The following is a 72,089-nucleotide window of genomic DNA, read 5'->3' on the forward strand; positions in this document are numbered from 1 at the left end:
TTGCCTCATCCTTAAATAAATCATGATATATTATATAATTATAATATCCAATTTCATAAAAAATAATAGTATCCAATATTGATGTAAAATTAATAATCTTTTTTTTTAATGTTGTGTTATAATTTTATTCTCCAGTTTGTCTTTTCACTTTAAAATAAAGAAATTTAAGTGTTTAATTAGACACCTCGTGTTTGGTTTTCATAGCTGAAAAGTAGTTTTTTACAAAAGCAGATAATCGCAACTTTTTGGAAAAACAGTTTTTTTATTTATTAAAGATTGGTTAGCGAGGAAGGGTAAGCGGCGGACATCCCAGCTATACTGGCACCCCCCACCACAGACCCAAAAAAAAAAGCCCCGAACTAAATTTATTAAAAGAGTAAATAAATATCATAATATAAAAAGAATAAAGAATAAAGAATAATTTCATATTCAATACCAAATTTTGATTTTCCGATTACCTTATTTTTTTTTACTGCATATTATTCAGTTTGCCATTATGAATCTTACACACTGCTATATTGCTAATAGTACAACGAATACATTATTGTTAAAAGTACAAAATAGTTCCGGAAAATGAAAATAAATGAATAATAAGAACATTATCGCAATCAGTTCCTTAATTACATCGGAATTGAACTATGATTAAAAATTCTCTAATACGAATAATTATTGATACGTACATGTGATACAACCTACTGAGTAATAAATTAATTGGCAATAGTAAAGTATCACTATGAATTAGGATTCAAAATTATTATTTTAATAAAAAAAATTGTTCAGTAACAGACTTTAATACCTAAACCCATTTAAAATATTTTCAAAGAAAAAAAAGATCCATTCAAAATCGAATATATATTCACGGGTAACAAACTGATATAAACATTTCACCCACTTCTTAATTATTAGTTTTTCTTTTTCTAAGAGATTCTTAATTATGGGATAAGTCCCATTCATCTCTCTAGTTCTAGTTCTAGGGAAAAAAAACCTAGCTCATCCTCATCTTCACCCTCCTCTCACGGTATGGTTCCGGACCCGTTTGTTTTACCTGCTATTTGTTGTTAAAGTTTATCGTTTGTTGTTATTCCCTACATTTATAAAAAACTACTTTCACTACTTATACGATATCGTTTGATTGTGACATAAGTCAAAAGGCTTTGGTCTCATTCCGAAGTAAGTATTTGGGCCTAGCCCAATTAAGGTCCAGAAGCGAATCTAGCTTCGGTCAAAACACTGACCTTCGGTTAATTGATTTCTCTTTCGGAGCTGCCTAAAGGAGACACGTGGACCAATAAGAATGCTGGACTCCAAAGATACGTTCCCCAAGTTCACCTATATTTTGGAACAGAATAATAGGGTCTGAAGCCAATAAGGAGCCGACACGTGTATGTTGGGGGGGGGGGGGGGGGGGGAGGGGGAGGGGGGAGGGTTAGTGTCCTATAGACAATTGTTGCAGGATATAAACCAGTTGTAAATGAAGTTCATTATCGTTTGTTTATAAGATATAATATGTTTAACTATATAAAGTCATTTATCTTTTATCAAAACTAATTAAATTAAATAAAAGAAATCTCATGCTTATTTAAGTGATCATAAAGTGTTCATACAAGCATGAAGTAAGACTAAACTTTATAATAAACCAATAAACTTAAAATAAATCCCAAGTCAAGTAATATGTTTATGAGATTAACATAGTGCTGTTGAGACTTGCACGTAATAGTGTATTCTGTTGGTGAACAAGGAGCTAATCTTACAAGTTTTAGATATTTGGATATCTACACAGTTACATGGATCCGGTGAAAGAGTTCATTAGGATTGGGGACCCAACTTGAGATAACAGGATGGATGGATTTATCTAATGTCACTTGTTTCATCTCAAATGGTATTAGTAGGTATAAGTAATCATCAGGTTCAAATAAACATTAATTAGAGATTATGGATTCTGGAGTGTGGTGCTTTGACTCTGTCCGAACACGATCCACTACAGAGGGGACTCTAGGGTGTGTGAGGGCAGGCGTTGGTTAACACACAAAGTAATTACAGGATGGTTAATGTTAGATTGAGCATTCATCACTCTTGATAGATAGACGATATATCCATGGCCTTTTGTGGAAGAGTTAACTGAAACCCTTGCAAGGTGATATGGTTAAGAGAAAAAATATAGATTTCACTTAACCTATCTAATCAAAGTTAATTCTATTTGGACAAGTAAAATAGACGCCTCATTATATGTAACTTAACATATTTAATAGTTACAGATTCGTCTAAGGGTATAGCTGATGAATGATCGAATTATACTGGACATAATATAGAAAGATAAACGTCAGAATCAACCTGACTTCTTATCACTTTAGGGGAATGTGACAATTCTGTCAATAAAAGTCTACGCACTCATTTAGTTATAGGTTTAGTTTAAATTGATTTGGTTAAATTAATTTAAATAAATATATACGACTAGTTGCAGTAAGAACCTAACGGGTCACACATAGAATTAAGACCAAAGGACGAAATGACAGTTCAAGAGGGAGGACATGTATGGGCCGAAATTTATAGGAGGAATATTAACTTGGATTAATTGATTTATTTAGATAATTATAGTTAAATCAATTAAAGGATAATATTGATTAGATAATATAATGTGATTATATCTCTAAATGATCATCATGACCAAGAGCAGCGAAGCGGAAAGAAAAAGAATTTTCGCTTAAAGAAGAAGTTTTTAATCTTATTAAGAGTGAGTTTCGGCAGGCAATAAAGGCGGAGGGATTTCAGGCCAAAGGATCAGCGACGAATGAGATAAATACTCCTCTAAGTGCAAATATTATGAGTTAACCAATGCCTAGAGGGTTTAAATATCCTCTTTTGAAGGATTATAACAAGATGAATGATCCAACCCTTCTTGTCAAGAACTTTCAAAGGGAACTTCAAACTACAACTACTACTGACGCACTCATGTGTAGGCTTTTCTCAACAACATTGAGGGAATCAGCTGCCTACTGGTATGACCAGCTTTTACCAGGATCCATTAAGTCTTTCAAGCAAATGTCCCGAGAGTTTTGTGATCATTTCATCACTTCCATCCCTGAAAGTAAAACAATGCAAGACCTAAATTACTTGGTTTAAGAGCCGAATGAATCATTGAAAGAATGGTTGGAGCGTTTCCAGAGAGTGGCAATTCAAATTAAAATTTTGAATGTGGATGGAACTGTTGAGGCTATGGTAAGCAAGTGTCGAAGTAAGGATCTGTCCAAAGAATTGACAACCCGAAGACCGCAGACGTTTCCAGATTTGACGAGAAGAGCTAGGGACTTCGTTAAATGGGATGGTCACAGATTGAATCCCTTGTTGAAGGAAAGGTTGAGTTCGGTTCATCAGCCGAAGGAAAGAAGGAACGACCGAGGCAGGGATGAACATAAACGATTTAAGGAGCATGCTATTCAGAATCATGTACGCATAAATGCCCCTAAGAAGGAAGTTTTATACTAGGTTGAAAGCAACATGCTGCATATTCAATATCCACCAAAGATTAAAACTTCGGTCGAAGGAACAATGGTTTGTTTTGTGAATTTCACAAGAGCGAATGCCATGATACCGAAGAGTGCAGACAGCTGGCGATGGAATTGAATAAGATGACTGAGGCAGGAAAGTTGGATAAGTTTTTGAAAAATACCATTAAAACTAGAGATACTAAAGAAAAGCAACATGTCGAAAGAGTTCCTAGAGGGGTTATTAATGTCATAGTAGGGGTCCAAATGAGGATCGTTCAGCTAAAATGCGTAGAATGAATAAAGGTAAAGAGTGGCCAATCGAGGATTTTAGTTTCCTCCACTCAGCCGAGAAGTCATCCTTGATAGGAAACCTATCAGGTCACCGACTTGCTCTTGTGTCATGGTGTTCGTGAGTCGTTTGGGTGTTTCCCGCAACTCTAAACGAAGAAGGAGCACCACTTTGCCTATGAAAGCCCTCCGAAACACCAATATCATTGACCCCCAATAGAGAGGTGGAGTTTCTGTTATCTGTTTAGGGGAGGAAGTCCCCAAGGTCTAGAAGTGGTGTCGTCATGTTAGCTACTTCAATATCCAAGCCTAAAGAAGCCTGTTGACGATCTCAGGTCCACGCTCACTCTACCAATGATAACGTAGCTGAAAATTCTTACTGTTTAGAGATCGGGTATTGATCAAGATAGATCTAGATGTTATGTGCTGGAGTGAAGTAATGAAGTGACTGCTGAGGCTTTTGTGGTGTGATGTGTCCCTGCAAGACACATGAATACTTGGTTGGATTCCCGATGAAGGATACTTCAACACTCAAGTTTGTTCTTATATATAAAAAGAGAGAGAGAGAGAGAGAGAGTAATGATCAGATAGCTTTATGCTAGTGAGTTGGACCCCTTTATACAGGAGTGAAGATTAACTCCTAATCCGAATAAGAGTGAAACTGATTCTAGAAGTCGATAAAGTCGGCCTTTCTTGCCAGGTGGCACTATCTATGTGCAATGTGTAAACTTGTGATTAGGAGAGAAGTACGTAGATCGATCTTATACAGGAAGAAGTTTCTGGATACGCAGACAAGACATCCGATCAGTGCGAGGGAATGATTCGGGCCTACTCAAAATTGAATCTTTAATATTCACTTATGTTATTACTTAGTTGGCTATAATGTTTTGAGAGTATTATAGAATTACTTTTATATAATTTCACTTGAGAGAGAGAGAGGGAGAGAGAGGGAGGGAGAGTTAAATAAAAGTCCATATAACACAAAGTGATTTTGTTCCCGCTTTTTTGAAGGCAAAATAATAGACTTTATGGGCAAAACAGAAGTTCAAAAAAGAAAAAAAAGAAAGGTGGCCTTTTTTTTTCAGTTATAGCTTTAACTTTTACCTTGAGAAGCTTTAGGCATGATGGCCAAACCAAAGAAAGGAGTCTCCATTATCTTTTTATACACCAAATACACGCCAAGATTTCAGATTTGATTTGGGCATACAAAAAGAGGGGAAATTCCAATTTTATATATGTAGAAGGAGAGGTGAGGTGAGGTGACCCACAAGGGAGGCCCCATTGCTTTGGACAGTTGCAATCTATGTCTATGAACATCACCTGTTTGACAAAAATGGCCAAAGAGCAACTTCACCTTCTCTATCGCCATCTCTGTCCCATTATCCCTCTTCTTCTCTTTCCTCCTTTTTTTCTTCTTTCATTTTTCAACCTTTAGTTTCTTCTTTTTCTTCTCTTTCCATGGACAAGCATCAAGTCTCTTTATCCAAGTGTTCCAGGCAGAGATACAACGAATGGTTCCTTTTTCATCCAACCTATATCTTTAATTTTATGCTACTTTACTCTGTTTGTTTAATTCTTTACTCTGTTTCTTCTTTGAACTCTAATTCTGCTTCTTTTCTTTTCTTCTTCATGATATGTATGTAATTTTTATAATTCTCTCTACATTTTCATCCAATTGTTTTTCAGAAGCATCATTCTCATCATACTTGTGCATTTCAAGTTTTCAACTTTGTGTTCTTTGATGGAATTTTTATTAGATTCCAGTCGATTTCTATTTTGAGTACTTGTTTCATTGAAGGAATTTTATGTTAGTTTTCATAGTCATATGATTGTGATTATATCTTGTTGTAGGATTTTTCGAGATGTTCCTAGTGATATCACTATAGAAGTGAGTGGAGGGACCTTTGCATTACATAAGGTAACCTTCTGCTTATGTCTGGACTTCTAAATTTCATATTTGGTTATTTTTATGTGGCGTGATGTTACAAAATTTTGTGTTGTGAGGTCAAAATCTTTGAAGCAAGGATCTGCTTAATGTTTCCTTTATGTATAATCAACCGAGGAACTGGAAGATTTAACTAGATGTGTCTGTACGGATATGTCTGCAGTTCCCTCTTGTCTCTCGCAGTGGACGAATCCGAAAGGTGGTTGCAGAACATAGAGATGCAGATATCTCAAGGGTGGAGCTTCTTAATCTACCGGGAGGAGCAGAAGCATTTGAGTTGGCTGCTAAATTCTGTTACGGCATTAATTTTGAAATTACATCAGCAAACGTTGCTCAGCTATGTTGTATCTCTGATTACCTTGAAATGAATGAAGACTTCTCGCAAGATAATCTTGGTTCTCGTGCAGAAGAATACCTGGAGAGTATTGTTTGCAAGAACCTTGAAATGTGTGTTGAAGTTTTACAGCAATGTGAGAACCTGCTTCCTCTTGCTGATGAGCTGAAGATTGTTAGCCGTTGCATAGATGCAATAGCTTCAAAGGCTTGTGTAGAGCAAATCGCCTCAAGCTTTTCGCGATTGGAGTATAGCAGTTCAGGGAGACTTCACATGAACAAGCAAGCAAAATGCGAGGGTGATTGGTGGATAGAAGATCTATCTATTCTCCGGATAGATCTCTACCAAAGAGTCATTACAGCCATGAAGTGTCGCGGGGTGCGTCCTGAGAGTATTGGAGCATCGGTTGTGAACTATGCTCAGAAGGAATTGACAAGGAAATCCAGCTTATGGAACCCATCTAGCCAGACAAAAGTTGATCTGATCTCAACCGGGCATGAAAGGCTTGTGGTTGAGACGATTGTGAACCTGCTGCCAGTTGAGAAACTTGCGGTTCCAATCACTTTCCTGTTTGGTCTTTTACGAAGTGCAGTCATGCTTGACTGCACAATTGCTTGTAGACTTGATCTAGAGAGGCGAATTGGTTCACAGCTGGATATTGCAACCCTTGATGATCTTTTAATCCCATCCTTCAGGCATGCAGGGGACACATTGTTTGATGTTGACACGGTTCATAGGATTTTGGTAAATTTCTCACAGCAAGATGATAGTGAAGATGAGATGGAAGATGCTTCCGTGTTTGAATCGGATAGTCCACATTCGCCATCTCAAACTGCATTGTTTAAGGTTGCAAAGTTAGTGGATAATTATCTTGCTGAAATTGCTCCTGATGCAAACCTCAAGCTTTCTAAGTTCATGGTCATTGCAGAAACTCTACCAACACATGCTCGTACTATACATGATGGACTATACCGGGCCATCGATATTTACCTAAAAGTATGTATCTCTTATTATCCTTATATGCTTTTTCCGGTTATTTGCATCAACACCTAGTGAAGGAAAAATTGTTAGTTCTCTGAACTTATTTTGGTTCTTTTTCAATTATGTATCAAGGCTCATCAGGGGTTACCAGATTCTGACAGAAAGAAGCTCTGCAAATTGATCGATTTTCAAAAACTTTCACAAGAAGCTGGAGCACATGCTGCACAGAATGAACGCCTCCCGCTCCAAGCAATTGTACAAGTGCTCTATTTTGAACAGATAAGGCTAAGAAATGCATTATGTGTCTCTTATGGTGAAGAAGACCATAAACCAATGCACCAGTCATGGAGAATCAGCAGTGGCGCGCTAAGTGCAGCAATGTCTCCGAGAGATAACTATGCATCCCTGCGGAGAGAAAATCGAGAGCTAAAACTAGAGCTAGCTCGGTTAAGGATGAGACTGAATGATCTAGAGAAAGAACATGTTTGTATGAAGAGAGATATGCAAAAGTCTCACTCTCGAAAATTCATGAGTTCTTTCTCAAGGAAAATTGGTAAGCTGAGCTTCTTTGGGCATAGTTCTTCTAGGGGATCAAGCTCCCCGTCGAAGAACTCTCACAGAACTGATTCTAGAGTGATAGAGAGAACATGTGCCAGTACCGATTAGGTAATTCCAGCTACCCGGATTCTTCTTTTTCTGCATTTGTTGAGTAGCTGCAAGACAGGCTTTTGTTCACCTTTATTTGACTTTAAAATGGTTTTATTGCCCACATTGTATATTGTTTATGATGCAATTTTTTAGCAAGGAAAGAGGTTCTCGTTTGCGAGTTATGGTTTCGGAGAGTAGAACTCTTAAATCATTTGAAATGTTATATGTAAGAATTTGTTTGCCCTCCTGTATATATAAAAGAAATTTAGCATACATAATTCTTATTATACTGAGGATCTTATAATCGTTTTATGCTCTTTTTCCGATTTTTTCGGGGATTTATAACATGGAATTGGAAACGAAAAAGATCATAATACTCACCTCTGCAGAGTGCAGAACATATTTGCAAAACATTGGTAGATATTTTCATGTCAATTTTTACATAATCACTGATATGTAGCACCGAAAGATGCACTAAAAAGCATCAGATTATCATGTTTGGAAAATTCAAGCTGTGTTGGAACAAAGCTTGGTCTGAATAATTGTCTGCAGCTAACTCTTCATAGACACTTTGATTCTTCTCTGCTACTCCTTATCTTCCACAGGCAAGAAGAAAGATACCCGAAATTGAAGCAATTTACGAGAACTGTCTCGTTTTCTTAAGCAAGATTTTAGCACAGTAACCTCTCTTCTGCTATGTTGTAACTCTAATACATTACCGTGAAACTCTGAAGTCTTTTTACTGTCAGTAGACTCGAAATCATCATCATCGAAAGATCTAAGCAAAATTCTCGAACCTGTCACAGATTTCTGTTTCTCTCCATGTTTAAGGTAGATGTTCTCATTCTTGGACATAACAATATCAGGCCAAGACCCAACTTTGTTTTGTTTCCTGGTTCTTAAATCGCGGGGCTGGTCAAGTGAAGACGTGCACATACAAGTTGTAGTAGGAGGTGATTGATTAAGGCTTCGCAGACGATTCAGATGCTTCGGTGTTGAACCAGCATTAATCTTCACAGGGGAATCTTGGCCTTGATCTTTCAGATATAAATGCTTGTTCGGTGACAGGATTCCGCGGTTTTTCTCCTTGTGATCTTTCATCAACTTGTACACAGTCCGGTTTGGAACAATGAAGAACACCTTGCCTAAGTTGAGGACAGATTCCGGCCTAACAACAACCCAAGGATACTCGAAAAAATCCGGTCTAGTAACGGAATGCCTCGGATACTTCCTCATGATTTCAGCAGCAATCACAGGCTTTCTGTAAATCTCAACATTTCTACCAGGATGCACTAGTTTTAGGACACCATCTTCTGCAGCTACAGTGGCCATATTCGTGCCGTTTTTCGGAACCTTTTCTTTGTTAGTAAGAAATGGGGTGGAAGAGGGGAATGAATTCAGCATGAGCTTGATTTTTATGGGTCATTTGGTGGAAGTTAAGACAGAAAAAAAGGCGGTATTTCTTATGAAATGGTCATACTAGAAATGAAGATATTATTTTCAAGTAGAGGGATTGTGTCTTGTTCATTGTTTCATCTTCAATATGCTGTTTCGATGTACACTATAGATTAATTGCTGCTGTTGTTATCCTTTTATGTTTTCAATAATTTTAATTGATGCTGCTATATGGCTTGGCTGCTCTTTTCTTCATCATCATCATCTTATTCAACTTAGATTAATTTCCATAAATTTATTCAAAATAATACGTGTTAATACCATTTTATTATTATTATTATTATTATTTTCCAAACACATGTTTTATCAAGATATAAATAATTGGGAAGAAGTATAAAAATAAATCATTTTGTTTGACCGATTCATAAAGATAGTCTTATCCTTCAAAAGATTGTAAACAAATGTCTATATTTTATAGAGTTTTCAAATTCAAACATTCTGTTAAAAATTGATATTGTGGTGACTATTTATCTGAGAAGAACTCATTTGGAACAATTAAAAAGGCCGACTTTATAACTGAAAAATTAAGTAATTGTAAACTTCATAAATCTCAAACTTCTTATTAGAATTTTTTTTAAAACACATGGTTTATATTTATAATTTTCCTTAATTAATTTAAAGGTTGTATTGTATTTTCACTCTGTTTCACTGTAAAGTGGTTTTGTGAATTTGAGAGGAATGCTTTGTTAATGCAATTCCCATTATATCCTTCTCCTTAGTTTAAAGGATATATTAATGATTTCATATTTCTAACAACAAAATTTCTCACATCTCATGGAATGATCTCAATGATCTCATGATGATTATAAGTCCATATATTAAGCACTCGGTCCCAATTCACAGTTATAAATAATATGTAAAAATATCAAATGTTTAAAATATTTATTATATTAGTAACACAGTTAATATCAACAACAAAATATATCACATATAAATGAATTACATAAAACTGTTTATATGTTGAACATGTTTATTTTGTTTGGAAGTTCTAATATGATAGTCAAATAATGAATCAATTAACGGATTAAATAATTGTCAAACCAATTTGTTTAAATTTCCATTATTAATAAACTAAAACAGTTTAGTTCATCTTGATAAGTTGTTATATTTGTGTTAGTAACACAATAAATAATTTCGACACTTAGTTTTATGTAATTGATTTATATGGGGGTAGAGTTATATGTCAAATTTTATAATAGCTAAAGAGACTCAAATCAATTCAATTTTTTTTGTTAGATAATTGGACTAAAATCAATTTTGGTGGAAATATTATGGATAAATTTGGACACTTTTCTATATTTATAGGGATCGCAATATGTATTATACACGAGGGTACCTAATGTCAATATATATCAAACAGTTGTATTTGCAGGTACCCTCAATTTAAAGGGAAAATTACAAAATTGGATCAAATGGGAGGCCCATTTACATATTTAACCCATTTACTAATCCTACTATATATCTAGACTGATTTTGTGTGACTTTCCCATAATACCCTCAATATTTACGCGGGGCTCGCTCTATCCCGTCTGACTTCGCATATTCGACCATATGCGAAGCCTGCGAAGCTGATGTTTGTATTTACTTAATGAATTTAGTTCGCATATGCGAAGCCTGCGAAGCTGAAGTTTGTTTTGCTTGATGAATTTAGTTCGCATATGCGAATGCTGGATATGACCTGAAGCTAATTTGCGAAGTGGTATATAACAAAAAATGGCAAACAACAACGGATTCTAACATTAAAATCATAACATTATCAAAATTTACAAGAAGATTGCCACAATAACAACATTCAAATCATAACATTATCAAAATTTACAACAAGATTGCCACAATAACAACATTCAAATCATAACATTATCAAAATTTACAACAAGATTGCCACAATGAACTCTCCTAACGAATCATTTCAAAGTGAACCTAACTAATCCGGTACCAATCTTGAAACAGATGAGTAATCTTGGTGGGCACCGTGAGACACGTCCATCCCAAAAGGTCTGGACTTCCAGACCTTTTGGGATGGACGTGTCCCACGGTGCACACCAAGATTACTCATCCGTTTCAAGATTGGTACCGGATAGTTAGGTCCACTTTGAAGATTGGCACCATGGGATGGACATGTCCCATGGTGCACCCCAAGATTGACAAAACCTCTCCTAACCAACCACTTTAGGAGTGAATGTGTCAGTCTTGGGGAAGTTCATCCCTATACAGAAAGGAAAATCATCTCCCCTGCAGCCCAGTACGCCGCCTTCTAGAAAGGAATATTACGTATTCAATCATCTACAGAAAAAATTAATCGTGTTAGGCAGGGAAAAAGCCGATTTTGGCTTCGCGAAATGAAGATTAGCGAAGCATGCGAATGTAAATGTGCAGGGTTTTACTTCGCATATCGATGCTTTCGCGAAGTCTGCGAGGTCAGAAACGTGACTATCTACGTCGCATATCGATGCTTTCGCGAAGTCTACGAGGTCTGAAACGTGAGGATCTATTCGCAGACTTCGCGAACTAATCGATTCGCGAAGTAGATCCATACGTTTCAGACGCTTTCTCTTCGATATCTTCGCGAAATCAACGATTAACGAAGTAGATTGTCACTTTCCAGGCTCGTTCTCTTCGCAAAGCTTAGCGAAACCATCGATTGCGAAGTGAATTCATGAAAAAAACGCAGAAAAAAAACAGATACTTACATTTTTCGCCCCTTTCACCCCCAAAAGCGACAATAACAATATAATAACATGGGAAGAACGAAGGAAATAACGTAGAAAAACCATTTCTTTGATGGTAACAAGAAGAAAGAAACCAAGCAACGAACAGGAAGATGAAAAACCATGGCTTCGTTTTCTAGGGTTGGGAAGTTGCAGAATCAAGAGATGAAGAGAGGAAAAAGAGAAATTCATTGTGATTTTGACTAAATGGTGCAGATTTCGTGCAATTTAAAGGAAGAAAGGAAGATCAAAAGTCTTGAAATCATTAATGCAGAAGCAACTTTTCGCATAACCAATGAGATAGGGGGAGCGGCGATTCGGGAGTGGTGGAAGTGGGAAGATTAGGGGTATTATGGGAAAGTCACACAAAATAAGTCTAGATATGTAGTAGGATTAGTAAATGGGTTAAATATATAAATGGGCCTCCCATTTGGCCCAGTTTTGTAATTTTCCCCAATTTAAATGGTACCGAAATGAGATTGAGGACGGGTACGGGGACGGGTACGGGTTCCCTACCGATTGACATACCAGTCATCCACCACACAGTGACACAGTCTGCGATTTTTCTCAGATGATTCTCAGTTCTCACCATCATCGAAATTCCTAACCATCAGCCACAAAATCCAAAACGCATTCTCAGATGATTCTCAGTTCTCACCATCATCGTTGAAGGCGTAGAAGCTACTTTGCTGTCTCTTCAGTCTCTTCACTCAATTCCAGGTACATTTCACTTTGTTTCAGTTTAGAAAAGATATGGGTTTCATGTTACTTGATTCAGTAGGCAGTAATAATTGGTACTTAGGCTAAAAGTTTAACACTATTTCGAATTCGGATGAATATTGATTTTTTTTTTGTTCCTTTGTTATATACCTAATTCGTAGATCAAAAAATAAGAATTGATTTTTGTTCCTTTTTTTTTTGTACCCAATTCTGTATACATGAAACTTCTTGTTTTGCTGCATAATATGATATATAGCATGTATTCACTGATATATAGTTGGAAAAATGCATGTATTTTCTAATGTAGCATTCTGGATGGTTTGCTTAATTATGTTTTTGTTTCTAGTTTGAGGAATGATGTAGTGCAGAAAAGCTCACATGCTTCAAAATTATTTGGAAAGACTAAAGAGCAACTGTTTGAGGTATTGTTAAAGTAAATATTAATCATTTTTCCATTGGATATCCATAGCATGTCCTTTGAACTTCAATACATATACAAAAACCTGCCTACAAAAAAAAACATTTTACCAATTCGTGCTTAAGATTTAAAAAGCTCCAGATTAGGGTTTTCTATAAGAAAAACAACGAATTCTTCCTTTATTGGCCAGTGCCTTTCCTGGTATTTCTATGAGAAGTGTGCAATGTTATTTGATTCATATCTCTGTCCAATGAAGCATTTCTCTAACTCAATCCATGCCTTTTATACTTTTCTTTAACCAATGATTTGAACAATCATTGGTTACAGGTTTGCATTTAAAAATCTCTAACTCAATCCCCATCAAAGCTCACTGGTTTTGAACCAGAAAATTACTGGTTTTAATTAGTAATTAACATCTTTATCCAGGAATGGCTTGCAATTAGGGTTAGTGGTGCCCTACTGGTATAGAATCAAACCCAACTCATGGCAGCAAGAAATTGAAAAGTTTAGACCTAAGGTTGTAATTTATTTAACTTTGATTTGTGTGGGTGTTTGGCATGTGGTTTATTTTAAGTGTGTTTTGATTTTCATCAAAAACTGAAAACAACACTAACACTAAATCCACTATCCTCTAGTCCAATTGTTATTTAGCAAGTTATCAACTCAAACTAGTTTCATTCCATCATTATCAAGTTGACAACAAGGCAAAAAAAAAAAAAAAAAGTAAGAAGCTCAAACTCTCCATCTCCACTAAGTTATTAAACAGAGTCTGATTTGTTAATTAGTTTTATTAGGATTGCATTTGTATTAGATTTGAATTGTAAGTACTTGGTTGATATGATTTCTTTTTTGACATTAAAACTGCATTTCTAGACTAATATTTCATAATATTTTGAGTTCAACACGGTAAATAATTTTTTTACAGTATTATGAATGTGAACTGAATCTTACGATTCACGAGTCACGATTCACAAAATGTGGATTTCGATTCACGAGTCGAATCTCGTTTTGACAACTATGCTCGTATCTTCAAACTCGAATATATTATGATGCACATGCACGCAACTTTTATCTTTAGACTACATACATGAGTTATCATAATTCATTTTAGTGTATTTCAAACTCGAAGGACTGTCGAGGTGTAGTAAAAATACAGTTCAGTAGAGTTCCTTAAGTTTCTTTTTACATTAAATGTTTATCTTCCTTTTATAGTCCTTCATACAAACTTTGATGCTAAAAGATAGCTTGGGCTTGATTAACCTTTTTTATCTGGAAAAGAAAGGGTAAAATTCAAGCCTCTGATTTAGGACTGTTCATCTTCATGTTCAGTTAAAAGCAAGTTTAGGAACTGGCTTAAGCATAAGTTTATTTTACAAACGTTATCATATTTGGTTTTACAATTCTTCACATATTTATAATACTGTTGATTATTTTATTCTTCTTATCTGTACAAAAATTTGGAGGAGGGTGATCGAGAGTGATATGAGTTTATTGGGCGAGGGGTAGGGGAAGACCTAAGCAAACTTGGAGGAGGGTGATCGAGAGTGATATGAGTTTATTGGGAATTGAGGAAAATATGGTAGTGGATAGGACGGAGTGGAGGGAGCGAATCTGTGTCGCTGACACGACTTGATTTTCACGGTTTTATATGATGGTTCATGTTAGCCGACCCCGAATCATTTCGGGACTAAGGCTTTGTTGTTGTTGTTGTTGTTGTATCTGTACAAAAATTTGAGTGTATTGTTAGTTAAGCCGTCTTTAGTTAAATTTGAAACTGTGGTATTGAATGCAAATGCATCTTTAGCTAAATAATTTATTGATCCTTGACTTTCTATCTAATACACTAGCCTGTCCTTGTATTAGCAATCGTACTTTATAAGGTCCTTAAGTTTGTTATATTCAGCAGTTTTAGTCCCCTGTCCAAAATTTGAAGAAAAATGAGAAACTTATATGTAAAAGCAATATTTTATAAATGTTTCTTTCACTATGATTCTTATGCCTTTTAGTAGTGTCCAGTTGGATTTCTTTAAAAATATTTATTCAATGGATTAACCGAAATTAAATTGATTTCTTATAATTGAAGTTGATTTCAGTCAACGACTTCTGATCAACACTATCGTTTCAATTATGATTAAACGCAGTAGAAGGAAAAAAGAGTGAAGTGTAGCCCAGAAAAGAAATAAACTGAAGCAGAACTCTTATGCCATTTACAAAAATGGGAAACAATCCTTCCCAAAACCCTCGCTCTGCTGGCATGACAGTGACAGAATGCGACGATATGATTCAAGAAAGTCTGAGAAGTATAATTATCTATCATTTCTGTGATATTCATCCCTTTTTTTTATATAAATTTGACTAGGGTTTAGTGTTTTTCACATTTTGGAGAAAAGGTGAGAAGTGTAATTTTTTTTTCAAATAAGATTGTGCTGATTGTGAAGTTCATCTATTAAATTTTTTCCATGTCTTTCTGTTGACTGTAGCTCCAGAAGTGAGATCCTTGAAGGAGCATTTGGAGAAAGCAGGCTGTGGAATTGGTGACAATTTCATCAAGGCTGTTGATTGCAATGTGAAGATTAGTGGTGGTTATTATCTCGGTGAAGGGGTAAGAATTGTTTGTTTATTCATGTGAATTCTCTGTTAGTTTTATCTGCATTGACCTGTTTATCATTAGTTGACACTGGTGATTGTACCTCATGGAAGTTTAAGGTTTTTGTTTTTTTTCCGGTCCTTGTAATGGACGATTAACTTAGTGACTGCATGTATATTTTGTTATGTTTGTTTGATTAATATTATTAGTTACTAATTAATTGAACTGTAGAGTTTAATTTCTGGTAATTAGCATGGTGAATTATGTAACGGTTTTCCTGAAATTGGTTTATCTAGAAATGTGTGTTTATTGTGATCTTTGAATTTCTGGTAATAAATAATTTATTTTTTTTGGTTATTCCATGTAAGATAATAGTGTGCAGTAATCACATGAGCAACCAAGAAGATGTTAACCAAGTGGTTAAACATGAGCTGATTCATGCTTATGATGAATGTCGTGCTGCGAACATGAACTGGTCTGATTGTGCTCATCAAGCCTGTGCTGAGGTGGGAATCACAATTGTCAATTCCGATTCCGAACTCTTTTTTGTAATTTGTGTTTGGTGTTTTCTCCATTTTGATACGATGTTTTTGATTCTTCTGATATAGATTCGTGCTAACAATCTAAGTGGAGATTGCCACTTTAAACGAGAATTGCTGCGTGGTTACTTGAAGTTAAAAGATAAAGGACAAGTAAGATCTAGACTCTATAAAAAGCTCTAAACATGCTCAAACTTCTGCTCAATATATTATATACCTCCTTTAATTCATAATATCCTCCTAAATGATTTTGTTCTGCTTTGATCAAATGTATAAACTTTGTAATCAGCATGATTTGAAGGAATGTGTGCGGAGAAGATCGATGCAATCGGTGCTGATGAACCCAAGCTGCCACAAACATGAATGTCATATTATATTTTTCTCCATATCTTCAAAAGACCATTACAGTATGCTATTACTGTAGATTAAATGTATGGATGCTTATTCCAATTAAGATAAGGCTCCAGGTTATTTAAACTAGATCGAATTCAAGTCCTAATGTACGTAGAAATCTTTAATTGGAAAAGGATTCACCTAAAGGATGCGTTACGAGTCTCGAACCATGTATTTTGATAAATTATAAAAAAAAAACTGTATGGATGCTTATTGATGATATTACAATTGATATACTCGTATCTTTGAACTCGAATATATTATGATGCACGCAACTTTTATCTTTAGCCCTTGTTTGGGAGAAGGTTAATGGGAGTAAATGGAAGTAATGGAATGTTAAATATTAAGTTAACTTGTTTGAGAGTTATTTTTGTAGAGTAAATGGAGGTTAATGGGGTTAAATGTTTACTTCCTCTAACCTCCAAACTAACCTCCAAGGATTACCATAATTCATTTTAGTGTATGGAGAGTAAATGGAGGTTAATGAGTTATCATAATTCATTTTAGTGTATTTCAAACTCGAAGGATTACCGAGGTGACATCGTAGTAAAAATACAGTTTAATAGTTTAATAGAGTTCGTTAAGTTTCTTTTTGACAGTAAATGTTCATCCTCCTCTTATAGTTCTTCATACAAACTTTGATGCTAAAAGATAGCTTGGGCTTGATTAACCTTTTTTATCTGGAAAAGAAAGGGAAAAAACTAAGTTGAAGCCTCTGATTTAGGACTGTTCATCTTTATGTTCAGTTGAAAGCAGGTTTAGGAACTGGCTCAAGGGGAATTTTAGAATGAATCATAACATACTTTACAAACTTTATCATATTTGATTGGCTTATTACATCATTTGCCTCCTGAACTTGTTCAAAAAGCTTGATTGACCCCCTGAACTTTCAATGTGTTCCGATAGCTCCCTGAACTTACATGAAACATTCAGTTAGCCCCTTGAACTTGCGTAAAATGTAATCAATTGATCACTCGGTCGTAAAAAAGTAAGTTAAATGCGGAATATGTATTGCACGAGTCTTAAAAAAAAGTAAAATGACCAAAATCGGAGTATACGATTCTAATATTAGAGAAGAAAAGTTGTATAGTTGAGCAATCAATAACTGCATTTTTAATCTATTTTTTAATTATGTAATAACATTCTAAGATAAGTTGAATACATCTTCCGCATTTAACTTACTTTTTTACGATCGAGTGATCAATTGATTATATTTTACGCAAGTTCAGGAGACTAACTGAACATTTTATGCAAGTTCAGGGAGCTATCGGATTACTTTAAAAGTTTAGAGAGCTATTGGATTACTTTGAAAGTTTAAGGGGCCAATCAATCTTTTTGGACAAGTTCAGAGAACAAATAATGTATCAAGCCTATTTGATTATTTTTTTTTTGAAAAAATAAATTGAATTTATATTAAATCAGCAGAAAGAATATTTGTAAGGAAAGGTGGCGGACATGCCCACTCACCTTGATCAGACTTAGAACTAACCGCTTTCGCAAGGCAATGAGCCGCTAGATTCGCTGACCGACTAACATATGAGATCGACACTACATCTAAATCTCTTAACAAGACACAACACTCTTGGACAACATCAGATAGATAGGAGAGATTGCAGCTTTGATGTTGAATCGCCCGTACTACTTCAAGGCAATCAGATTGTACTTCCACACGCGAAAGATTCAGGCGTTTGATCCAGCTCAGCGCCTCCCTTATAGCAATTGCTTCCGCTACTGCTGGGTTAAGTAGGAGCGGGAGACCTACCTTTCTTGCATTAAGGCAAACACCCGCTTGATCCCGGATTATGATGCCGAAAGAACTAAACCCCGCTTCATAGTTCATGCCTGCATCGACATTGCAGCTTAGTTTATCCTGTTCTGGTCTCTGCCAGCGGTTCGAGTTTATCCTTGGCTCAGCCTGCATTTTCTGCGCTCCTCTTCTTATCGCCGCCCAGTTCTGATGATCTGAATTTGCTGCTGTCAAAATTGATTCTGGTAAGCTGAATTTCTTTTCCCAGACGGCTCGGTTTCGATTCCTCCATATATGCCACATAATAACTGTTATCCTTTCAGCCAGCGGGGAATTCGTCTCTATTATCTGTTTGAGCCAGCTGATGAAATCGTGAACCGCCTCCATTCTACTGTCGTTGAAGAACAGCCCCCATACCTGACGTGCGATTGGACAAACCAGAAAAATGTGACTCTCGTCTTCCCCTGAGTCGTTGCAGATTGGGCACCTGTTAGGATGCCTGCTGTGCCTCCGGTACAGATTCGCCATAGACGTTAAGCACTGTGCTAGAGTTCTCCATAGGAAATTCCTTATCTTAGGCGCCACATTCAAGTTCCAAAGAGCCTTCCAATTAACTGCATTTGTCCGCTGACGTGTATTTTCCCCAACATTAACCCCTAACAAATAACCACTTTTCACTGTGTACTCCCCATTGTTAGTGTTTTGCCAAAGCCATGAGTCGTTTCTTCCAGACCAACCTCTCGGAATGGATAGGATCAGTCCTTCGTCTCTGGCATTGAATAATTCATGAATTCGGTCTCTTCTCCAATTGCCGTAGCTGTCTAATAACTCACTTACTCGCTCCACTGTATCGTTGTTCACTTGTATGCTCGTCGGGTATGGATTACTATTGTCTGGGAGCCATGGACTCTCCCACACATTGATCGTGTTTCCATCACCCACTTTGCGTCTAAGCCATCTGTTTAACAAATCTCTGCTTGCAAGAATGCTTCTCCATGTGAAAGACGGGTTATGTCCCAGCTGTGCCTGTAGAAAGTCCCCTTGTGGGAAATACCTCGCTTTCAAAGTACGCGCTACCAATGACATCGGATTCTGTAGTAGCCTCCACCCCTGTTTGGCTAAAAGCGCCAGATTGAACTGGTGAATGTCACGGAAACCCATTCCGCCATCAGATTTCGGCACACTCAATTTCTCCCAACTCTTCCAGTGAATGCCAGCGGCATTCAGGTCATTCGATCTCCACCAGAATCTATTGAGTAGCTTGTTTATTTCACCACACAGCTCTCCGGGCAAAAGGAATAAGCTCATAAGATATGTTGGTATAGCCTGAAGCACAGATTTGATCAGAACCTCCTTGCCAGCCCGGGGGAGAAACTTTTCTTTCCAATTGTTGAGCCTAGCCCATATTCGGTCTTTTAAGGATTGGAAGGCTACTCCTTTTCTTCGTCCGACATCAATCGGTGCCCCCAGATAGCTGTCAAGAGTTGCCACCTCCCTAACTCTCAACTCGTTAAGGACTTCCGCCTTATCTGTCTGTTTAGCGTTGGAGCTGAAGAAAATAGATGATTTCTGAAAGTTGATGCACTGTCCCGAGGCCCTTGCATAGCAGTTCAGGCATTCTTGTATACATTGGGCTTCACTTCTAGTAGCTCTAAAGAACAACAGGCTGTCGTCGGCAAAGAATAAATGTGAAATCTGAGGGGCCTGTCTTGCTACTCTACAACCATGGATTTTCCCCGCTCTTTCCCTGCTCGATAGGATTGCCGATAGGCCTTCCATACAGATTAAGAACAAGAAGGGTGACAGTGGATCACCTTGTCTAAGTCCTCGCTGGGGAACAATAGGACCGAGTTCCCTTCCGTCGTGGGCAATTGTGTATGATATGGTAGAGACGCACATCATAATCCATTGGACCCAATTGAGAGGAAAACCCAGCTTCACTAGCATATGGTCAAGAAAAGCCCACTCGACCCGATCGTATGCCTTGCTCATATCCAGTTTCAGAGCTGTTGTTCCTGTCTGACCATGCCTCAGCCCTTTTAGTTTGTGAACTACTTCGTAAGCTACCAGAATATTGTCAGATATTAGTCTACCTTTCAAGAAAGCACTTTGGTTAGCAGAAATAATTTCCGAAAGAGCCTGTTTGAAGCGACTTGCCAACATCTTTGTCAGAATCTTGAGTAATACATTGCACAGGGCAATAGGACGTAGATCGGTCACAATACAGGGGTCTTGCTTTTTTGGGATCAGAATAATCAGGGTTTCATTCAGTTGTGCAGGTAACTGATTTGAACTCAAATAAGATAAACAAGCCGAACTGACCGCCGGACCCACAATGTTCCAGTACCTTTGGTAAAATGCTGGGTTGAGCCCATCTGGGCCAGGACTCTTGTCAGGTTGCATCGCAAAACACGCTTTTTTTCACATCCTCTTCAGTGAACGGTCGAGCCAAGGCATCTCTACTTTCGTCTGATAATTTAGCCTGCACGCAATCCATGATATGCGCATCCTCGACTCCTTGGCTGCTAAAAATGTTTTTGAAATAATCCTCCAACAGCTTCTCAAGCCCACCACCCCATGTACAGCTCTCCCCTGCGTCATTCCTTAATTCATTGATGCTGTTCTGCCGCCTCCTCTCCGATGCATATGTATGGAAGTACTTGGTGTTGGAGTCTCCGTCTTTAAGCCAGAATAGCTTTGCACGTTGCCTCCAGAATTCCTCTTGTTGTTTTAGAGTTTTTGAGAATGCAGCAGAAGCATTTCTGTACTGAGCTGCCCCTATATTCGTCCCGTCTACCCCTGACACTGTCCATGATTTTACGAAGACCATCCAACCTTTTACGGAAATTTGACTCTAAATGCCCGCTCCAATCCTGTAGCGCCTTGCTGCAGTTTTGAATTTTTTCCTGTATCGGTTGTTCAAACCCTTTCCTCCAAGCATTATCCACGACTGATCTGCATTGCTCTTCTTGCAGCCAAGAGTTCTCGAATCGGAACCTCCTCACTGAGGTTTTACGGATCCAAGCTCGCAGCTCCAATAACAGCGCCGAATGGTCAGATGCAACTGTTACAAGATTTCGAAGCTTAGATTCAGCAAAAACTTCATTCCATTTGGTATTAACCAAGCCACGATCAAGCTTTTCTTCCAGCCATCTATCCGAATATCTCCCAGTTTCCCATGTGAATTGATGGCCTTCCATCATAATTTCATGCAGTTCGCTATCTTCCACAGCCTCCTTAAAACCTTCTAGTAGCCAATTCGGGTGTTGTCGGCCACCCCGCTTCTCACTTCCATGAAGAATGTCATTAAAATCTCCAATATAGCACCAGGCCATACCATCCTGTTCCTTGAGGGATCGCAGCAAGTCCCAGGAGGCACGCCTTCTGCTACGTTCGGGGTACCCATAGAAACCCGTAATACAAAACGGGGTAATATTGGGTAAAGTAAAAATTGCATTGATGAAGTTGATTGAGGAGGATAGGATATTCACCTGGATATTTTCTTTCCAGAAGAGAGCCAGCCCGCCCCCATGCCCTTCACTACTGACCGCAAAGTATCTCTTAAAACCAATCTTCCTTCCTACTTCCTGAATTTTCTCCTCTTGAATCATAGTTTCCATTATGAATATCACCATAGGCTTATGAACCCGGATAAGGTCCCGTAACACTTGAACTGTACGTGAGTTGCCCAGCCCACGACAGTTCCAGCTGAGGAAACTCATTGTGGGCAGCGGTCCTGGATTCCAGGTCCCGCCATATTGTCATTTTTTGGAAGAGCCGAGTCATCAACTTCCATCTCCCCCTCCTCTCTCCTCGGTCTTTTCGGATCATGTATTATACCTTGAGCTGGGGGCTTACTTGCTGATGGTTTGGTTAACCTTGTGACATGTGAGCCAAAAGTCCTGATAATAGAATCGATTTTCCCCGAGTTAAGTTCTGAACTCCTTCCACTAGGGTTCTTCTGCTGTTCTCTACTATTTTCCCCCATCACTGCCTCTCCATCCTCCTCGCCCGATTCCCGTAGCCATTCTTTGCCGGCTATTATACCATTCCGACGAACTGCTGCCCTAAGAAAGCTCCCATACTGTCGTTCAATTGGTGCTGATGGATTATCAAAGAACTGCACACAAAACTTATCGGAGTGGCCAATTATCCCACAATAAAAGTAGAAACTTGGTAGTCTTTCGTACCGAAAGTTAGTCCAGAACCAGTCACCTCCGCTGCGTTTCATCTTCTGGCCAAGTTTTAGCGGAGCCCTAATATCAATGGCAACCTTGACTCGCAAGTAATTTCGTCTAAGCCCAGTAAAGTTTTTCTCATCCGCTTCGATAAACACCCCGATACTATTTCCAAGGAGTTTACAGATCGCCTCTGTCTGAAATCCTACTGGTAGGTCAGCTATCTGAACCCAGATTATCAGATTACTTAGCTCCACATGTATTGCTTGCTCCATAATATCCAATCTTTTAATAATCAGAACATTCTGATTGAAAGTCCATGGGCCGTCGTTTAAAACTCGCATCACGTCCAGTTCATGGTAGAACTGAAATAAATACCGCCCCTCTCTATCAGTTTCCGTGATCGTCACACCTTTCACCGATCGCCAAATAGACGCCAATGTGCACTTCATACTCTCAAAGTGAATTGGTTTTGCCGTTAGAAACTGCCCTACAATGAACAGCGAAGCCTGCGCTTCAATTGCTGGGATCTCTTCACTGGGAACCACCAATCCTTCGTCGTTGTCATCCTCTAGGCGAAGCCTAGCATAAGCCTCCAGTATCCCTTTGCCTTTGTCCATCATTCCTTCTTGATATGTCAAACAGTTAACGATTCTGATAGCCGCAATCCTTGATTCCGGCGACGGCAGAGCTTTGAGTAAGAGGTTTGCCCTAATCACACTTCTTCTCAACCGAGAAGACTAGATACACTCCAACGGGAGAGACTCCGCCTATTTGATTATTTTATTCTTCTTATCTGTACAAAAATTCGAGTGTAATTATTAGTTAAGCCATGTTTAGTTAAAAGTCTTAATACATCATTTCCTTTCTCAACTTGTCCAAAAAGTTTGATTGGCATTCTGAATTTTCAAAGTGTCTCGATTGTCCCCTCAACTTACATAAAATGTTCAGTTAGTTCTCTGAACTTGCAAAAATGTAATCAAATAAAATGTTGAATGAGCAATCAGAATACTTTAAAAGTTCAGGAATCCAATCAATACTGGTACAGATCTGAATATCTAATACGGTAAGTTTGAACCGTCCTAATTTTGCACACTGTATGGAGATACGGGGATTGGAAAAAATATATATATTTTAGAACTTACAAGTGAAAGTAAAATTGTGGGGTAAATTACACCCATGTCCACTGAACTTTATCCATTTTCACATTATGGCTACTGAACTTCATTTCTTCCCGGTATGGCCACTGAACTTTACACTTTTTAACACCAGTGGCCACTTAACGTCTCAAAACGATAATTGATGGCTAAAAATAAAAAATCCAAAGTGTTAATGATATTCTAAGGAACTTTAATTCTTGAAAATTTTCGTTTTGAGGTCATTTGGGTGTTGTTTGGTTAGGAGAGAGAAAGTGAATTTTTAGAGAGAGAAAACTTCAAAAAATGTAATTTTCGAAAATAAAAAATGCGGTTTCATGGTAAATGTCATTATGAACAACTTTAATTCTTGAATATTTTCATTTTGAGGTCGTTAACGATCGTTAACGGTCATTTTTAGAAGTTAGTTAAAATTGAGTGGCCACCGGTGTTAAAAAGTGTAAAGTTCAGTAGCCATACCGGGAAGAAATAAAGTTCAGTGGCCATAATGTGAAAATGGGCAAAGTTTAGTGGCCATGGGTGTAATTTACCCTAAAATTGTGCAAGGCAGGTTATTTTGGTATTTTAATTAGTTGTAAAATACTAGTAAATGTTTGAGCTCTCTCCACTGCCGCCTCTCTTCTTAGAATTTGCACTACAATTGCACTACACAATTAAAAGGCATAATATTAATTAATTAATAACTTAATATTAACCAATTTGCACCACGCCTGACTCATCGTCTTCCTCTTCAAATTTCAATCTCTTCTGTCTCTCTCTCTTCTCCTTGTTGCCGGTGATTTCACCGGTGAGATCGACAACGGCAACTGCAAACTCAAGCAATAATCTCGTCTCAATTCGGCGTGCAAAAGCCCCATCATCTCAGTCAATAATATCGACGTTTTCACCTTCAATTTTATAGTCTGGTATCACTACTCGAACCCTAGATCTGAAACTTGAAGGTGAAATCGTTATTCTTCGATGCAAATCTCACCTTTTTTTCTTCTTTTTTGCCCCTCTATCTTATAATTGAAGTTGATTTTAGTCAAAGACTTCTGATCAACATTATCTTTTCAATTGTAATGAAATGCAGTTGAAGGAACACAAAACAGTGAAGTGTAGCCCAGAAAAGAAATAAACTGAAGCAGAGCTCTTATGGAATTTACAGACGATCCTTCACAAAACCCTCATCCCATTGGCATGACAGTGACAGAATGCCACAATATGATCCAACAAAGTCTGAGAAGTATAATTTTCTATAAGTGTAAATTTTTTCTAATAAGATTATGCTGATTATAAAGTTCATCTATTGAATTTTTTCCATGTCTTTTTGTTGACTGTAGCTCCAATGGTAAAATCCTTAAAGGAGCATTTGGAGAAAGCAGGCTGTGGAATTGATGACAATTTCATCAAGGCCGTTCATTGCAATATGAATATTAGTGGTGGTTATGTTCCCGGTAAAGGGGTAAGAATTGTTTGTTTATTCATGCCAATTCTTTGTTAGTTTTATCTGCATTGACCTGTTTGTCATTAGTTGATACTGTCAATTGTACCTTATGGAAGTTCAAAGTTTCTTTTTTCCGGTCCCTGTGTGCAATTGACAAGTAACTAATTAATTGAACTGTAGTGTAGACTGTAGAGTTTAGTTTCTTATAATTAACATGGTGAATTATGTAAAGGTTTTCCAGAAATTGGCTGAACTAGAGAATAGTACTTTTAATAATTTGTGTGCTTATTGTGGTAATAAAGTAATTTATATTTTTATGTTTGTTTTTTGGTTATTCCATGTAAGATAACAGTGTGCAGTAATGAGTTGAGCACCCAAGATGAAGTTAACCAAGTGGTTAAACATGAGCTGATTCATGCCTACGATGAATGTCGTGCTGCGAACTTGAACTGGTATAATTGTGCTCATCAAGCCTGTAGTGAGGTGGAAATCACATTGTCAATTCTGATTCCGAACTCTTTTTTTGTAATTTGTGTTTGGTGCTTCTCCATTTTGATACGTGGTTTTCGATTCTTCTGATATAGATTCGTGCTAACAAACTAAGCGGAGATTGCCACTTTAAAAGGGAATTGCTGCGGGGTTACATGAAGTTAAAAGGCCAAGGAAAAGTAAGATCTAGACTCTATAAAAGCAGCTTTACACATACTCAAACTTCTGCTCAATATACACCTCCTTTTGAGCACTTTGATCAAATGTATAAACTTTGTAATCTTAAATTTGAAGGAATGTGTGCTTAGAAGATCGATGAAATCAGTGATGGCCAACCCAAACTGCTCACAATATACTGCCAAGGCCGCAATTGATGCCGTCTGGGATCGCTGCTACAATGATACAGCGCCTTTTGATACAGCTCCTTGAGATGTGGCTTCTGAATTTAAGGCTTATCATTGGATGAAGGGTTTGAGGGGATCAACAAAGGAAATGTTAGGAAGGGTAAAGAGCAAACATTATTTGTGAACAGTGACGGAACTAGGACCCGAGATGAGCTGAGACTCAACTTAATGCAACAAGGTCCTTTCATCAGCGATTCATTTAAAAATGTATATTAAAACTTTATCTTTAAACACTAATTCTACTTATCATCTCTCTATATTTAATTGTCAGCAGCCTAGGGATGACAAATTTACACACGATAGGTTATACGACATGAAATCAGCATATTATTGTAGTGTTTGAGCTTACTTAGTAAGTAATGTGTTTTGGTTGACACAATATTGACATGTAAATTTTTGGGTGGGATTAAGGTTAACCTGCTAACTTAAAAATGAGACTATTTAAAATTATCATAAAAATTGTCTTATGTGTTTATATATTAGTTTAGTTGATAAAGGTATAAATTACAATTATTAGTTGTAAACACGACTCGAACTTTCCATAGTTTTGCATGTGAGACTTGTAAACACATTATTCGAACCAAAAATGATATGTAAGTAGACTATTGGATGGTTAATTTGTTAATCTAGAAACGACATAAAATATTTAGGAGTATTGTTATATTCTATTAAATGTCACTGGTAAAATTACATGTGACTTGAAAACATAATAAAATAGCTAAACCAAAACTAATCAAATTTGGTTGATATAATTAGAACAAGGAATTTTTTGAGTTAGAGTTAGGGTTGACGCATTTGATACTAACCTGGTAATTGATATGATATGAATACAACCTTAATCTAATAATTGTCTTTGAAAATTAGTTTGAACCGAAATCAAAAGCTAGTTGGGGCTTTAGCTGGGGTTACACCATTAGTTCTGCCCCCGCTTGTGAGAAAGGTAAATTACACCGGTAGTTACTGAGATTTGGTGTTTGTTTTTAAAAAAAAAAAGAACTTTATTTTCGATGAATAAAGTCATTAAACTTTCATGTTTATTTCAATAAAGTCATTCTGGTTAATTTAGATAGAAAAATTCATTAAAATAGTGGTATGTTAGGGGGCGTTTGGGTGCTCCTTTTCGTGCTCCTGTTTGCCTTTTCAGTTTGAAATGGAGAGTTTTAGGTGTTTGGTTAGTGATATTCTTGTTTGCCTTTTATACTTGAAAAGCAACATTAGGTGTTTGGTTAGTGATCCCCTGTTTGCTTTTTACACTGAAAAGCAGCTTTTTACAAAAGCAGAGAATATCTGCTTTTTGGAAAAACAGCTTTTTCCAACAACAAACAGCAACTAACAACAGCAAGCAGGAACAACAAACAATAAACTGTAACAGCAAACAGCAGGTAAAACAAACGAGCCTTTAGTCATGTTGAAAATGATTTACTTTTACGATTGCAATAACAGTTACGTGTGTGCACATGACTCAAAAATAAATAGCTATCAATTGCAAATTCAAGCAATTGGATTATATTATTATTGTTGTTGTCACAAGACTAACATGTTATATGTAAAAGTTACTATTTTTCAAACTTATATGGCTTTTTCTATCGAATTTGTCAAAATGATTTTATCAAAATAAAAATGAAAGTTAAATGTATTTATGGAAACAAAATGAATTACAATAAGCTTTTTGAAACTACCTAAATTTCAGTGATTATTAGTACTATAATTTACCCTTATGAGAGATTAAAAAACTTTCATTTCATTTCTAATTTCTATCCCGCCAAATTAGTGTGTTTAGTGGGTATAAATTAGATTTTTTTTGGTTCCTAAAAAGTTTAGGTAAGGGTATAAATTAGATGATGTCACATAATATGGGGGAGTTTTCCGATGTATCATTTAAAATATTTTTAAATATGATTAATATATTAATAATATTTGTTTTTAAAATCCTGATCCGTTCAGTAACCCACCAACCCAATATTTTTTCCAAATCCGTCTAGTAACACACCCTCCCCAACATCTTCTATTGCACACTCATCAAATTTTCAAGTTTATAACCGTTTCTTATTTTATCTATTTCTTTGTCATCCCATTTGTATGCTCACATTCAGTTCGTCCTTCACCTTTATCGTGCAGATGAAATCTTTCTACATCATCTCTCCTTTTACCCAATTTCAATAGGTTACTGTTCGATCTTTGAATTAATTATGTTCATAATTTTCTCACCATTCCAATTTATGTTTATCATATAGGCATATGAGGTCAATATGTGTTAAAATGAGAAACGAAAGTGAGGTAGGAGTAAAAAAGCGAAACTCACACAGAAACTAATGGTGCTCATCTTAAGTAGACTTTAATTAAATATTGATTTTAGAAATGTTTTGTTTTTCTTAGAGATCGAGACATGAGGGTGGAATTTGAGGTTTTAGAGAAAATAGGGTTTGAGGTGAAACAATGAGATCAATTGTCATAAAAGTATTAAGAAATTTAGGATGAACATCAAAATCAGATTGAACATCAATAGATGAAGATGTGGTAGTTTTGGGAGAAGAATAAGGAAATTGGTTCTTGTAGAATGTAATATCTCTGGATACCGTATTTATTGTTTGAACCGAACCAAATTATTGCCTGTAGATTAAGATGAATCTAGTGCTGTCTCTTCAATTGTGAGTGCATGAAGATAACTAGGTCGTAACATTCAAAGAGAAGAATCGAAGATGAAGATTAATCATTTCATAGCTCTGATACCATGATAGCACATATATTTAGAGAGAAGGAATTACGAAAGAAACTTGTGTTATTCCACTTTTTTTATTACCGGATACAATACATGGTATTTATACTAGTCATTAAAGCTTGCGACTCAAATAACGTTTGTTATAACTTTACCCTTAACTAGGTTAACTATTTATTCCTGACACAATTCAAAAGTTTTCAATTTTACAAATGTCAACAACTTATTTCGTAATAAGAAATCATAATACTTCATCTACAAATCAGTATAACCATGTAGATTTTTTTTTTTGAATTAACCTGTTTTTTACAATAATTAAAACCCTATTTTTAGGGGTTTTAAAGATTAAGCCTCTAGTAATTAATTTTCACACCCTTTTTTTTTTACAACTTAACTAATGGAACTATTAATAAGAGACTCAATGTGTATAAAAATTAGATCATGAACTTCATTTTTATAGCTAAAAAGGTTTAGGGATCAATCCTTAAAAATTATAAAATTTAGGGGTTAATAAGCCAATTTGCCTAACACTTTTTATAACTTCAAGAAAAGGAGTACAAAATAATTAAAAGTCAAAGTCCTTTTAATGAATATTGAAAATTGCCGTCATCTTAATTTCCGTTTGATCATCCAGCCGCACCCCAAGAAGACAAGAATGAAATAATGGATGTCTGCACCGTTAAAAGCCGTTGACGGAGAAAACCGTAACGTGCCAACCATAAGCATTCAATAAAACGACAGTCTGAACAACGCAAAACACGCACACAGAAAAAGGAAAAAGGATCAGAGTTTGGTGGGTGACAGAATCATCTCACCCCTCACCAACCCCTCTTAACTCCCAACCAATAAAATCTCCCTTTCACCTCACCAACCTTACTCTTTAGTCTCTCTCTTTCAGAGTCTCCCTTCTTTCCGGTAGAGCTAAAAAAGCTCTTCTCTCCCGTTCTTTCCTCAGAGAATAAGAAATGGGCGGTGAAGGAAAGGTTTATACTTTGTCTGAGGTCTCTGACCATAACACCCCCAAAGACTGCTGGCTTGTTATTGATGGCAAGGTATGAGGTTCCAATCTCCACTTCATTACTGGATCCGTGAAGATTTTTTATCTTTGGATGCGGAATTTAGTTTTCTTATAACTAATTGATTCGTAGGTTATTGAATTGATTCTATTCGGTTTACCATGTTTTGTTGGATTGAGTTCAATTTTTGTGTATTAGTATGTAGATCTCTTTACAAGTCCTTTTAATTGCGCTTTGTCTGCATATGAACCTTTGAGTGAATGATCTGTTATTAGGGATTACGCAACTTCAAATTTTGGTCACTAACTGCTTCCTTTTCTTATGTGAATTTAGCAGGGATGCAAATTTTACTTTTATAAATGCAATTGAGAGATATTGCATGGCTGTTTGTTCAATTAGTTCCTTATCATTTTGAGATTGCATGAGGATTGGTACTTTTTTTTTAATGTTCGTTATGACATTTTTATGTTCTTCCTGCTGCATTATTTTTTTCTTTGTATAATAATTCTTACCTTCATGTGCCTCAGTTGATCAGTACAACCAAAATATGCATGTGGTATATACTTAAGATGTTTCTTAAGTGGAGAATCTAAGATTTAATTCTTAACTGTTCATTTACCCTCCTTAGTCAATAATTTCAGATGCTATTGGCAAAGGATTTACTTTTATCATGGTCATTGGTCATATTTCAAAGCTAGATTCATATGCTGGTAACTTTTTTTTTTTTTTTTTTTGAGAATTGAGATCCACTTAGAATTTTAATGGGTGTTACAGGATGCAAGGCTTTGAGCCTTTTGACTGTGATATCGTGCTCAATATTATGGTTCTATGGTCGACATGGTTTGTTTGAATTGTTTTGTCGCTGGTGGATAGTTCTCTTTAGATTGCTTATTTACTACTAATCACTAATAACAATGAATCTGGAGTTCAGTTATTCTCTAGATATATAGAGTTGGATACAGGTTCTTATCAGTTAAACATAACTCTCAAGTAGAACTCAATTTTCATTATAGAAGTTTTGAATTTGAGTCATGGGAGAACTTGAGCCGATGTACTTTTGGAATGCCTTAATCAGATTTTTAACCTGTCATATATCCTTTAAACATGTTGATTAGTTTGGACCTTAAAATGTTTGAGGTGAGCTTTCGGTGTGCACCTAGTTATATCTGATCATTTATGTGCACCTTGTGATTTTCCAGAATTTCACAGATGTTTAAGTTTCCTTTTTGCACAATGTTATATTGTTATGTTATGGCTGACATTCGGATGTGCTTGTATGCTAAAGTTTTATTTCTTGTTGCAGGTATATGATGTGACAAAATTCTTGGAGGATCATCCTGGAGGAGATGAAGTATTGTTGTCGGCCACAGGTAATACGATATACGCTAGTTGTCTGTTCCAGTCATTTGAACAACTTTGTAACCCACTTGGGAGAAACAAACACCATTTGATACTTGTATGGTAAATAGGGAAGGATGCAACCGATGACTTTGAGGACGTTGGCCATAGTAGCAGCGCGAAAGCAATGATGGATGAATTCTATGTAGGTGAGATTGATTCATCAACCATTCCTACGAGAAAGGACTATACACCTCCTAAGCAACCCCATTACAACCAAGACAAGACACCAGAATTCATTATCAAGCTCCTGCAATTCTTAGTTCCCCTTCTAATCTTGGGTTTGGCTTTTGGAATCCGCTTCTATACCAAATCAGTGGACGCTTAAGTCCAGAAGCAAGAACATGGAACTAATTTTTTGTTTTTTTACCAAAATAAGTTTGTGCTAGTCATCCAACCTTTGAGGATCTTAGAAGATGTGAGTTATGATTATAATATGTGTTCTGTTTAGTGTTTTATGAGATTTCATGCTGTCATTCTTTTCTTTACTTTTACTTCATGTGCCATCAGGATGAACTGCCTTGCATACAACGTTATATCCCATTGGTTGTCCAGGAAATATAATACAAAGAATAATCTGGTCATGTTCTAAATCTAGTGCATTTTTCATGGACAGTTACTAAGCATTATTAGAAAACTAGAAAGATACCCTCGCTTTGCTTCGGGGAAGAAAATAACTAAGAAAATAATTAAATAATATGATAGTAAATAAAAATAAAATTTTTATAATAAATTTTTTCATGAAAATTACCTAACAAAAAAAAACTCAATAATAACTGAAATGTATGATTGTCGTCTATATCAATACGTCATATAACAACAATCAAATGACTCATTTCGGACAGAACAAAAAAATTAATTGGGGAGATAGAGTCTGATTAATGTATCAATGTAGTGGGAAGGAATGTTGAAAATTGTTTCTTAAATTCATTGAAAAAAATGTTTCATTAAAACACTGTTATTTTAATAGTGTTTCTAAGAAAATTAATTTTTAGGTTAAAATTAACTTTAATAGATTTTTATTCACTCTTCAAATTACTAAGAGCGTCTCCAATGGAGCATAATAAACCAATCGTTCTACTTTTTCATTAAATTCTCTTCCATTAGAGTGAGTTTAATATATTGAGCAATTATCAAGTACTCAATAAATATTGAGTAGTTTATTAAGCTTTTGACTATTTTTATAATATATTTTTAATTTTAAAAATAATATGATAGAGTTTAATTACTTAGTGGATATCATTTGTTTATATTACTATTTACTTAAGTACCTATATATAAGTGTATGAAAACATCGTGCTGTACTAAAATTGTTAAAAAATAGAAGGATATCCTCGCTTTGCTTCGGGGCAAGGTGTATCTTATATATTATCCTTATCAATTGAATCTTATTCTATATAATTTTTTTTGTACATGGTCTTTCAAACTATATATTCTCATATAGAAAGAATATAATTAGTTTTTTTTAAATAATTGTTAATTTCTAATAGAAATTTAAATTTGAAAATACACAATCAAAAAGGTTTTTACATAGTCTTTAGAGGAAACAAAAAATTTATCGATTCAAGGGTACAAAAGTGCAGTTTTGCATACAAAACAGAAATAGTTAAAGTAAAGAAGTGCACAAATGATATTCGCATAGGATAAGCAGAGTTCGAGTGGAATGGATGGATGGAGTTGGATGCAGCCAAATGTTTTCGTCTGCTATATCTGTATAAGAAAAAAAAAGCTATAAGTTTGAAGCAAAATTTAATGGTATTTGTTGAACAATTAAAAGGAGGATAAACTAACCCAGGAAAGGTTAAACTGGGTTCTTTAATGTTACTTTGACGAGCTGAAAGGAATAAGTTTGTTAGAATATTAAAAAATGAAGTTATATTATGAAAAAGTTATCATATCATACTTACTCAGAGCGTCTTTTTTTGGTCGGAGGATCAGTGTTCGAGTTATCAGAGGATGACTGACTATTTTTTAAATCTAGAATTCTTCGTGTAGTTGGTGTGATTGAATATGAGGATATTGGTGATGTTAAATGAGTTGAAGATGCTGATATCGGGCTTGGAATTTCCTTTTTGGGAGTTAACAGAGTATCCTTGAATATGTAGATAACTTTAAAAGTTATATTAGATGGACCTTGAACTATATTACTAACTTGAACTTGAAATATTTTTTCACTCCCATAAATTTTGGTCATAGCAGGAGGGGTTTCATGCATGTCTTTGAATCCAGTTGCTAAGGTACTTGTTGGTATTCCAATCAAATCTGCAACCATATGACCAAAAATAACAAAGGTTGCTATTCCTATTGCATCTTCAACAACTAACCTGACTCTGTACCTACATTTAGAAAAAACAAATCTTGTTTTTTAATTTTAGATAAGTATGTAGGAAAAATAAAGTTTTTTTAAAAAATTTCGAACACAAACCATGTTAATGGGAATTCATCAATGAATCTGCAATTTTTACACCAAAGTTTATCTTCAAAATTTTGAATACTACTTTTGCATCTTGGGCAAACTCGATACCACCAATCTTCACTTGGATCAATTTCTTTGATTGTTGCTTTGCAGGTAAATTTAATTTCCTAAAATAAGTTGATGCAATCAAACTAATATTAATGTTTATTGAGTAACTATGATTATACAGTTCTTTACGTGGGATGGGAAATTGTCAAAGCTTGTCAGTATGAATATCAACTTGTAGTAGTTCTGAAATAGTTTTTCTATTTGTCTCATTTTCTTCTTCTATGTTGATGACTTGAAGAGACTTCTCTTTGTTTTTCTGAATTGATGGATAAGGTCTCTGGATGCTGAAAATGAATAAAAGAAATGCAAATTATGTCTCTAAGTGTGGTATGTATGTATTTAAAAACTTAGGTTGATGGAAATACTTTTCTAAGAAGGTAGAAATCTCTGGAATATTTGGATTGATGAAGAATTTAGTTGCAGCTGTGATGTTCAGTGTGAAATCATCTACAAATCATTTTATAAGTTAATGTTCAAGAAACATTGTAGGTATATAATGTCACTAAAAAACTGGAAAAAGTACCATTAAAAGGTTTTGGAATCATAGATATGAAAGCAACATCAATTGGTTTATCTTGTGCAATAGAGACAATATAATCTTCGGAAAAAGTGGTTGTTGATTTAGACCATAAAGTAACCGTCATTTCTTCACCACTGATTTATAGCTCCTTCTGCAACAACACTCGAGTTGATTGAGACAAATTCCTCTGGAATGCCTTTGTGCCGCCTAGGCGGTCTATTACCTACTGGTTAGTGATTCATAGGAAAATTGCGGTGCAAACCAATTTAAAGGTATGTGGTTTTTCACTTGCTTCGAGATGTGAACTGTGTAAATGTCATATTGAATCAATTGATCATCTTTTCGTCACGTGCCCAGTGTCGAATAGCCTTTGGAATATTGTCTTCTCTGTTTTCAGCATACACCATAGTAGTATACTGACCTTTGGGAGTCTTTTCCGGGAGATTAAAGCTGTCCGTTTACATATTTCTATGAGAAAATGGTGGAATTTGGCTGCTATAACTGCTGTTTGGTACATTTGGTACATCAGAAATATGGCTATTTTTGAAAATGATCTCCCTTCAATCCATTTCCTGCAGAATCGGCTTCACTTTTACATTCAGGAACCAAAATGGATTGTCAATTTGTCGAACCGTGCTAGGCCTCCGCCGGACCCTATCATTGTTCGCTGGTGCACGCCGCCGTCGAGCTGGAGAAAAGTGACGAACGGTGCGCCGGAGCTGGCGGTATTTTCAGAAATTCTCGTGGGTTTGTAATTAGTTGTTATGCTATTAACCTCTCTAGTTCCTATGCACATATTGCCGAGCTGTCTACCATTATTTTCACAATAGAATCTGCCTGGGAACGAGGATGGCACAATCTTTGGATTGAATCAGACTCTGCATATGCGGTGGATATGCTAAACGGAAAGAGTTCGATGGTCCCCTGGAAAATTAGATAAGACTGGCTTCAGTGTTTATCTAGAGTCTCGAATATGAATTGCATAATCACTCATATCTATCGAGAGGGCAATCAGACGACAAATCAACTTGCCCGTTTTGGCAAATCAGTTTCGGCTATTACATGGTGGCATTCGGCTCCTCATTTTTGTCAATCGTCTGTTTTTGACGACCTTTGTAATGTTGCTCATGTTCGTTTTCCTTAATTTCTCTGTTTTGAACTTTTTTTATCTTTCTTTTCCTCCCTTTGTAATTTTTTTTTATTATTATTAATGTTTCAGGTTGATTTGGTGTGTTAGGGGTGTCAACCTAGTTGGGATGTTGCTGGGGTTCGAACCCTGGCCTCCTTACTTACAATCCACACTGCTTACCACTAAGCCATTTATTTCTCTTATATATTCTGCCGCGCGCTGATTAATATACCAATGCCCTTGTAACTTCTATTGTTTAATATTTGATGCATGCACTTATTAATATTGATTAAATTCACATAATAATTATTAATAGAAAAAAACAAATGTGCATAATAATTAATTATTAATAGAAAAAAAACCAAGAACATGTTCTAATTTCTTATTTATTTAATTCCTCTATATTTTTGTAATTTATGTTTTAAATTGTTAAGGACGATGTTCTAAATATTGTTACATATGTTCTAAACTTTATAATTTGTGTTCTAAAAATTAAGATAATATTTTAAAAAAATAGTAAATATATGGGCCATTTTTTTTGTTAAAAAAATCTCACATTCTAAATAACATAACGTATGTTCTAAAAAACATAACATATGTTCTAAAGTTTATAGTTTGTGTTCCAAAAATTAAGTATAATTTTCTAAAAAAAGCAGTTGATATCTGGATCGTTTTTTCACTTGTTCTATAATATAATTTATAACTCATGTTCGAAAAAACATAACACGTGTTCTAAAAAACATAACGTATGTTCTAAAAAATATGTCGTACGTTCTAACTTCATAGTTCGTGTTTTAAAAGTTAAAATATATGTTATAACGTATGTTTTAAAAAATATATAGTTTGTGTTCTAAAAATTAAGTATAATGTTCTAAGAAATCAGTAGATATCTGGATCGTTTTTTCATTTGTTCTATAATATAATTTATAACTCATGTTCGAAAAAACATAACACATGTTCTAAAAAACATAACGTATGTTCTAAAAAATATGTCGTACGTTCTAAACTTCATAGTTCGTGTTTTAAAAGTTAAAATATATGTTCTAACGTATGTTTTAAAAAATATATTTTCTTATATAACATAAATTACAAAAATATAAAGGAATTAAATAAATAAGTAATTGGAGCATGTTTTTGGATTTTTTTCTATTAATAATTCATTATTATGGACATTTTCTTTTTATTAATAATTCATTATTATGCAAATTTCTTTTTTTTTTCTATTAATAATTTATTATTATGCAAATTTAATCAATATTAATAAGTGCATGCATCAAATATTAAACAATAGAAGCTACAAGGGCATTGGTATATTAAGCAATACACAACATAATACATAAGAAAAGCAAATGGCTCAATGGTAAGGAGTGTGAAGTGTAAGTGGGGAGGGTAGGGTTCGAATCCTAGCAACAACATTAGCGTTTTTTAATTAATTTTTACACTCAAAACTACGTAGTTTTGAGTGGTTCTCACCTAAGAAATGGTTCTCACAAGAGCCCTCTCCTATATATATATATATATATATATATATATGGGTTCACTTTAAATGGGTATTGTTATTTATCACCATTCATGGGTACTATAATAATAGTCATTAGATTAAGATCCAATGATTTAAATTTAAAGTTGTTGATTAATAACAAATTTGACTTTTTCAAAATTACATTTACTTTACTACTAATTATTATAATTAAAAATTAATATCAACATTCATACGAATTTTTCATTCCCAATGCATTAATACTAAAAGGAAATATTTATACTCTCTCATTCCCAGTGGGTTACAACAATTTGCATTTTCACCTGGTCTACTTTAACCTTAACCTTAATATTCATTGAAAGGTACTATCATACGTTATATTGGGACTTACAAAGTATTATTGGCTAAATTACACCCATGGCTACTTAATTTTACCTATGTTAATGTTATGACTACTGAACTTTAATTATTAACTATATGGTCATTGAACTTTACACTTTTTAATACTAGTGTCCACTCAGCTTTAACTAACTCAAAATTAAAATATTCAAGAGTTTTGAGTGGTTCTCACCTAAGAAATGGTTCTCACAAGAGCCCTCTCCTATATATATATATATATATATATATATATATGGGTTCACTTTAAATGGGTATTGTTATTTATCACCATTCATGGGTACTATAATAATAGTCATTAGATTAAGATCCAATGATTTAAATTTAAAGTTGTTGATTAATAACAAATTTGACTTTTTCAAAATTACATTTACTTTACTACTAATTATTATAATTAAAAATTAATATCAACATTCATACGAATTTTTCATTCCCAATGCATTAATACTAAAAGGAAATATTTATACTCTCTCATTCCCAGTGGGTTACAACAATTTGCATTTTCACCTGGTCTACTTTAACCTTAACCTTAATATTCATTGAAAGGTACTATCATACGTTATATTGGGACTTACAAAGTATTATTGGCTAAATTACACCCATGGCTACTTAATTTTACCTATGTTAATGTTATGACTACTGAACTTTAATTATTAACTATATGGTCATTGAACTTTACACTTTTTAATACTAGTGTCCACTCAGCTTTAACTAACTCAAAATTAAAATATTCAAGAGTTTTGAGTGGTTCTCACCTAAGAAATGGTTCTCACAAGAGCCCTCTCCTATATATATATATATATATATATATATATGGGTTCACTTTAAATGGGTATTGTTATTTATCACCATTCATGGGTACTATAATAATAGTCATTAGATTAAGATCCAATGATTTAAATTTAAAGTTGTTGATTAATAACAAATTTGACTTTTTCAAAATTACATTTACTTTACTACTAATTATTATAATTAAAAATTAATATCAACATTCATACGAATTTTTCATTCCCAATGCATTAATACTAAAAGGAAATATTTATACTCTCTCATTCCCAGTGGGTTACAACAATTTGCATTTTCACCTGGTCTACTTTAACCTTAACCTTAATATTCATTGAAAGGTACTATCATACGTTATATTGGGACTTACAAAGTATTATTGGCTAAATTACACCCATGGCTACTTAATTTTACCTATGTTAATGTTATGACTACTGAACTTTAATTATTAACTATATGGTCATTGAACTTTACACTTTTTAATACTAGTGTCCACTCAGCTTTAACTAACTCAAAATTAAAATATTCAAGAATTAAAGTTATTAAGAACAACATTTACCATGAAATCACATTTTTTATTTTCCAAAATCACCTTTATTGGAGTTTTCTGTATCTAAAAATTCATTTATCTCTCATAATCAAACAACACCTAAGTGATTTCAAAATGAAAATTTTCAAGAATTAAAGTTCCTTATAATATCATTAACTCTTCGAATTCTTATTTTAAAGTCGCCAACGGTCGTTTTGAGATTTTGAGTGGCCACTGATGTTAAAAAGTGTAAAATTAGGTGGTTATACTGTTAAGAATTGAAGTTTAATGGTCATAATGTTAAAATGAGTAAATTTCAGTGGCTATGGATGTAATTTACCCAAGTACTAATTAATGAAGTTAATTAGATAGGTGCTAAATTAAATAAGGATGAGTGATACGAGAAACCCCAATGTTAATAGAGAGTGTTTAATAGCCATTAGATCAAAATCAATGATCCATGATTTAAGTTGTCATTTAATATTAAAATGGGTTTTACCTGATGACATGTTAGTTGTCAGAGGTTTATCAATGATGCCATCTGTAATATTTTTCATTTGCGTTTTTCTTGACCTTTCCTATACTCTTCTCTTTCCCTTTTCTTGTGTGTTCTCCTTCATCTTCTCTTGTTCAGACACTCACCTTTTCTTTTTTTTAATATATGATGGGTTTGGCAGTTCTTGAGCCATGGGTGCTCTCCCCGCTCAAGGCCTGTCTCGTCCCAATTTCCATAAAAAAAAACCATCTTCCAAGAAATAATTTTTTTTCTGGATGTTTTTTATTTTACATAAGAAGACGTCTTCTTTTGAGTAATTTTGTATCCGTCTAATCAATGTTATATGCATTAAATTTATTTCTCTTAATAAATAAATGATTATTCATTGGGAACACGAAAAGCTTGACATTAAGAATTTACAAAATTATTTATGACAATCAAATACAACATTAATTGTGTTCTAATTAATGGTATTGTAAGCTCAATTTATAAATTTTTAGGATTGTAAGCTCAATTTGCAAATCCTTAGGATTCGAAGATCAATTTGTAAATCCTTAATTTTTTTTTATTTCTTTAAGCATTCATTTATTTATAAATAATTATTAAGCTTACAATCTCTAGAATTCATATATTTTAAGGTCACATTAATGACAATAAAAAAAATGTGTAATGTCATCTAGATGTCGTATTAAATACTACTCCCTGCATGCAATTGATTTATATCCTCACATAAATGTAACGTAACGTAATGTAACGTAAACATCAATGAACAGAAACATTACTGAACTCAAACATCACTGAACAGAAAATTACTGAACTGAAACATTGCTGAACTAAAATATTATTGAACTGAAACATCACTGAACTGAAATATTACTGAATTGAAACATCACTCTACTGAAACATCACTCAACTGAAACATCACTGAACTGAAACATAACTGAAACAATACCGAACTGAAACATTACTGACTAAAACATCACTGAACTGAAACTTTACTGAACTGAAACATCACTTAACTCAAATATTACTGAACTGAAATATTACTGAACTGAAACATTACTAAACTAAAACATTACTGAACTGAAACATCACTCAACTGAAACATTACTGAACTGAAACATCACTCAACTCAAATATCACTGAACTGAAACATCACTGAACTGAAACATCACTAAACTGAAACATTACTGAACTCAAAGATTACTGAACTAGAATGTTACTATACTGAAATATTACTGAACTGAAACATCAGTCAACTGAAATATTATTGAACTGAAACATTACTAAACTGAAACATCACTCAACTGAAATATTACTAAATTGAAACATTACTGAACTGGCACTTTACTGAACTGAAATATTACTAAACTGAATATCACTAAATCGAAACATCACTGAACTAAAACATCAATGAACTGAAACATCACTGAACCGAAACATCACTTAACTGAAATATCACTGAACTGAAACATCATTGAACTGAAATATTACTAAACTAGCATATTACTAAAGTGAAATATCACTGAACTGAAACATTACTGAGATGAAACATTACAGAACTGAAATATTACAGAACTAAAAAATCAATGAACTAAAATATTACTGAACTGAAATAACACTAAACTGAAATATTACTAAACTGAAACCTTACTCAATTGAAACATTAATGAACTAAAACATCACTGAACTGAAATATTACTAAACTGAAACATTACTGAGCTGAAACATTACTAAACTGAAATATTACTGAAGTAAAACATTACTGAACTCAAATATTACTAAACTGAAACATTACTGAACTCAAATATTACTAAACTGAAACATCACTCAACTGAAATATTACTGAACTAAAACATTACTAAACTCAAACATTACTGAACTGAAATATTACTAAACTGAAACATCACTCAACTGAAACATTACTGAACTAAAACATTACTATAGTGAAACATTACTAAACTAAAACATTACTGAACTGAAACGTCACTGAACTAAAATATTACTGAAGTAAAACATTACTGAACTGAAACATCACTGAACTGAAGTATTACTAAGGCTCTGTTCTTTATCGCTGAAAAAAACTGAACTGAACTGAACTGAATTGAACTGAACTGAACTGAATTTAACTGAATGCTACTGAACTTAACTGAATGCTATTGAACATAACTGAATGCTACCGAACTTAACCGAACTTAATAATAATGATGATATTAGACTTTAATATAATTTTAATGATAATATTGGACATTAATAAACTTATAATAATAATAATGGTTCTAATAAATTTAATAATATCAATAATAAATAAATGGTAAATTCTGTAGTTACTATGTTGGAAAAAAAATAATCCTACTTTGTTTTAATATCCAATAGTAATTGGACATTTGTTAATAAAAATAAGGTTTATTAAAATTAATAAATCTTCTTTTCAATTGTCTGTCACCAAATCTGGGATTGGAGGAATAAGGAGATTTTTGAATCTGTTTCTATTAATATCCCTGACTTGGTGGACTTTTTTGCTAAAAAGGTCTACCAGGTTATTAATAGTTTTTTGGAAGATTCTTTTGATCGTTATGTTCAGAGGAAGTCTCTTCACTTTCTTTGCTGGAGAAGACCTCAAGAAGGGGTGATAAAGCTCAACACGGATGGATCTTGTCTTACTAATGGTAATATTGCTGCTGGTGGAGTCTTGAGAGATGATGGGGGTGCTTGGATTTCTGGGTTCTCGCATAATCTTGGCATAGGGTCCTCCTTCTTAGCCGAGTTGTGGGGTATTTATTCTGGTCTTGCACTGGCCAGCAGTATGGGGATTGTTAATCTGAGTGTTGAATCTGATAATCAGGAAGCTATCAGGTTAATTTCCAGCAATTTAGCTATTGGGATGAAAGGCAAAAATATTATTAAAGGGATCAAGAGGCTCTGCCATTCCTTTGCTTCTATCACTTTCTGTCATATCTTTAGAGAGCAGAACAGGGTGGCGGATCGTCTAGCGGCTGCAGGTCATGAAGGAAGTTGGGGAGTCACTAATTATCCTGTTCCTCCGGCCTTTCTCTCCTCAATCCTTCTGGATGATGTGGTGGGAGTTAGCTTTTCCAGGCTAATCCCGGGTTAGGTTTTGTTTTGTTTGTTTTTTATTTTTCTTATTCCTACCAAAAAAAATAAAAAATGTAACCTGCTATAGCAGGTAATATTTAATTATAGAAATTTTAAAGATTATTAATTATAAGGTAAATAATATATGAGTCCCTATATTTTAATCTAATCACTATTTAGTCATTATATGTTAATAATATATTATTCAGTCCTTAATTTTAGCTCAATTTAACAGTTTAGTCCCTTGTAGAAGGATTAATCTGTTGAATAATTTAAAAATTTAACTGACAAAACTGTTGATCAAAATAAAAAATAAAAAGTAAACAATATATTATTAAAATACGAGAACTGAACAATATCTTAGATATTTAACATAGGGACTGATAAAACAAAAAAATTATGTAAAACTCTATTTTCACAAGGTTTGTGAATTTGTTTCTCCTAAAATAAAAATGTTACCTAAATTTAGCAAAATTATACGTAAATTATATCTAAAAAAATATTTACGTAAAGTTTAAAGGTTTTAAGTAAAACTCTAATTTTCACAAGGTTTGTGGATTTTTTCTCCTAACATAACAAGGTTACGTAAATTTAGTCAAATCTTACGTAAATTATATCTAAAAATAAAAGATTTACGTAAAATCCATAGGTTTTACATAAAACTCTATTTTCACAAGGTTTGTAAATTTTTTTATCCAAAAATAAAAGGTTACGTAAATTTGGTCAAACTATAAGTATATTATATCTAAAAATAAAATCTTTACGTAAAGTTCAAAGGGTTTACGTAAAACTCTAATTTTCACAATATTTATGGATTTTTCTCCTAAAATAAAAAGGTTACGTAAATTTAGTCAAACCATATGTAAATTATATCTAAAAACAAAAGATTTACGTAAAGTTCAAAGGTTTTACGTAAAACTCTAATTTTCACAAGGTTTGTGGATTTTTTCTCCTAAAATGACAAGGTTACGTAAATTTAGTCAAACCTTACGAAAATTATGTCTAAAAATAAAAGATTTACGTAAAATTCATAGGTTTTACGTAAAACTCTATTTTCACAAGGTTTGTGAATTTTTTTATCCTAAAATAAAAAGGTTATGTAAATTTAGTCAAACTATACGTAAAGTTTAAAGGTTTTACGTAAAACTCTAATTTTCACAAGATTTGTGGATTTTTTATCCTAAAATAACAAGGTTACGTAAATTTAGTCAAACCTTGCGTAAATTATGTCTAAAAATAAAAAAATTTACGTAAAGTATATACGTTTTACGTAAAACTCTACTTTCACAAGGTTTGTGAATTTTTTCTCCTAAAATAAAAAGGTTATGTAAATTTAGTCAAACTATACGTAAATTATATCTAAAAATAAAATATATACGTAAAGATCAAAGGTTTTACGTAAAATTCTAATTTTCACAATGTTTGTGGATTTTTTCTCCTAAACTAACAAGGTTACGTAAATTTAGTCAAACCTTACGTAAATTATGTCTAAAAATAAAAGATTTACGTAAAATTCATAGGTTTTACATAAAACTCTATTTTCACAAGGTTTGTGAATTTTTTCCTCCTCAAATAAAAAGGTTACGTAAATTTAGTAAAACTATACGTAAATTATGTCTAAAAATAAAATATTTACGTAAAGTTTAAAGGTTTTACGTAAAACTCTAATTTTCACAATGTTTGTGGATTTTTTCTCCTAAAATAATAAGGTTGCGTAAATTTAGTCAAACCTTACGTAAATTATATATAAAAATAAGAGATTTACGTAAAATTCATAGGTTTTACGTAAAACTCTATTTTCACAAGCTTCGTGAATTTTTTTATCCTAAAATAAAAAGTTTACGTAAATTTGGTCAAACTATACGTAAATTATATCTAAAAATAAAATCTTTACGTAAAGTTCAAAAGTTTTACGTAAAACTCTAATTTTCACAATATTTATAGATTTTTCTCCAAAAGTAAAAGGGTTACGTAAATTTAGACAATTCTTACGTAAATTATGTCTAAAAATAAAAGATTTACGTAAAATTCATAGGTTTTATGTAAAACTCTATTTTCACAAGGTTTGTGAATTTTTTCCTCCTCGAATAAAAAGGTTACGTAAATTTAGTCAAGCTATACGTAAATTATATCTAAAAATAAAATATTTACGTAAAGTTTAAAGGTTTTACGTAAAACTCTAATTTTCACAATGTTTGTGGATTTTTTCTCCTAAAATAATAAGGTTACGTAAATTTAGACAAACCTTACGTAAATTATGTCTAAAAATAAGAGATTTACGTAAAATTCATAGGTTTTACGTAAAACTCTATTTTCACAAGCTTCGTGAATTTTTTTATCCTAAAATAAAAAGTTTACGTAAATTTGGTCAAACTATACGTAAATTATATCTAAAAATAAAATCTTTACGTAAAGTTCAAAAGTTTTACGTAAAACTCTAATTTTCACAATGTTTATGGATTTTTCTCCTAAAGTAAAAGGGTTACGTAAATTTAGACAATTCTTACGTAAATTATGTCTAAAAATAAGAGATTTATGTAAAATTCATAGGTTTTACGTAAAACTCTATTTTCACAAGGTTTGTGAATTTTTTCTCCTAAAATAAAAAGGTTACATAAATTTAGTCAAACTATACGTAAATTATATCTAAAAATAAAATATTTACGTAAAACTCTAATTTTCATAAAGTTTGTGGATTTTTTCTCCTAAAATAAAAAAGTTATGTAAATTTAGTCAAATTATACGTAAATGATATCTAAAAATAAAATATTTACATAAAGTTCAAAGGTTTTACATAAAACTCTAATTTTCACAAGGTTTGTAGATTTTTTCTCCTAAAATAACAAGGTTACGTAAATTTAGTCAAACCTTACGTAAATTATGTCTAAAAATAAAAGATTTACATAAAATATATAGGTTTTATGTAAAACTCTACTTTCACAAGGTTTGTGAATTTTTTCACCTAAAATAAAAAGGTTACGTAAATTTAGTCAAACTATACGTAAATTATATTTAAAAATAAAATATTTACGTAAAGTTCAAATGTTTTACGTAAAACTTTAATTTTCACAAGGTTTGTGGATTTTTTCTCCTAAAATAACAAGGTTACGTAAATTTAGTCAAACCTTACGTAAATTATGTCTAAAAATAAAAGATTTACATAAAATATATATGTTTTACGTAAAACTCTACTTTCACAAGGTTTATGAATTTTTTTCTCATATAATAAAAAGGTTACGTAAATTTAGTCAAACTATACGTAAATATGTCTAAAAATAAAATATTTACGTAAATTTCAAAGGTTTTACGTAAAACTCTAATTTTCACAATGTTTGTGGATTTTTTTCCTAAAATAACAAGGTTACGTAAATTTAGTCAAACCTTACGAAAATTATGTCTAAAAATAAAATATTTACGTGAAATTCATAGGTTTTACGTAAAACTCTACTATCACAAGGTTTGTGAATTTAATCTAACTTTATGTAAATTATGTCTAAAAATAAAAGGTTTACGTCAAGTTCAAAAAAATTATGTAAAACTCTACTTTTCACTAGGTTTGTACATATTTTCTTATAAAATAACAAAGTTAAGTAAATTTAGTCCAATTTTATGTAAATTATGTCTAAAAATAAAATATTTGCGTAAAGTTCAAATGTTTTACCTAAAACTCTATTTTTCACAAAGTTTTGGATTTTTTCTCTTAAAATAAAAAGGTTACCTAAATTTAGTCCAACTTTATATAAATTATGTTCAAAATTAAAAGATTTACGTAAATTTCAAAGGTTTTACGTAAAACTCTATTTTTCACAAGGTTTGTGAATTTTTATTTTCTAAAATATAACAAGGTTACGTAAATTTAGCCAAATTTTACATAAATTATGTCTAAAAATAAATTTATGTAAAGTTCAAAAAATTTATGTAAAATCTATTTTTCATAAAATTTGTGGATTTTTCTTATAAAATAATGAGGTTACGTAAATTTAATCTAATTTTACATAAATTATGTCTAAAAATAAAAGATTTATTTAAAATTCAAATGTTTCATGTAAACCTGTAATTTTAACATGGTTTGTGGATTTTTCTCCTAAAATAACAAAATCACGTAAATTTATTCCAATTTTCCGTAAATTATGTCAAAAAAATAAAAGATTTATATAAAGTTCAAAGGTGTTACGTAAAACTCTATTTTTCACAAGTTTTATGGAATTTTTCTTATAAAATAACAAGATTTACGTAAATTATGTCTAAAAATAAAAGATTTACGTAAAGTTGAAAAGTTTTACGTAAAACTCTATTTTGTACAAAATTTGTGGATTTTTTCTTATAAAAAAACAAGGTTACGTAAATTTAATCCAAATTTACGTAAAATTCAAAGCTTTTATGTAAACCTCTAATTTTCACAAGGTTTGTGAATTTTTCTCATAAAATAACAAGATCACGTAAATTTATTCAAACTTTTCGTAAATTATGTCAAAAAATAAAAAATTTATATAAAGTTCAAAGGTTTTACGTAAAACTCTGATTTTCATAAGTTTTATGAAATTCTTTCTTTGAAAATAACAAGATTTATGTAAATTTAGTCGAGTTTTATGTAAATTATGTCTAAAAATAAAATATTTACGTAAAACTCTATTTGCACAAAATATGTGGATTTTTTCCTTATAAAATAACAAGGTTACGTAAATTCAATCTAACTTTACGTAAATTATGTCTAAAAATAAAAGATTTACATAAAATTTAAAGGTTTTATGTAAACATCTAATTTTCACAAGGTTTGTGGATTTTTCCTCCTAAAATAACGGGATCACATAAATTTATTCCAATTTTACCTAAACTATGTCTAAAAATAAAAGATTTACGTAAAGTGTTCAAAGGTGTCAAACTCTATTTTTCACAAGTTTTGTGGAATTTTATCTTCTAAAATAACAAAGTTTACCTAAATTTAGTCTAGATTTACGTAAATTATATCTAAAAATAAAGGATTTACTTAAAGTTAAAGGTTTTACGCAAAACTTGTTTTTTCACAAAGTTGTTGGTTTTTTTTGGTAAAATAAAAACTTTACATAATTTAATTCTGACTTTACATAAATTATTTCTAAAATTTACGTAAAGTTCAAAGGTTTAACATAAACCTCATTCTTTGCAAAGTCAATGATTTTTTTCGTAACAACACAACTTTACTTAAATTAAGTCAAGCTTCACGTAAATTATATCTTAGAATATAGGATTTGCGTGAAATTCAAAGGTTTTACGTAAAACTCGATTTTCGTAAATTTAATGGTTTTTTTTTGTAAAAAATATAACTTTGCGTAAATTAAATCTCATTTTATGTAAATTATATCTAACAATAGAGGAATTACGCAAAACTCAATATTCATTAAAGTTAATGATTTTTTTTTGGTAAAAATACAACTTTATGTAAATTAAGTCACACTTTATGTAAATTATGTCTAAAAATAGAGGATTTACATAAAGTTCAAAGACATTACGTAAAACTTGATTTTTCATAAATTTATTAAGTTTTTATTGTAAATATACAACCTTACGTAAATTAAGTTCAACCTTACGTAAATAATGTCTAACAATAGAGGATTTACGAAAAGTCCAAAAGGTTTATATAAAAACTTTTTTTAGCAAAGAATTAATTTTTTTTTGTAAAAATACAATTTTACATAAATTAAGTCTCACTTTATGTAAATTATCTTAAAATAAAGGATTTATGTAAAGGTCAAAGGTTTCACCGTAAAACTTAATTTTTTGAAAAATTATTAATTTTTTTGAGGTTAAATGCACCATTGGTCACTTAAGCTTTATTGTTCTTTTAAAATAGTCACTCAACTTCAATTTGTCTCAATAAAATTATTCAAAATTTTTTTGTCTCAATAATGTTACCCTAATGACTTCAAGAGCAAAACGAAATTGGAAATATGTGTGGGTTCACGCCAGCACTAATTAACTTCCCCGCTGATGGAAACCTAAATGAACGAAACAACACGTGGCTATCACCTAGTTGACATGCGTTATTTCGGTTAGCTAGGTGGAAGCCACATGTCGTCTAGGTAGCAGTAAGATGTCGTTTTAGTCAATAATAAAAGTTGACTACTACTGATGTGGTATAGCCATGTCATTTTTTTAACGTTTTTTTTTTGCTTTTGAAGTCGTCGGAGTGACTTAATTTGAGATAAAATTCAAAGTTGAATGATTTTACTAAGACAAATTAAAGTTGAGTGACCATTTTACGACAATCATAAAATTTTAGTGACCAGCGATACATTTAACTTTTTTTTTTATATAAATACAACTTTACGACTAAAATTAAGATCTAATAACTTTTCTAAATAATAATTTTATAAAAAATTAAGTCTCACTTCACATTATGTCTAACACCAAATATTTGTTTCACTTCAAATTAGAGAATTTTTAATTGATTTATTTTAATAATAGAACTTCTAATTGATTTATTTAATAATAGTTAAGGTTATTTTGAGCTATGATTAGAATGAGTTTAATTTGGGAAGATGAAGAAACAAATTGAGGTTCTTAAAAAAAAAAAAAAAGTATAGATGGAGAGAGAGGATTATTGTGGCAAGATAGAGAAACAATTTTTTTTAATAAATAATGAACATTATCAAGCGCATGGAATAGAATCAGAGTGTTGTAACTGGTTAAATTATAAATAAATCTCTCACAGTTAGCATAGGTAGCCGGTTAAAACTAATCAAGTAATTAAACGGGTGGGATTTTTATATTATTTAGATCAATGGTAGGAAACACAGAGTATATTTACTTTGTTTCCTAACGAAGTAGCTGTAGCCTACACCTAAATAAATATATTATTAAAGATAAAACTAAATTGAATATCACATAAAAGCTCGGGTTGATAAAATTTTGGCTCGATAAAAGCCTATGAAATTAAATAAAAATGAGTTTAATTTAAATTAAAAATACAAATTACATATAAATACAAATTTACATATAATTTAAAGCCTATGAAATTAAATGTAAATTTTCATATGAATATAAACTCTTAACTTCTTATTCTAATTAAGGGTTAAAGTGCAAAAATAACGTTTTGGTTCAGGAGTAATTTTACCCCTAACGTCTAAAATGGTGCAATTTTATCCCTAACATTGATAAATTCGGTAAATTTTAGAAACAATTCATAATATGGATGCAATTCCTAATTTTTAAATATGGATGCATACTTTAGTTTTAATTTTTTATTAAATGATATATACTTTAATAAACTATTATTTCTTGACTTTTATCTAATTTATAGATAATGATAAAGTATAAATAATAATAATAATAATAATATATAATAATAAGGTACGTTAATCCATCATCCAATGGTGAAAACACAAGTAATGGTACTTTGTAAAAAACAAAGTAACCATAGAAAGCACCTAATAATAAATAATGATAAATTATAGATAAATAATAATCTATACTATATATAATTACGGAAGCAGAGAGAAATGAGAAGAAGTGTTTTTTTTGATGAGTTGTCAACGTAGTAAAAAATCAGATTAAAAATATTTAATTAATTAAAAATAAAAAATTTATATTTATAATATATTAAATAATTACTAGCCTATTAATTAAAATAATAAAAGAAAGCAAGAGTTACGGGAAGATGAAAAAACACAAAGCAAAGGAAATCCAAAAGTCACAAATAAACTTCTATATAAAGCATGATGATAGTATTCCACCATTATATTCATTGGTCACGATAGATAGTATTATATTTCTGAAGGTAAATATTCGATTTTTTTCATATGTTGTAGTCAATTATGTTGTTGTTTTATTTTTATTAAATAATAGTTGTTATAGTTTCATCTTTCAGATTCATTTCTGTTGTTACCTAGGTTCTATACCTCTCGCTATCTTATCAATGTTTTCTTTTTTATTTGTCTTTTTTTCCAAACTGATAGCTTCAATTGAAGAAATCCGACAGAAATAGAAGATGCATGAACAACTAAAACCGGAAAACACAAAAGTGTCAAAAATTACAAGAAATTCTTATGTTTCTCAAGGTAATTATTCGATTTTTTTCATATGTTGTAGTTATTTTTGTTCTCAATTGTGTTGTTGTTTTCTTTTTATTAAACAATAGTTGTTATAGTTTCATTTTTCAGAGATGAAATTCCATTTCTGTCGTTACCCAGGTTCCATACCTCTCGCTACCTTATCGATGTTTTCTTTTTTATTTGTCTTTTTTTTTCAAAATGATTAAAATAAAGATTTTGTAAATTTGTATTCTTTTTTAGTATATGTTGGTAGGTGTTATCGTTTCGATTGCTAACTCTTAACTAAAATTTAGATTTTCGGCTTTACATGAACTCAATTTTTGGCTTTCTCAATTATGCTGTTGTTTTATTTTTATTAAACAATTGTTGTTATAGTTTCATCTTTTAGAGATGAAATTTCATTTCTGTCGTTATCCAGATTCCATACCTCTCGCTACCTTATCCATGTTTTCTTTTTTATTTATTTATTTTTCAAAATGACTAAAATAAAGATTTTGTATATTTGCATTCTATTTTAGTATATGTTCCTAGGTGTTATCGTTTTGATTGTTAACTCTAACTAAAATTTAGATTTTCGGCTTTTTATGAACTCAATTTTTAGTTTTAATTGAAGTTAGATTAATTTTTCTAATTCGAAACATTTTGAAATCCACTCATTTTTTTAGTTTGAGTTTAGCTAATTGATATGGATTGTATTTTTTATTTTTATGCATTTTGGTACAAATAGATATAAAGTTTCACACGATAGTTGTTCATTGAAGTTTGAGACATATTAAATAAAATATTAAAGAGATATTGGAATATTATACTTACAATGAAGTTTATTTCAATATAAATTATGTTATATTATTATTATTATTATTATTATCAAGAAGTTATTTTTTCCCAATTTTCTAGACAAAGAGATTATAAGCGTCTAATACGCTTGATAAGATGTTTATTCTTGAAGAATGTGGATTATGCTAGATACGAATTCAAAATCAAGGTAAATAAAAATAAATTTTGATGCTCAAAATCCTAAAAATGTACATTAATTATGGATATTGAGATAATTGCTTTTGCAACATTGTCTTATATAATTTTTAACTATTATATTATGGTTTGTACAAAATTGTTAGTATTTCAAGAGTTTTTAACAGATGAAAATGAAATATGATCATAGGACAAATTATTGAAAAATATTAATTAAGAAAATATTATTATTTGAATCTCTTCAAATTCTCAAATGTTGAGCATTTTTTTTGAAAGAACTCAAATGTTGAGCATAATGATTCTAATTAATATAATTAATTTCATATATTTTTTTTTGGTAGAAAAGAAAAAGAAAAACGAATAACAACAAACTACCCAGGAATTAGCCTAGGGAAGCTAACCCCAATCCTATCTTCTAAGAGAAGATGAGAGATGAAACTAGGGGAAACAGGAAGGGTAGTAACGCCTAACGTCCCTTCATGGCCCGCCGCCGCCAAGCGATCAGCAACACGATTCTGCTCTCTAAAAATGTGTCTGAACTCTACGAACTCAAAGGAGGAGCAAAGCCTTATAATAGCTTTGATGAGGTTGCGACTGTTAAGACCCATAGAATGATTCTCAGAAATCATTTTGATTGCTTCCAAATTATCAGACTCCACAGAGAGCCTCTTAACACCCAGCCTTTTAGCAAGATTGATTCCAGTAAGAATAGCCCAGAGCTCCGCAGAAAAGGAAGAACCCAACCCTAAATTCTGGGAGAACCCAGAAAGCCAGACGCCCCCTACATCTCTAAGCACACCTCCAGCCGCAATCTTACCGTTACTGAGGCAAGAACCATCAGTATTCAGCTTCACAACCCCCTCTCTTGGCCTGCTCCATCCCACGAGATGGACATCACAACACTGAGAGGCTCTGGCAAGGGACTCTCCTTTGAAACTATCGATAATAGAGAAAAGTTTTTTCGAGAAGAAATCAGCTAAGTTTGTCATAAAAACAGTTTTATCTCCAAAAATCTCATCGTTTCTCCATTTCCAAACTTGGTGACAGATAATAGCAAAGAAAATGTCACCATGCTCCATGTATGGAAGCAACTTTCCTCTAACACCATCAGAGAACCAGTCGACCTCAGAATGTGCCATGAAGGAAGAGAAAATATGGTGTGGGAGAATTTTCCTCCAAACCTCTTTACTATTAGAGCAATCTCTAAGAGCATGGCACAAAGTCTCAACATGGCCTCTGCATCTACTGCAAGCTCCAGAATCAGCCAAGTGCCTTCTGTGCCTATCCGAATTAGTAAGAAGCCTGTCCTTAACGCCCAGCCACAGGAAACTCCTAATACGGAAAGGAACTTTAAGGGTCCAAATCGACTTCCACACATCCGAGGGAGGATCAGATCTAAAGAGAGAGAAAGCTTCAAAGGCCGATTTGCAAGAATAAACTCCATTGTTAGTCAGCGCCCAACAGTGCCTATCCAAGTCTTCCTCTTGATTACTCACCTTCACTCCCCGCATTCTAAGGAGAGTCTCAAGGCTAAAGAAAGTATCAAACTTTGACCAGATCCAGTCCCCTTCCGAGTCAACCACATCGGCAATCCTCTAGTTGTGTATATCACTAGGCAGGGGGGAAGAACACACCTCAATTAACGGTTTATCCCCAATCCAGTTATCAAACCAGAAACTAATGGACTTACCATTCCCCACCTCCAGGCCAACTCCCGAGCAGAACTCATCAAACACAGCACTAAGTCCTTTCCAGAGGAAGGAACAATTAGCAACTCTCTCTTTCGGGCCCCCGAAGATTTTGTCTTTCCGATACTTACCACAAAGGAGGCGAACCCAAAGAGAGGAGGGGTTTTGCCACATACGCCAAAGGAGTTTCATTAATAAAACTTTATTATTATCCTTTGCTTTCCTAATACCCAGACCCCCAGAATCTTTAGGCTGGCAAACCTCACTCCAAGGCACAAGATGGATCTTCCTGCCCTCCGCAGCTTCCCCCCACAGGAACCTACGGTTAATCTTGTCAAGATCATTAAGCACAGGATCCGGAAGCTTACAAGCCTGCATGATGTGATTGGGAGCAGCACAATTAACAGATTGAATTAACGTGAGGCGGCCAGCGAGAGACAGAGTCTTGGCTTTCCAAGTGGCACACTTCGAATTAGCTTTATCCAAAGTCTCTTTGAAGGAGCCTTTAGACACACGCTCACTATGGAGGGGAACGCCCAGATACTTCCCAAGAGAATCAGTAAGAGGAATACCTGAGAGATCACTTAATCTCTTACAGACTCTCTGATTCATATTCTTAGAGCACATCATCCTAGATTTCTGGATATTAAGCTTCTGTCCAGAGGCCGAACAAAAACAATCCAGAATATCCATAATGACTCTCAACTGCTCCTCATTACCCTCAAGAAAGATAAGGACATCATCTGCAAAGAATAAGTGAGTCACCTGGGGACAGAAGCTGTTGATCGCCACAGGGTGGAAACTCCCATTATCAATCGCATCCTGAATCAGGTGAGAGAGCCTCTCCATAGCAATAACAAAAAGGAAAGGGCTCATAGGATCCCCCTGACGGATTCCTCTGCCCGGGGAAAATTCCTCCGACATATCCCCATTGACCATAACTTGAAACACAGGAGAAGAAATACATACCTTAATTAAACTTCTCCAGCTGTCCGGGATTCTAGCTCTCTCAAGGCTCTCCATCAAGAAATCCCAATTAATTCGATCATAGGCCTTCTCTAAATCCAGCTTCAGAGCCACAATGCCTTTCCTCCCCTTCCTAATCTTCATCGTGTGGACCATCTCTTGGGCGATCACCACATTATCCATCATTTGTCTACCAGGCACAAAGCTACCCTGATTCTGACAAATGATCGCAGGAAGAATGCCACGGATTCTATTAGCCATAATCTTTGTAACAGTTTTGTAAAGAACATTACAAAGACTGATAGGTCTCATATGCAAAAAGGAAGAAGGCTTATCAATCTTAGGAATCAGAACCAGGAGGGTTCTATTAACCAGCTCAATATCCTTCGAACCACTGAACACCCCCAAGACAAAATTATAGATGCCTTCCTTCACTACATCCCAATGCTTATGGTAAAAGCCCGCCGGAAGACCATCAATCCCAGGAGCTTTAGAAGCCCCAATGCTGAAGATAGCTTGGTCAATCTCTTTTCGGGAAATAGGTTGAAAGGCCTCCTGACTACAATCCTCACTGATTAAAGGAAATGTAGCAATAGAGTGAGCCCTCTCCAAAAGAACAGGTTCCTCTTTGAACAGCTCTCTGTAGAAATTCAGGGCTAAGTTCCGAATAACCTCATCTTCATAAACCCAATCACCATTAGAATCCTTAATGGCCTCAATTCTATTTCTCTGCCTTCTGATCAGGGTAGAGAGATGGAAGTATTTGGTATTACGATCCCCATCTCTAATCCAGGACTTCCGAGACTTCTGGAACTAAAGGAACTCCTCCTGCCTAAGCACAGCCTCCAGCTCCTTCTGAAGGGTTCTAAGGAGGCCCTCAAGGCTATGATCAAACCTCCCCTCCAACCTGCGTTGAATGCCCTCCATCCTCTTTAATAACTTGTTCTTCCTTCTGATAATATGCCCAAACACATTCCTATTCCACCCCTGCACCTTATTCCTGAACCCTTCAGCAGCTTGCAGTACATACGAATGAGGTCTCCAACTCTCATGAACGAACTATTTAAACTTAGGATGGGACTCCCAAGCCAACTGATACCGGAACGTAATTAATTTCATATATTAATTATAAAACGTTTTTTTTTTGTACTGAGTGGTTACAATTGCGATTTAATTCTATTTAACTAAAATTAATTTATGGACTTAATACTTCATTAAAAAAAATAAAATGTTTAATTAATAGGTAAAAAATATTTTCACTCTCCTCTTTATACGCTTATGTCTTGACATTCTCTCTTATTTTTTTTTAAAAAAAAACCCGAGAGGAAGATGGTTCTCTCCTAATTATCTTTTTCGTCCCTTCATTTTTTTTTTCAATTCTTTTGTTTGTTTTTCTTACTTACAAAATTCAAGAATATATAATTATTAGAAAATATTAATGAAGTCAAATAAGTGATATCTGCGAGTATGACTGATATTCTATATAGTGAAAGAATGAAGAACAAATTGATCGAATGTCTTGATGAGATATTACGAGATGAAAATAGGAGAAATCATTATCTTAAACTGATTCAATTAGATATATTGGGTTATTGTAGCAGAATGAATAATTGAATTCGAATACTTGGTGATCATCAAATTCCATCAACCAAAATAATTATCATCAAGATGAATTTGTGACTAATTCTTACGAATTTTATTTTTTTATATGTAACATATTGAATTGATAAAGTTTCGTCATATGCAACATTAGAAAAGTATTGATTGTAATAGTTTATAGAATAATATATTGATGTTGCTTCCATTTTAACATAGATTGTAATTCTTTTGTATCGTATATATAATATTTAATTTTAATTGTAGTTTAATTCAATTTTTGTTTAACCTCTATTGTAATTCTTTTGTATCGTAAATATAATATTTAATTTTAATTATAGTTTAATTCAATTTTTGGTTTTTTATTATATTCTAATATATTTCTTAATTAATCTGCTATTTTATTATTATTGTTTCACAAAATATTTGGAATATGAAAATGTATTAAAATTCCTAAAACATACAAATCATTGAATTTTGTAAAAATAAATAAATCATTCATCTTTAGTTAAAATTCTATAAAAAAGTAGTCAATTATTTTTAAAATTAATTTAATTTGAATTATCATTAAAAAATATATATTAATTTCAAATATACATAATATAAATTTTTTTCATAGCATGATATAAAATTATTTAAAAGTAAATATGTCAATTTATTTATTTATATAAATTATATAAAAATTTCATACCCCGTTGTAGACACCGAGTCGGAGGACCTGTGACGAAAACCTGAAAACAAGACGGTTGAAGCGATTGATTCCGGAAGTTTTGAAAAAAAAAACAAAAATATATGAAGAATAATAAGTACATAATAAGGAAGAAAGTGTTACGGCAGATCGCTGTTGCCGATGGGGTGGCTCGCGAATGCTTAGCGGCATGGTGCGAGTGCTTAGCGGCATCCGACGCGCGGTCGACGACGGTCGAACGCCCGCTCGGCGGCGCGGGGCGCGCGCTCGACGTCCTTCGGATGCACGCATCCAACCACAAGTGGCACGCGCTCGATGTCCGAGCGATGCACGGGCCCGGTGGCGCGGAGCGCGCTCTCGTCGGCCACGGGGGCGTGTGCGCCCGGCAGCGCGGAACGCACGTTCGACGGCCGCGACGCGTGGGCATCCGACGACACGGAACGCACGCTCGACGGCCGCGGGGCGCGCACGTCCGGAGGCACGAGACGCGCCCTGACGGTCGTTGGGCGAGCGCCCACCAACGTCGGGCGAACGCCCAATGGCGGTTGGGCGCGCGCGCCCAACGCTGTTGGGCGATCGCCCAATAATTGTTGGGCGGCCGCCCAACAAATGTTGGGCGGCCGCCCAACAATGTTGGGCGGCCGCCCAACTATTGTTGGGCGATCGCCCAACAATGTTGGGCGATAGCCCAACGTAAGGTTGGGCGACGCCCGATTTTCCTCGGGCGTCGCCCATTATCTCCGGGGATCCGAAGCCTATAAAAGGCACGGATCCCCATGCATTTAAAAAGAAAGAGGGAGGATTTTTTGGAGCTTTCTCACTCTAAACATTTTTAGAGAGAGAAAGTCAATTTTTTGGAGAAAATATTTTTTTTCCCAAAAAAAATCCAAATTTTCCCAAAGTTAAATTTTTACTAAAAAACACAAAAAACCGGAAAATAACGACTCGTGGAATCAATCGGCTTCGACTGTCAGATACCGAATTTAAGGTATTATCCGAGGACTAGACTCTTTTATTTTATTTAATTTATTTCTTTCCTTTATTTATTTTTATGTGATAGTTTTTTATTTATTTAGTTATTCATTTATTTTATCACGTTTTATTTAACTTTGCGTATTTATTTAATTTTCGTCTCGTGTTGAATAAAATTTGGTTTTGTTTTAAAATAAAAAACCTCGTTTTGATATCCCAATACGAACCGTGATCCGATAAAAAGGTAGTTCGGGTATTAAAAACATTGTAATTATAAGTTTTGATTTAAAGAAATTTCCGAATAATGTTTTAAAATAAAAACGTCGTTTTAGGAACTTCTGTTATTGACTATGATCCAATTTTTGGTAGTTCGGAAATCCAAAACGATTGAATTAGACTTAATTTAAAGCTTTTGAATAAATCTGGAAACAGTTGGAGTGGTTCTGTAATTTTCCGTTTCTGTCACTAATTGCTGTTTACCGACGGATTTTCCGTCGGTAAATCTGCTGGAATGTAAAAAATGATGTTTTGATCGCTCTTTCTTAACTTTTGAGCTTTTGATCCTTTATATATATATATGTATAGTTATGTAATATATGTTTTCAAATTATTATTTTTAGACATTTGGTATATATAATTATTTAGGATGTTTGTATATCATTTTTTATTTTATTTTTAAATATAAGTATATGTATATGTATATCTCTTCTTTTCTTTTTCCTTTACTTAAATGGTAATGAATCTCATTTTTAAAGAATATTTACTTGGGATTTTGAGAGTGATTAACTAATGGATAAATATGTATTATTTTTGACATTTAAAATTACATTAGTTATGTATATATATAGTTTTGGGATATTTGAGCCATATTAGTTATTATTAAATAAAACTATTTTGGGGATAAATGTTATTTTCTTATTTAGAAGTTTTCATCTATTATTTTCATATGTTCAAAATCAAAATGTATTATATTTTCATTATCATTTCTCATATATGTATTATATAGTATCTTTTCACTTATCCTTATTCCATGTTTCTTTTTTTTTTGGCTAAAAATGTATATATATACCTATATTATTTTCTTTATTCTTTGGACATTTATGGGTCCATGTTTCAAATGGGCTTTATTTGGGAGTGAATTTTGATTTAATATGTTCATTGTTGTAATTAGGACAAGTAAAGAGTCCATTGAGTCAAAAGGGGAAAATAAATCACAAAAAGAGTTTTCAAATTAATTATTTAAACTAAAGGCTTTTCTAGAGGTTCTAAAAGTGTAAATAACGTTTTCTTGACATCTTTAACTTGTTTCCCAAAACATCACGTTTTAAAACCTTAGTCCGTTCCAACGACGGATTAAGCGAACCTTGTAATTAAAATCGTCTTCATTGTAAATAATGAAGTTTTGAATCGTTTTCTTAAAGGATTTGTACAAAATAAAATTGACTTGTATGTTTAACCACGTTTTCTTATCAAAGGCTTTTATCCCAACATTTTCAACGCCCGAGTCGTTCCAACGGCGATTCGAGTGAACATCATTAAACGGGGTTTTGAAACGTACCTATATGTAAATAAACTCGTTTTGGGGAAGTGAATTAGTATAGAATTAGTATGTGACACGAAGCATAAATCACGTTACAAATAAATCAATTCTTCCTTCTCCCCCTCTCTTTCCTATGTATATTGAACTGATGTAAATGGGTGATTCTTTACTAAAATGGCTTTTCAATAATGTATGCTCAAAACGGTTTTCAAAACGAGAAAGAAAAGGTTTCAAATGAATTTTAAACTTAAAGAAATATACGATTAGTCCGTTATCGCCTAACATGCTGAGTAGGAGGAGAAAAAAATTCACAAACCATGTGAAAATAGAGTTTTACGTAAATCTTTTATTTTAAGACATAATTTACGTAAGGTTTGACTAAATTTACGTAATTTTGTTATTTTAGGAGAAAAAATACACAAAACTTGTGAAAAATAGAGTTTTACGTAAAACCTTTGAACTTTACGAAAATATTTTATTTTTAAATATAATTTACGTATAGTTTAAGTAAATTTACGTAACCTATTTATTTTAGGAGAAAAAAATTCACAAACCTTGTGAAAATAGAGTTTTACGTAAAACCTATGAATTTTAAGTAAATCTTTTATTTTTTGACATAATTTACGTAAGGTTTGACTACATTTACACAACTTTGTTATTTTAGGAGAAAAAATCCACAAACCTTGTGAAAATTAGAGTTTTACGTAAAACATTTGAATTTACTTAAATATTTTATTTTTAGATATAATTTACATACAGTTTGACTAAATTTACGTAACCTTTTTATTTTAGGATAAAAAAATTTATAAACCTTGTGAAAATAGAGTTTTACGTAAAACCTATGAATTTTACGTAAATGTTTTATGTTTAGAAATAATTTACGTAAGGTTTGACTAAATTTACGTAACTCATTTACTTTAGGATAAAAATCCACAAACCATGTGAAAATCAGAGTTTTACGTAAAATACGTAAATCTTTTATTTTAAGACATAATTTATGTAAGGTTTGACTAAATTTACGTAACTTTGTTATTTTAGGAGAAAAAATCCACAAACCTTGTGAAAATTAGAGTTTTACGTAAAACCTTTGAACTTTACGTAAATATTTTATTTTAGATATAATTTACGTAAAATCTTGACTAAATTTACGTAACCTTTTTATTTTAGAAGAAAAAAATTCACAAACCTTGTTAAAATAGAGTTTTACGTAAAACCTATGAATTTTACGTAAATCTTTTATTTTTAGACATAATTTACGTAAGGTTTGACTAAATTTACGTAACCCTTTTACTTTAGGAGAAAAATCCACAAACATTGTGAAAATTAGAGTTTTAGGTAAAACATTTGAACTTTACGTAAATATTTTATTTTTAGATATAATTTACGTATAGTTTGACTAAATCTATGTAACCTTTTTATTTTAGGAGAAAAAAATTCACAAACCTTGTGAAAATAGAGTTTTACGTAAATCTTTTATTTTAAGACATAATTTACGTAAGGTTTAACTAAATTTACGTAATTTTGTTATTTTAGGAGAAAAAATCCACAAAACTTGTGAAAAATAGAGTTTTGCGTAAAACCTTTGAACTTTACGAAAATATTTTATTTTTAAATATAAATTACGTATAGTTTAACTAAATTTACGTAACCTATTTATTTTAGGAGAAAAAAATTCACAAACCTTGTGAAAATAGAGTTTTACGTAAAACCTATGAATTTTACGTAAATCTTTTATTTTTTGACATAATTTACGTAAGGTTTGACTACATTTACATAACCTTGTTATTTTAGGAGAAAAAATCCACAAACCTTGTGAAAATTAGAGTTTTACGTAAAACCTTTGAATTTACATAAATATTTTATTTTTAGATATAATTTACGTATAGTTTGACTACATTTACGTAACCTTTTTATTTTAGGATAAAAAAATTTATAAACCTTGTGAAAATAGAGTTTTACGTAAAACCTATGAATTTTACGTAAATCTTTTATATTTAGACATAATTTAAGTAAGGTTTGACTAAATTTACGTAACTCGTTTACTTTAGGAGAAAAATCTACAAACCTTGTGAAAATCAGAGTTTTACGTAAAACCTTTGAACTTTACGTAAATCTTTTATTTTAAGACATAATTTACGTAAGGTTTGACTAAATTTACGTAACTTTGTTATTTTAGGAGAAAAAATCCACAAATCTTGTGAAAATTAGAGTTTTACGTAAAACCTTTGAACTTTACGTAAATATTTTATTTTTAAATATAATTTACGTATAGTTTAACTAAATTTACGTAACTTTTTTATTTTAGGAGAAAAAAATTCACAAACCTTCTAAAAATAGAGTTTTACGTAAAACATATGAATTTTACAAAAAACCTATGAATTTTACGTAAAACCTATGAATTTTACGTAAATCTTTTATTTTTTGACATAATTTACGTAAGGTTTGAATAAATTTACGTAACTTTGTTATTTTATGAGAAAAAATCCACAAACCATGTGAAAATTAGAGTTTTACGTAAAACCTTTGAATTTACGTAAATATTTTATTTTTAGATATAATTTACGTATAGTTTTACTAAATTTACGTAACCTTTTTATTTTAGGAGAAAAAAATTCACAAACCTTGTTAAAATAGAGTTTTACGTAAAACCTATGAATTTTACGTAAATCTTTTATTTTTAGACATAATTTACGTAAGGTTTGACTAAATTTACGTAACCCTTTTACTTTAGGAGAAAAATCCACAAACATTGTGAAAATTAGAGTTTTACGTAAAACCTTTGAACTTTACGTAAATATTTTATTTTTAGATATAATTTACGTATAGTTTGACTAAATTATGTAACCTTTTTATTTTAGGAGAAAAAAATTCACAAACCTTGTGAAAATATAGTTTTATGTAAAACCTATGAATTTTACGTAAATCTTTTATTTTTAGACATAATTTACGTAAGGTTTGACTAAATTTACATAATCTTGTTATTTTACAAAAAAAAAAAATCCACAAACCTTATGAAAATTAGAGTTTTACGTAAAACCTTTGAACTTTACGTAAATCTTTTATTTTTAGATATAATTTACGTATAGTTTGACTAAATTTACGTAACCTTTTCATTTTAGAAAAAAAAAATTCACAAAGCTTGTGAAAATAGAGTTTTACGTAAAATCTATGAATTTTACGTAAATCTTTTATTTTATTAATCCCTATGTTAAACATCTAACATATTGTTTACTTCTCGTATTTTAATAATATATTGTTTAGTTCTTATTTTTATTTTGATCAACAGTTTTGTCACTTAAATTTTTAAATTATTAAACAGATTAGTTCCTCTATAAAGGACTAAACTGTTGAATTGAGCTAAAATTAAGGACCTAATAGTATATTATTAACATATAATGACTAAATAGTGATTAGATTAAAATATAAGGACTCATATATTATTTACCTTGTAATTAATAAGCTTTAAAATTTCCATAATTAAATATTACCTGCTATAGGAGGTTACCTTTTTTATTAATTTTAATTAACATTATTTTTTATTAACACATGTCTAATTACTATTGGATACTAAAACAAAGTATGACTACTTTGTTTTCCAACAAAGTAACCATAGAATTTACCCTCATCTAATAGTTAAATGTATTTTTTTTTTGCATGATACATGAAAACTAACTTAAAAGGAAAGTATCCAGTAATAAGATGGAAAGAAAAAGAATTAAAATTAATATGGGTAGGTAAAGTTGTAGAGAAAAGAAATACCAAATAGTATGAGATGAGCATCAATGTGAGCAATAAATTAAGTTGGATAGTGTATTTATAGTGTATATATATATTATATAATATTTTTCTAACTATTGGGTCATTTGAGTTGCAAAGTATAATATAATTTTCTAACTATTAGATCCATTGAGTTACAAAGTTATTGTATTTGACAGAGAAAGAAATAAAGAGCAATTTTCAACTTAATTTTGACAACACCTAAAAAAAATACAATTTCATCTTAACCTTAATAAAGCATAAATTGAATGTCTCACTATAGTGGAAAGGAATGTTGACAATTGTTTTTTAAATTCATTAATAAAAAAATGTTTCATTACAAACACTATTATTAATTAATAACATTTTTAAGAAAATCAATTGTTATGTTCTTAAGTTAAATTACAAAATTATAAAAAAAAGTCTTACAATCATGAAATGTCATGTATATTAAGTGATTAAATGTATAAATCATTGAATAAGTTGTAAGAGTATCAATTCTCTTTATTATTGAGAGCCTTATTGGTTAACCGTATACATCCATGGTCATTGAACTTCATTTCTTATCGATATAGCCACTGAACTTTACACTTTTTAACACCGGCGGCCACGTAACGCCTCACAACGACCATTGACGGCTAAAAATAAAAAAACCAAAGCGTTAATGATAGTCTAAGGAATTTTAATTCTTGAAAATTTTCGTTTCGAGGTCATTGAGGTGTTGTTTGTTTAGGAGAGAAAGTGAATTTTTAGAGAAAGAAAGCTCGAAAAATGTGATTTTAGAAAATAAAAAATGTAGTTTCATGGTAAATATCGTTCCGAACAACTTTAATTCTTGAATATTTTCATTTTAAGGTCGTTAACGGTCATTTTAAGAAGTTAGTTAAAATAGAGTGGTCACCGGTGTTAAAAAGTGTAAAGTTCAGTAGCTATACTGGGAAGAAATAAAGTTGAGTGGCCATAAATGTAATTTATCCAAAAGTTTGGATTCCATATAAATTTGTGTGCAATCATTAAATGTTGTACAATTTAGTTTAAATTATCTCATTTATTATTATTATCATTATTATTATTTTCGTTTTTTTGGTAGAAATTATTTTCGTTTTTTAATTTTTGAAAAAAAAAATTATTTTATTGTTTTTGAAATAATCTATGTGCAATCATTAAATGCTCTGTTATTTTTGTCCGTAAAAAACAGAACATAACAATTAATTATGTTTGACACAAATTTGAAAAAAAATATTATTATCTATGCCCATCCTTATCTATATAGTCAATCTGCAAAATATTTATTTTCCTTAAAAATGAAACCATATTTAAATAATTAAATGCAAAAATATAAAAGTTGACTGACACGATTCTTTTTCTTTTATTTTCTATACAAATCTCAACCATTATTTATTGGTTTCAGACTTTTTTTTTTTTGATAAAAAAAACTATCACCTAAACCTTTAGTTTGGTTACCAATAGTATAAATCCTATCAACTATTTTTAGTTTTATTATGATGTACCATGTTCCACGAATTGTTTTCAAGGTAAATTACATCCCTGACTACTGAATTTTATCTATTTTTACATTATAGCCACTCAAGTTCATTTCTTCCCGGTATGACCATTGAACTTTAAACTTTTTAACACCGGTAGCCACTCAATTTTAACTAACTTCTCAAAATGACTGTTAACGATCGTAAACAACCTCAAAATGAAAATATTAAAGAATTAAAGTTGTTCAGAACGATATTTACTATGAAACCACATTTTTTATTTTCGAAAATCATATTTTGTGAAGCTTTCTCTCTTTGAAAATTAACTTTATTTCTCCTAACCAAACAACATCTAAATGACCGCAAAATGATTTTTTTAAGAATTAAAGTTGCTTAGAATATTATGAACGCTTTGTATTTTTTATTTTTAACCATCAATGGTCGTTTTGAGGCGTTAAGTGGCCACCAGTGTTAAAATATGAAGTTCAGTGGTCATAATATGAAAATGGGTAAAGTTCAATGGCCATGAGTGTAATTTACCCATTGTTTTTATATTTATTTACCTTATTAAATATATTATTATTTAATTAATTCTAATTTGTTCGTATTCTGATTCCGATTCTATTATTTGAACCAAATACTTCTAAAAGCAGTTCAATTCCGATTCCGAACTAAACCAAACAGAAGAAATAAATATGCATTCTGATTCTGATTCCGCAGCATTCCGATTCCGATTACAATTCCAAACGCCCCCTAATATCTTTCAAAGTATTAATCTAGGTTCCACATACAAAATAGCACTAAGATAGACTTAACGTTCTAAAAAGGATATCAATTTAAGCTTGAAGAAAGGATTGGGCACGTCATTCTTATTATCCCGCCAAGTTCTGATTTCTCCTTCCACTCCACGTACAATTGACAGAACTTAACGTAGTAATTTCAAGGACGTGTCTCATTCCATTATCGAGGCCTAAATTTATACTATTTTTTAAACATTGAACTTATATAGTGCTATTTTATACGTGGAGCTGTCGTTGTGCTTCCCAAAAAACCATAGACATATTTTGGTACCTTATCCCTAAATAAAAGCATGACAAATGTGCCGCGTTCCGTTATCAATGCCTAAAATTATACTATTTTTTAAACGTGAAACCTATATTGGTGCTATTTTATACCCAAAAACCATAGACATATTTTAGTTGTCGAGATCGTTTCCGGACTCCTTTTAGGTTTAAGTGAGAAAATGATCCACATGTTAGTTACATTGGCTAATCCGGGGGAGTTCATATAGCATTTGCAATTGGTTGCTGAAGAAAATGAATACCTTTTGACAGAGGAGCAACTGTGCGTAAGAGATATATGAGTGTCTTATCGTGCTGGGATTATTATTATTTTTAGAGTCTGATTTAATTAAGGGGCCTAAGATAGAAAAAGTAAAAAAAAATTAATTAATTAGATAAAAGATGGGGTTTGATTTTGGGGAGATAGGAGTGGCAAAAAAAGAAGCCAGACAAAGTATGAAAAGTGGACAAAAGAGAAGTGGCCAATTAAGAGAGAATGGGACGGATTGAAATGTGGTAAAATAGCAATTGAATATATCAATGCAGTGGGAAGGAATGTTGAAAATTGTTTCTTAAATTCAGATTGTCTGTATAAACCATTGAAGATGCTACAGTCTTTGTTCTCTCTTTTATTGAGTAGCCTTTTTCGATTTCGAATCCCTAATTCTTTTATTTTTTATTAATAATTTATTATTGAGAAGTCTGTCTCCTCTTACAATTGGTAAATAATACATTAAATTTTAATGATAAAAAATAGGGTTAATTACAAAAAACTACCCTGTGGTTTCGCCGATTTGCGATGTGGTACCTGTGGTATTTTTTGTTACAAACACCTCCATGTGGTTGTCGCCGTTATACAAATCAAGGAAACGACAAAAAATCTGTTAAATCAGAGGGGCAATTTGGGAAAGAAAAATTTTGACTTTTTTTTTCTTAATTTTTAGGTTGACTTCATCTTCTTCTTCTCTTCTCTTCTTCGTTCTTCGTTCCTCTTCTTCTTCTTCCTCCATTTCCTCTTCTTCTTCTTCCATTTTCTCCTCTTCTTCCTTTCTTTTCTTCTTCTTTTTCTTCCTTATTTCTTCTCTTCATCTTTCCCTTTTTTCTTTTTTTTTTCTTTTTTTAATTCTAAAAATTCCAAATTTCTAGAAATTCCAGACGTGAAGAACGTTCTTCACGTCTGGAATTTCTAGAAATCTGGAAATTCCAGAAATCTGAAAATTCCAGATTTCCGTGAATTTTCGGATTTCTGGAATTTCCGGATTTCTGGAAATTCCAGAATCTGGAATTTTTGGAAATCTGGAAATTCCAGAATTAAAAAAAATTAGAAAAAAAAAGAGAAAAAAAATAGGAAGAAGAAGAGAAGAAAGGAGGAAGAAGAAGAAGAAAAAAGAGGAAGAGGAGGAGGAGGAAGAGAAAGAAGAAGAAGAAGAAAAGATTCTACGTGAAGGTGAAGAAGAAGAAAATCGTAGAAGAAGAGAATCAAGGATGAAGGAGAGAGAAAAAAATAAAAAAATATTAAAAAATCGAATTTCCTAAATTGCCCCTGTGCCACGTCAGATTTTTTGTCGTTTCCTTGATTTGTATAACGGCGACAACCACAGGGAGGTGTTTGTAACAAAAAATACCACAGGTACCACATCGCAAATCGACGAAACCACAGGGTAGTTTTTTGTAATTAACCCTAAAAAATAAATAAGAAGTGAGTATTTACAGTATTATTAGAGATGATAAATATTTCAATACATTTAAATGACTAAGACTATTTCCAAGAGACTCCTACTTTACTGTCTAAAAATAATATAAATGATCGGCTCTTAGTGATTTTAAAAGTGACTAATATATATCATCTCCAACAATACTTCTTAATTCACACTCTATTTATTATTTTATCATTAAGGTTATTAAGTATTGTTATATTAACCAATAATGAAAGGAGATAGATTATTCAATAAAAATTATTAATAAAAAATGAAATAAGAAGGTGCTAAGAGGTAGAGAGATTCTCTATTTATAGAGAGAATGAGAATGCTCTTAGTGATTTGAGGAACCACTAAGAGGTTGTTGGAGTTGATTTTTGACTCTCTCTCCTTAAATTTTAACTTAAGAGTCAATTTGAAGCTTATTAGTCTTTTAACCCTATGTTACTAAAAATAAATAAAAAATATTGGTGTGACTATTATTTAACTATCACTTTAAATCTTTCCAACATTAATTATATCTAAGGTATCTAGTATATCACTAACAAAACCACAAAATAGTATTGAAATGCTAACAACTAAGTTTGTTAAATAAAAATTAGGCTTAATGCTTCTCCAGCCCCCTTAACTTGTCCAAATTGGTCATTTTACCCCTCCAACTCATCGAATGTCCTATTTACCCCCTTAACTCCATAAAAATGGTATTTCTCACCCCTTAACTTGTCCAAATTTGTCATTTTACCCCTTCTCAACTCATCGAATATCCTATTTACCCCATTAACTCCATAAAAGTGGTATTTCTCACCATTTATGATCCTATTTACCCTCTTAACTCCATAAAAATGGTATTTCTTCTCCCTTTATAGTAGTAAAAAAGTTGAAAAGAGAAAGAACGAATAAAAAATACAAATAATAAGAACATTAATATAAACAAGTTAAATACATTATATGTAGGGATAATGTACCAAAATAGGTCTATGATTTTTGGGGAAGTATCAATTTAGGTTCCACTTACAAAATAACATAAATATAAGTTTAACATTTAAAAAATGTTATGGCTTAATGCTTCTCCAGCCCCCTTAACTTGTCCTAATTTGTCATTTTACCCCTCCAACTCATCGAATGTCCTACTTACCCCCTTAACTCCATAAAAATGGTATTTCTCACCCCCTTAACTTGTCCAAATTTATCATTTTACCCCTTCTCAACTCATCAAATATCCTATTTACCCCCTTAACTCCATAAAAGTGGTATTTCTCACCACTTATGATCATATTTACCCTCTTAACTCCATAAAAATGGTATTTCTTATCCCTTTATAGTAGTAAAAAAAGTTGAAAAGAGAAAGAACGAATAAAAAATAGAAATAACAAGAACATTAATATAAACAAGTTAAATACATTATACGTAGGGATAATGTACCAAAATAGGCCTATGATTTTTGGGAAGTATCAATTTAGGTTCCACTTACAAAATAACATAAATATAGGTTTAACGTTTAAAAAAACTTATCAATTTAGGCTTCGATAACAGATTGTAAGGGGTGAAAAATACCACTTTTATGGAGTTAAGGGGGTAAATAGAACATTCTATAAGTTGGGGGGATAAATGGATAAGTTGAAGGGGTGAGAAATACCACTTTTATGGAGTTAAGGGGGTAAATAGGACATTCGATGAGTTGAGGGGGTAAAATGACCAATTTGGACAAGTTAAAGGAGCTGAGAAAGCATTAGACCTAAAAATTAATTACAATTTTTTTTTGTCAAACTATCTAAAATATTTACTATTATATGTAGTAAAAACGCTCTCTGTTTGGCGATGACTAAAGCGATAAAAGAAAGGGAACGTACGGTGGCTAAATCGATGGCAGGGCTGGGCGGCGGAGGCGGCCGGTCGTCGCAGGGGAGGTCGGATCGCACGGAGGGGATGGCGAGGGCGTCGGATCTCGCGCCGGATGGTGAAGGGGATGAGGGTTTGGGCGGTTCTCCAAGGAGGAGGCGGGAGAGCGGGGTGAGGCTACGTGATCGATCCAGGGAGAGGGGGCGGCCGGGGCTCCAGAGGGGTGAAGGGCCGGATCGGGCAGGAGAGACCATCGACGAGGGGGTTAGGGCAGTTACCGGATCTGGGGTTGAGCCTGGGGATGATGGGCGTTTGGGAGAGTCTTCGTCGGGGCTGCGGAATCCGTCCATGGCCGCGCAGGCCGTGCTTGCCATGCGGGCTTCGCTGCCGGCGCCTGGCTCTTCCACGAGGCAGATCGCGCAGGTCGCTCCTGCTGTGCTGGCCGCGTAAGCCATTCGGGCCCCACAGGACGTGCAAACCAATTTCGTTTTGCATGCCGCGCAATCCGCGCAGGTTGTGCATGCCGTGCAGGCCGAGCAGGCCGCGGGAAAACTAATTTCGGGCCCTGCTTCCGGGGAGTTGGGAAATCTGCGCCTAGGGGATGGTGCGAATGAGGGATTTGTTGCCATAGGGATACCGGCAGTTTCTATGGAAGGTCAAGTTAGGGATCGGGCTTTGGCCCCCTGCCCTAGTGCTATCCTGGGCCAGAAACAAATTACGAATTCAATGGATAATCGTGTTTTTAAGAATGATTGGGGAAATTCCTCCTGGAGGGATAAGGTGTTGGGGGTGGTTGAGGAGGAACCCATGATGGAGGAGTACACTATCGAGGATGAGTCTGAGGATTTCTTTTCCGACTCCGATATTGAGGATGGAGAGCCAGAGGACCCGCTGTGTCCTAGGATCCATCTTTCATCTGAAGACAAGCGCGTCCTAAGATCTAAGTGGAAATTGGCGTTAATTGTCACTGTTCTGGGGAAAAGGATTAGCTTCAATTATTTTGCCCAGAGGATCCAAGCTCAATGGGCGAAGAAAGGAAAGGTCACCATTACAGACTTTGAAAATGACTATTATGTCATTAAATTTACAAGGGCTGAGGATTTCAATGCTGTTGTTAATGGTGGACCTTATATTATCTCCAATCATGTTTTGGCGCTGAGACCATGGGTCCCAAATTTCAATCCTCATGATTGCTCTGTAAACAGGATCCTTACTTGGGTTAGGTTCCCAGGCTTACCTATTGAATACTACAATGATAGATTCTTGAATAAGATTGGTAGCCTTGTTGGGAAAGTCCACCATGTTGATAAGACTACCGTTGGGGCAGTAAGGGGCAAGTTTGCCAGGGTTTGTATTGACATTGATCTTGCTAAGCCTCTTCTATCCAAATTATGTGTTCAGAATAAGGTCTTTCATATTGAATATGAAGGTATACACAATATCTGCTATGAGTGTGGCATGTTTGGCCATACCTTTGATGGATGTCCTAAAAAGAGGAAGGTGGTGGAGGAGATGGTGGAACCTGTCATAGGCAGAGTTGAGGAGAGTCAAGGTGAAGGAAGGAATTTTGGCCCATGGATGGTTGCCAAAAGGTCGGTTAGAAGGAAGCCACGTGCTAATGCTGCTAGGAGTCATTCTCCAGATATCAGTAAAGAGATGACATCTCTCCATATTGCTCCTGAGATCAAGGTCAGGCCCCCTGATATCAAGAGGGGTGGTGATGCTGGTGTGGATTCAATATCCGGTTCGGGGTCAAGGTTCGGTGTCTTGTCTATGGAGGAAGGACAAGACTCAGATCCTTCCAATGAGCATATGGATTTAAGCATGCCAGGACTGGAATCGGCCGAGCCTGCCTCCATTCTGGGTGATTCTATTAATCCCCTCTTTGTCTCTAAAGCTGATGCCAAAGGGAGTTCCCAGACATTCCTCTCAGCAGGGAAAGTGTTGAATAATGAGGTTAGTAATTTGAATCCTCTTGTTGATGTTACAATTGGAAAAGCTATGGGAATTAATAAGTTGAATATGAAGAAACCCAAAGCTAAACCTAAAAAGAACCATAATGGGTTGGATTCTTGGGATAAAAGGGGGCCTTCTGGTACCTCTTCTAGGCTCTCTGGAGCCCCGAATAAATACCTGATCTAGGGTATGGGCTTGTGTCAGTAGTCTTCCTTTCTGATGGACTTTTTTGTTTGGAATGTTAGAGGTGCGGCGAGCAAGGCAACCCGCATCCATGTTAATGATCTTATTAAACAATTTAATCCTTCTTGTTTTGCTCTTCTGGAGACCAAGGTTAGTGGTTCCAAAGCAGATGAGGTGGTTAGAAAGTTTAAGAATTGGAGTTGTGTCAGATCGGAGGCTACTGGTCGGGCAGGGGGGATTTGGCTCTTTTGGAAGCCAGGTCAAGTCAATATTGACATTGTTAGTATGGACAGTCAATTCATCCATAGTAAGGTGTGTTACCCTGGTAATAAACCTTTCTTTGTCACCTTTGTTTATGCCGATCCTGTTTTGACTAACCGGAGAAGGCTGTGGGAGATCCTGCACTCTATTAGTTCTAGCATGGTGGATGCTTGGTTGGTGGCTGGGGACTTTAATGACATTGCCCTTATGAGTGATCAGAGAGGAGGGGGTAATCATTATGTGAACCCGTGCCTTAATCACAAGCAGAGTATGGATTTATGCGGGCTGTCGGACCTGGGAGCCGCTGGTCACAAGTTTACCTGGAAAAGGAATAGTGTGTTTGTTCGGTTGGACAAGGTTTACACTAATGTTGCTGCAATCTATAGATTTCCCAAGGTCAATGTGCTTAATCTCCCTTTCCGTCATTCTGACCATTGCCCTATCCTCATTAAGATGGTTAAATGTAATCGGCTTAAAGGGAATAGACCTTTTAGGTATCTTGTTGCTTGGGATTCACATCCCGAGTTTAAGAATTTTGTTAAAAACAATTGGCAACCTCACTCTGATGTTCTCCTTGCCACTGAGGGGTTCATGAGGAATGTGGTAGGATGGAATAAAAACATCTTTGGCCACATTATCAGAAAAACAAACTTTTGAGAAGGATGGAAGGCATTCAACGTTGTTTGGAGGTCCGATTCGACCACAGTCTGAATGGTCATCTTAGATCTCTCCAGAACGAGTTGGAAGCAGTGCTTAGACAGGAAGAGCTTCTTTGGTTCCAGAAATCTAGGAAGGCTTGGATAAAGGACGGGGACCGGAACACCAGGTTCTTCCACCTTTCAACGATTATTAGGAGACAGAGGAATAGGATCGATGCTATCAAAGACTCCAATGGTGATTGGACATTTGAGGAGGAAGACATTCGACGCCTTGCCCTTGATTTCTACAAAGACCTTTTTAAAGAGGTAGCGGTGGACTTGAAGAGTGCTCACTCTGGGATCTCCTTTCCTAGGTTGGGGGAGGATGCTATTAAGGAAGCTTTCCATCCTATTGACCTGAAAGAAATTGATCTGGCTTTCTCCAGTATCGGTTCTACTAAGGCTCCAGGGATCGATGGTATCCCTGCTAGTTTCTACTATAAACATTGGGATACTGTGAAAGAGGGCATTTACAGTTTTGTGTTAGGTGTTTTTGGTGGTTCTAATAATATTAGGCTGGTTAATAAAACCCTCCTAGTTCTAATCCCTAAAGTTGATAAGCCTTCCTCCTTTCTTCAGATGAGGCCTATCAGTCTTTGCAATGTGTTGTACAAAGCTATCACTAAGATTGTGGCTAATAGAATCCGGCGGATCTTTCCGGATATTATAAGCCAGAATCAAGGGAGCTTTGTTCCTGGAAGGCAAATGATGGATAAT

General features: G+C 33.3%; 4 protein-coding genes across 10 annotated transcripts; all 4 read left to right on the forward strand.

The window, feature by feature from the left end:
* Positions 1 to 4,968: 4,968 nt before the first annotated feature.
* Positions 4,969 to 7,959, forward strand: LOC136230202 (BTB/POZ domain-containing protein At5g48800). 2 transcript variants are annotated; one of them, XM_066019183.1, is made up of 4 exons: positions 4,969 to 5,287; positions 5,625 to 5,691; positions 5,882 to 7,048; positions 7,166 to 7,959. In XM_066019183.1, exons 1-4 carry the CDS (start codon positions 5,232 to 5,234, stop codon positions 7,697 to 7,699), a joined length of 1,824 nt encoding a protein of 607 aa, XP_065875255.1. In that variant the 5' UTR covers positions 4,969 to 5,231; the 3' UTR covers positions 7,700 to 7,959. The 2 variants fall into 2 exon arrangements, with proteins under 2 accessions (XP_065875255.1, XP_065875256.1); XM_066019184.1 differs by lacking the exon at positions 4,969 to 5,287 and adding an exon at positions 5,358 to 5,409.
* A 4,385-nt stretch (positions 7,960 to 12,344) lies between these two features.
* LOC136230336 (mitochondrial inner membrane protease ATP23-like) lies at positions 12,345 to 16,757 on the forward strand. 4 transcript variants are annotated; one of them, XM_066019386.1, is made up of 7 exons: positions 12,345 to 12,564; positions 12,911 to 12,986; positions 15,124 to 15,282; positions 15,463 to 15,584; positions 15,938 to 16,075; positions 16,178 to 16,261; positions 16,398 to 16,757. In XM_066019386.1, exons 3-7 carry the CDS (start codon positions 15,183 to 15,185, stop codon positions 16,530 to 16,532), a joined length of 579 nt encoding a protein of 192 aa, XP_065875458.1. In that variant the 5' UTR covers positions 12,345 to 12,564; positions 12,911 to 12,986; positions 15,124 to 15,182; the 3' UTR covers positions 16,533 to 16,757. The 4 variants fall into 4 exon arrangements, with proteins under 4 accessions (XP_065875458.1, XP_065875459.1, XP_065875457.1 ...); XM_066019387.1 differs by having other exon boundaries at positions 15,127 to 15,282; XM_066019385.1 differs by lacking the exon at positions 12,911 to 12,986.
* Positions 16,758 to 24,205: 7,448 nt separating this feature from the next.
* Positions 24,206 to 26,159, forward strand: LOC136230337 (mitochondrial inner membrane protease ATP23-like). 3 transcript variants are annotated; one of them, XM_066019392.1, is made up of 6 exons: positions 24,206 to 24,524; positions 24,656 to 24,799; positions 24,906 to 25,027; positions 25,355 to 25,492; positions 25,594 to 25,677; positions 25,793 to 26,159. In XM_066019392.1, exons 2-6 carry the CDS (start codon positions 24,718 to 24,720, stop codon positions 25,925 to 25,927), a joined length of 561 nt encoding a protein of 186 aa, XP_065875464.1. In that variant the 5' UTR covers positions 24,206 to 24,524; positions 24,656 to 24,717; the 3' UTR covers positions 25,928 to 26,159. The 3 variants fall into 3 exon arrangements, with proteins under 3 accessions (XP_065875464.1, XP_065875463.1, XP_065875462.1); XM_066019391.1 differs by having other exon boundaries at positions 24,208 to 24,488; positions 24,656 to 24,808; XM_066019390.1 differs by having other exon boundaries at positions 24,210 to 24,524; positions 24,656 to 24,808.
* Positions 26,160 to 29,427: 3,268 nt separating this feature from the next.
* On the forward strand, positions 29,428 to 31,520 carry LOC136230641 (cytochrome b5). The gene is made up of 3 exons (XM_066019772.1): positions 29,428 to 29,670; positions 30,938 to 31,004; positions 31,104 to 31,520. Exons 1-3 carry the CDS (start codon positions 29,584 to 29,586, stop codon positions 31,358 to 31,360), a joined length of 411 nt encoding a protein of 136 aa, XP_065875844.1. The 5' UTR covers positions 29,428 to 29,583; the 3' UTR covers positions 31,361 to 31,520.
* The last annotated feature ends 40,569 nt before the right edge of the window (positions 31,521 to 72,089 follow it).

Source organism: Euphorbia lathyris, chromosome 5 (genome assembly GCF_963576675.1).
Source record: "Euphorbia lathyris chromosome 5, ddEupLath1.1, whole genome shotgun sequence".
In the NCBI taxonomy this organism is placed as follows: Eukaryota; Viridiplantae; Streptophyta; class Magnoliopsida; order Malpighiales; family Euphorbiaceae; genus Euphorbia; species Euphorbia lathyris.

Bases quoted from the DNA above. Each gene is read 5' to 3' on its own strand.
- LOC136230337 (XM_066019391.1), top strand. From the start codon at position 24,718: ATGGAATTTACAGACGATCCTTCACAAAACCCTCATCCCATTGGCATG. The intron at 25,028-25,354 runs GTAAGAATTGTT...ATTCCATGTAAG, and splicing joins GTTATGTTCCCGGTAAAGGG to ATAACAGTGTGCAGTAATGA. The intron at 25,493-25,593 runs GTGGAAATCACA...CTTCTGATATAG, and splicing joins CTCATCAAGCCTGTAGTGAG to ATTCGTGCTAACAAACTAAG.
- LOC136230641 (XM_066019772.1), top strand. From the start codon at position 29,584: ATGGGCGGTGAAGGAAAGGTTTATACTTTGTCTGAGGTCTCTGACCAT. The intron at 29,671-30,937 runs GTATGAGGTTCC...TTCTTGTTGCAG, and splicing joins GGCTTGTTATTGATGGCAAG to GTATATGATGTGACAAAATT. The intron at 31,005-31,103 runs GTAATACGATAT...TATGGTAAATAG, and splicing joins AGTATTGTTGTCGGCCACAG to GGAAGGATGCAACCGATGAC.
- LOC136230336 (XM_066019386.1), top strand. From the start codon at position 15,183: ATGCCATTTACAAAAATGGGAAACAATCCTTCCCAAAACCCTCGCTCT. The intron at 15,283-15,462 runs GTATAATTATCT...TGTTGACTGTAG, and splicing joins GATTCAAGAAAGTCTGAGAA to CTCCAGAAGTGAGATCCTTG. The intron at 16,076-16,177 runs GTGGGAATCACA...CTTCTGATATAG, and splicing joins CTCATCAAGCCTGTGCTGAG to ATTCGTGCTAACAATCTAAG.
- LOC136230202 (XM_066019183.1), top strand. From the start codon at position 5,232: ATGGACAAGCATCAAGTCTCTTTATCCAAGTGTTCCAGGCAGAGATAC. The intron at 5,288-5,624 runs GTTCCTTTTTCA...ATCTTGTTGTAG, and splicing joins AGGCAGAGATACAACGAATG to GATTTTTCGAGATGTTCCTA. The intron at 5,692-5,881 runs GTAACCTTCTGC...ATATGTCTGCAG, and splicing joins GGACCTTTGCATTACATAAG to TTCCCTCTTGTCTCTCGCAG.